Source organism: Bos javanicus, chromosome 13, assembly GCF_032452875.1.
Source record: "Bos javanicus breed banteng chromosome 13, ARS-OSU_banteng_1.0, whole genome shotgun sequence".
Taxonomy (NCBI): Eukaryota; Metazoa; Chordata; class Mammalia; order Artiodactyla; family Bovidae; genus Bos; species Bos javanicus.
The window spans coordinates 67497858-67556153 of NC_083880.1; the positions used below are offsets into that span (position 1 = coordinate 67497858).

The 58296-nt window shown below is 47.8% G+C and overlaps 2 protein-coding genes across 2 annotated transcripts; both read left to right on the plus strand.

Moving 5' to 3' along the window:
* The first annotated feature begins 2453 nt into the window (after positions 1–2453).
* On the plus strand, positions 2454–7426 carry SLC32A1 (solute carrier family 32 member 1). Its single transcript, XM_061437564.1, has 2 exons — positions 2454–3129; positions 5500–7426. The coding sequence occupies exons 1-2, from the start codon at positions 2737–2739 to the stop codon at positions 6685–6687; spliced, it is 1581 nt and encodes a 526-aa protein (XP_061293548.1). The 5' UTR covers positions 2454–2736; the 3' UTR covers positions 6688–7426.
* Positions 7427–12455: 5029 nt separating this feature from the next.
* Positions 12456–35368, plus strand: ACTR5 (actin related protein 5). The gene is made up of 10 exons (XM_061437571.1): positions 12456–13199; positions 15348–15577; positions 18591–18760; positions 21636–21853; positions 22544–22726; positions 27758–27874; positions 28606–28745; positions 29777–29909; positions 32296–33957; positions 35088–35368. The coding sequence occupies exons 1-9, from the start codon at positions 12801–12803 to the stop codon at positions 32551–32553; spliced, it is 1848 nt and encodes a 615-aa protein (XP_061293555.1). The 5' UTR covers positions 12456–12800; the 3' UTR covers positions 32554–33957; positions 35088–35368.
* The last annotated feature ends 22928 nt before the right edge of the window (positions 35369–58296 follow it).

Genomic DNA, 58296 nt, shown 5'->3' on the forward strand with positions numbered 1-58296 from the left:
AGATAAAAGGAAAGAGAGAATAAGCACTCTGGACCCTCATAAAATCCACACACGAATTGGCAATGCCCAACTAATGCATGAGACATGCAACAGAGGATGAGATGGTTGGATGGCATCACTGACTCAATGGACATGAGTTTGAGCAAGCTCTGGGAGTCAGTGATGGACAGGGAAATCTGGTATACTTCAATCCATGGGGTTGCAAGGAGCTGGACACTACTGAGCAACTGAACAGAACTGAACTGATGCATAGATGTTATTGATTCACTTGTCAAAGAAGGCATTAATGACCATCTTCAGGTCTGAGCATGTATGGAGTGGAAGACTGTACTAGGGGACTCAAGTCCCTCCCTGGATCATCTGTGCAACTAAAGAATTTCACCAAGAACAGAAAAGGGAGTGATGAGGATTAGGTGATATAGATTTTTGTCTCTAAGAATCTGTAGGTAAAAGATTCTCTCTCTCTCTCTCTCTCTCTCTCCAGCATCTGGGGTTGGAAGTGGGGAGGGTCTCTGTATAGGGTGAATTCCTGGGATAGGAGATCAGAATTTTTTTTTTCTCTTTAAAGCCTCCTTGGAGGAGTGAATCTCTGTTTAGCGGGAAGGACCTCTGTCCTGTCTTTGTTCTGAGTCCCATCATTGTTTGGAGGATCTGGGTTTGGGAGAGGGCTCTGTGGAAAGGTTTTCTTGTCACAGTGGCTGGAAGGATGCTTCAGGTTAGGACAGACTGACAATTTCTGTCTTGGTTTCTGCCAGGCAGGATCTTGGGGAAGGGGGTATTTAAGACGGTCCCTAGAAGGGATTACAACATCTCTGCCCAATGTGGTGGAGGTTCCCTATCTGGAGAGGAGAGTCTCAGAGGCTGTGAGGCGCTGAGGGTGGGGGCGAGGAGAGGGAGGGGGGTAGAGGGAAGCCTGTCTTGCCCTGGCAGCTCCAACTGGTCAAAGCCCTCAGGCCGCCCTACTTGTGCGCTGACGTGAGCTAATCTAGAAATACAGCAGGAGAGACGGAGACGGGGGTTCTCAGAGAGCCTGGGTTTTGGGAAGGGGTTCACTAGGAGCCCCTTTCTTTTCGTTTCCTTCGAATTCTCCCCATCCTACCCCCAGTCACAGCCACTAGCTCTCCTCCACCTCGGCTGCCAGGGCCAGGTCGCTGACGCTGCTGTTTACCGCTTGAGTCCTGGGGAAGGATCCCAGCTGGGAACACATGGAGCCGCGGACCCGCACGGAGACACGACTACAAAAGGACTCCTACAGGCAAAAACGCAAGCAACTCATTCGGGAATGCATCTACACATACAATCCAGCACACAAGCTCTGTGCACACAGGGGCTTAGATGAGGCGCAGGACTACACATTCACAGAATAAACACGGTTACCAAATCTCACCCTCGGAGTCCACTCAGATCCGGCCCGGAGCAATAGCTGATACCGTGTGGTCTTTGTCTCTGGGTCTCCTACTCTCGAGCGCACACACATGCCACCCACTCAACAGAAACAGTCTAGGTTTGCACCGCCCGCGGCGGCCATGGGGCCAGCAGGGTCGGATCGCACCGCGCGCCTCTGCCCCTGGGCCCTCTGCGAGTCCTTCTTTCTTCTGTGCCAGGCACTGGCTGCGCCTTTCCGCGGCGCCAGCACTTGCAGACCCGCCTCGAGGCTGTCGACAGGTGCCTTCCGTTCTGCCTCCTTCCAGACTCCCAAACGAAAAGAGTAGCAAACAGTCAACCTTTCGCCTTCATTCTGCACGTTTGGAGAACGGCTGGTGGCGAACAACCCGCAGAATCAGTTCCATCTCGGCATCCTTGGACGGGAGGAGACAGCCCCAGAGACCGAGGCCGGGGCTGAGCCTGCTTGAGAGTGGTCCCCCCACTTCTGCCGCACCCTTCTGCCTTCAAGGGGGAGCTTGCAACCAGGTCCAAATGCCAGTGATGGGTGCCAGGGAGACAGCAATGCCCTGACGGCCCGCGCTGCCGGAGACAGGTAACTGTCCTGCTGCCTTCCCGGGCATCTGGACCAGTCCTTGGCGAGAGGATCTGGGGCTGAAAGGCTCCCGGACTCTGGAGGGGGTAGCCAGGGACAGGGGACCGAGAGAATCTGCCCGCTCGGGCCCCCTCCCTCCCTGCGGCTGCGAGATGGGAAGGGCCAGGATCGGAGTTTAGCACCTCCCCCAGAAATGCAGCACTCGGGCCCCCACCCCGCCCCCCGCACCCCTCCTTCGCGCGCTCCCTCCCGCTCCCTTCCGTGGGCGCCCTTCTCCGGTCCCCATCTCTGTCCTCCGGAGTCCCTTGGTGCCCCCTTTCTCTTCTCCTTGCCCTCTCCTCACGCCTCCTGCCTCCCGGGGTTTCTCCCTCCCCAGCCCCCCTACCCGCATCCCCGCCTGACTCCGAGGGGCGGGAGCGCTTTGGGCTGCGCGCGGGTGGGGGCGCCGCGCCAGCTTCGCGTAGCGGCTCTGACGCCGCCGTCGCCGCCGCCGCCCTCCGCAGCCCAGCCCGCGCCCCGCGGCAGCTCCGCAGTGCATTCGCCGCCGCCGCTCCGCCAGCCCCGCTGCCCGCCCGCCGGGGCGGCCTCGAGCGAGCCTCAGACGCCAGCGGAGGAGGTCATGAGCCAGAGCGCCCCGGGGCGCCGCGGGGAGAGCGAGCGAAGATAGCGCCCTCGCACCCCCCTGGCCCTCGCCGCCTGGCCGCGCGTCCCCCGGGTCCCCGGTCCCTGGTGTCCTCTCCTCGGGCCCCACCGCCGCCATGGCCACCCTGCTCCGCAGCAAGCTGTCCAATGTGGCCACATCGGTGTCCAACAAGTCCCAGGCCAAGGTGAGCGGCATGTTCGCCAGGATGGGTTTTCAGGCGGCCACCGACGAGGAGGCGGTGGGCTTCGCGCACTGCGACGACCTCGACTTTGAGCACCGTCAGGGCTTGCAGATGGACATCCTGAAAAGCGAGGGCGAGCCCTGCGGGGACGAGGGCGCCGAACCACCCGTCGAGGGAGACATCCATTACCAGCGCGGCGGTGGCGCGCCCCTGCCGCCCTCGGGCTCCAAGGACCAGTCCCCAGGAGCTGGTGGCGAGTTCGGAGGCCACGACAAACCTAAGATCACGGCATGGGAGGCAGGCTGGAACGTGACCAACGCTATCCAGGTGAGCGCGGGATTCCCAGCTCTGCCTGTCCCCTCCCCCGACTCCCCCACCCCCAGTTCTGCGCACCAGGCTCTGCCGGAAGCAGAGTCCCTTGGAGATCTCAGCCTCAAGACCCCATCCTGTACCCGGAATCTCGCCTTTTCCCATCCCTCTCAGCCCTGCGCGGGGATCTACGCCCCCAGGCGGTGTGTCCTCCCCCTGGTCCGGCCCGTCTCCCGCGGCCGAGGACGCGGGATGGCTAAGCTGAGGTTCGGTCAGAGATGCTTGCCGGGAGACCCTGCAAAAGCGAGGGAAACAGGAGGAGGGGGAGTGGGGAGGGGTGAGGGAGAAAGAAAATCAGGATAGGAAGGAACAGTGTCGCCTGGGACTCCGGAATGGATTCACAGCTGCATTTTCGGTAGAAAGGAAGAGGGGGGAATCGCTGAGCCGGGAGTCTCCTCCCGCGACACGCGCACAGACAGCGCGCATGTACATAGATAGACACACATACCCACAGCCCCCCTCCCCAACGAAGAAACGCAGGTCACAGGTTCACACGACATCCATCTATATATAGACCACAAGATTATCCTCAAATGCACCTTCATACACCCCTACACCTCCCGCACACCGAAACACATACCTCTACATACCAGGGGCACACACACAAACCTATTTAAACATAACACACACACGCACAGATTCATGCATACAGGATCCACCCGCTGTCTCAGGTGCAGTCCTGTCGGGGACAAACAGGTATTCACAAACATGCACACACACACAAACACATACGTGTGACCACACAAGCACAGCATGGTCTTTGGTGCCCCAGCGCTACCTGCCCACAGACTCACCCCTCTCTGCCGAAATCCCTGTTTCCTGGCGACCACAAAAAGGCGACCAGCTCCTCCGCGTGTGACCCTGGCAGAGCCGTCTCCAGACGCTCTGAACCTCCTCTGGTAGTTACCCTGCCACCCCTACGGTCAACCCTCAGTCCCCACCAGGCGGCGCCGGTCTCCACCCGGAGCGGGTTTGCAATCTGCACAACGACCCCGGGCGCCGACGAAGGCGGGCAGGCCGCAGCTCGCCGGGCACAGGAGGCCTCGGCCCCAGGCGTCCCCGGGCCCTGCGGCTTTGCAGCCCAAGCCCTATCCTCGGCGTCCCCGGAGCTCACGGTTGCTGGGGCGCAGAACGTGGGTTTCCCAGGAGTTGGAGGCCCAGATGGGGTTACTTAGGGACCCGGGCTCCGCGGGACTCTTAGGGGCCCCGCTCAATAAGTGACCCAACCCAAGACGCCTCCCACTCCAGGGCCGGGCAGGACGGCCAAGCGCAATCAGGGACCGGGGACCGCACCAGCTTCGGCCGCTGCTCGCGCCTCCACCTGGGGCATCTTTAAAGGGCTCGTTCGGTTGGCCTGGTGGGAGGCCAGGGTGGGAAGCTGGAGGCCTGCAAGCCTCGGGAGCCCTGGATTTCGTTAGCTTTGCTTCCCCATGTGGATTCTAAACCTTCCTTCCACAGCTCTGCCCGCCCCATCCCGCAGCTTCTGGTTCTCGACTCCCGCTTGATTCCGCCTTCGACCCAGTGCTCGCGCTATCCCCGCAGGCCCCTCATTCTGCCCGCCTCCACCCCTCAGTCCCCTTCCTTAGGGATCCGTCTCTGCGCCCCAGTTCCGGCCTGGCCCTAAGACTACCCTACCCTGCCTCCCTGCCCCCGCGCCCCCTGGCCTCACCCCACCCGAAACCCTTCGCAGGCAACCTCTCTTTCCCTCCCTTCCCGCCCCGCTGAAGCTGGCCTCACGCTCAGCCCCACTCCCTCCCTCCCCCGACTCCTTTCCCTCCCGCTGCTGCTTTTACATTTTTCTTCTTTGGTTTGGCCCTTCGGCCCCTGCATTTCCCTCCTTAGCTTCTGTGCACCCCATTCCAGCCCCACCTTAGATTCCGTGCCCCCTTTTCCGAGTGGCCCAGGCCCCGCTCTCTACCTTTCTCCTTGCCCTTTTCCGGCCACACCCCCTCCAGCCCCTACTCGCCTTCTAGCGAACTACCCGCAGGTATCTCCTCCTACCCTTCCGTCTTTATAGCTTGACACCCCCCCCCCCCCCCCCCGCCCCCCGCCCCAACTCAGCCCGCTCTCCAGTTCCCAGCCACTAAGCATACCTCTTTTCGGTTCCGTCCCTCGCCATCTCTGACTCAACGTCCACGTTCCCCCTTCCGGCTGCTCTACACCCTCATTCCATCCTACCCTTAACCTCTTCTCTCAGAGGCTTAGGCCCTGTTCTCACTTCCTTAGCGCTCCCTTCCGGCGACACCCTTAACCCACTCCCCTAGACCCTCCTCCGCCGAGACCTGCCTCCTCTTAGCGCCCGGGTTTGGTTGCTTCTTCGCTCCGCAGGGTATGTTCGTGCTGGGCCTGCCCTACGCCATCCTGCACGGCGGCTACCTGGGATTGTTCCTTATCATCTTCGCCGCCGTGGTGTGCTGCTACACCGGCAAGATCCTCATCGCCTGCCTGTACGAGGAGAACGAGGATGGCGAGGTGGTGCGCGTGCGGGACTCGTACGTGGCCATTGCCAACGCCTGCTGCGCCCCGCGCTTCCCCACGCTGGGCGGCCGCGTGGTGAACGTGGCGCAGATCATCGAGCTGGTGATGACTTGCATCCTGTACGTGGTGGTGAGCGGCAACCTCATGTACAACAGCTTCCCGGGGCTGCCCGTGTCGCAGAAGTCCTGGTCCATCATCGCCACGGCGGTACTGCTGCCTTGCGCCTTCCTTAAGAACCTCAAGGCCGTGTCCAAGTTCAGCCTGCTGTGCACACTGGCCCACTTCGTCATCAACATTCTGGTCATTGCCTACTGCCTGTCGCGGGCGCGCGATTGGGCCTGGGAGAAGGTCAAGTTTTATATCGACGTCAAGAAGTTTCCCATCTCCATCGGCATCATCGTGTTCAGCTACACGTCGCAGATTTTCCTGCCTTCGCTGGAGGGCAACATGCAGCAGCCGAGCGAGTTCCACTGCATGATGAACTGGACGCACATCGCCGCCTGCGTGCTCAAAGGCCTCTTCGCGCTCGTCGCCTACCTCACCTGGGCCGATGAGACCAAGGAGGTCATCACGGATAACCTGCCCGGGTCCATCCGCGCCGTGGTCAACATCTTCCTGGTGGCCAAGGCGCTGCTGTCCTACCCCTTGCCCTTCTTCGCTGCTGTCGAGGTGCTGGAGAAGTCGCTTTTCCAGGAAGGCAGCCGCGCCTTCTTCCCCGCCTGCTACGGCGGCGATGGGCGCCTCAAGTCGTGGGGGCTGACGCTGCGCTGCGCGCTGGTGGTCTTCACGCTGCTCATGGCCATCTACGTTCCACACTTCGCGCTGCTCATGGGCCTCACCGGCAGCCTCACGGGCGCCGGCCTCTGCTTCCTGCTGCCCAGCCTCTTCCACCTGCGCCTGCTCTGGCGCAAGCTGCTGTGGCACCAGGTCTTCTTCGACGTCGCCATCTTCGTCATCGGCGGCATCTGCAGCGTGTCCGGCTTCGTGCACTCTCTGGAGGGCCTCATTGAGGCCTACCGAACCAACGCGGAGGACTAGGGCGCGCGGGGGCGAGCCGCGGCCGCGCTCCCGCTCTCTCCTCGCTCCCCACCCACCCTACCCCCACCAACCCCGTGAGCCCCGCTGCCGCCGCGCTTGGGAAGCCAAGCCGTCAACATCTCTGGTTCCTAGTTTCTGATTCTGCGGGTTGGGGGTGGGAGGGGCTAGGGATCCACCATCCATCGCGTCTGCGTTTCTGTTGTCCTTTCTTTTCCACAAAACACCCTGGTTTCGGAGGAGGCGGGGGGCGCATCTGCGGGCAAGGTTTTCTGTCCTTCCAGTAGGGGCCCCGACACTTTGGTCCCTGTCACCGAGGGAAGGGGTGGGAAGGGAGGGAGAGGGGGCACAGCTCGCTGACGCGGAAACTTGACCTTGGGGGGGACATTTCACAGCCATCAGTGCTCGGAATCTGCAGCGTCCGGCCATTTCCAGCAAGAGCGCTTCCCATTCCGGAGACATTTCAACCCCGCAGCGGGAAAGGCTGGCCGGGAAATCCGTTTCGGGTGGGCGAATTTCCTTCAGCCAAGCGGCGAGGCGAGGAGCCGCGGCGGGGCTGGCTTGCCTGCGGTTTTCAGGAATCCAAACTCATCCTGCGCAATTTATCAGGTTGTGGAACTGTTCTACTGTGCGTGTGGTGTGCTCGTGATGAATAAGGTGAAATGTATATCAGAAAAAAAATCTATCTCTAATTTAGAGTGCGGTGCATAATTATATCCGCAAATAAAGAAGAAACAAAGGCGCTCGTGGCCCTGGCTCAGTTCTGCATTTTCGAACGCGCGGGAATCCGGGCTCTGGCCCTCCCAGGTGAAGCAACTGGGGGCAAAGAGCCAGCTGTAGGGAAAGAGTTCCGGGAGAGGAGGGGGCGGCACTCTAGGTGCTTGGGGGACTCAGGCCGAGGAGCAGGCGGTGCGCCCGCGGTTTCCGTGTGACCTTGGTCCCCAGCCGCCAGGACTAGGCTTTTTTTTTTTTTTAACCCAAATCTCTTCCCGGGAGTTGGGTCCATCTGAGAATTTGGTGGATGTTCTCAACTTCCGATCCTTTTTTTAAAAGTTTTTTTCTGTGTACAAAAGGACTTCCCTGGTGGCCCATTGGTAGAGAATTCACCTGCCAATGTAGGAGAGGCAGGCTGGATGCCTGGGTGGGGAAGATCCCCTGGAGAAGGAAATGGCAACCCACTCCAGTATTCTAGCCTGGGAAATCCCATGGACAGAGGAGCCTGGTGGGCTACAGTCCATGGGGTCACAAAGAGTCAGGCACCACGTAGCAGTTAAACAACAACAAAAGCCCTACAGGGTTTTCAACAAATGTGTATAGACAGCTCACCACAGATGAGGACTGTGCTGGCGTCCTGGAGAAACAAACCCAGCTCTGCCCTCCTGGAGCTTAGTCTAGAAGAGGAGAGAAGGGCAATAGACAAGGACTCTGAAATCCACAGTAGGACTTACAGGTTGTAAAGGAAATCAGCAGGGCTCTTGTGTATTTCCCAGGGTGGGAACCAACCTGGCCTCTCACGCATCTCTCACCCTGCAGAATCCCCCCTCAGTCCCCTCTGTGTGGAGTTTACATAGCCACAGTGAAGAGGTGCGCCTGTTTAGATTCACCAAGCACAGCGCTTTATGTTCCAGCCTCCCCTTTTTTTGAGCAGCCTGAGAATGTTTACTTAAAATACCCAGAGGATCCTGTTAGATCCTACTCCAGGCGCAGCCCTCGCGTCCATGGCGTCAGTCTTGGGAAAGATGGGAATGGGTCCTGGTTAGACTCTACAGATGAGTTCTGCGTGCTGAGGACTGCTGGGCCATACTCACTGAGAGAGAAGCCATGCTGGAGGTTTTAGGTCTTTCCCATCAAGGCAGAGGCCTCGTTTAGAACGATTTCTCCAGGAGCAAAGGGCGCACGGGGAAAATGCACGGTGACCATTTCTCCCTGCCCGCTATGACAGGCGTGGGTGAGTGTGTGCCGCTGAGCAAGCGAGAGCAGCCTACGGGATATCCCGGGGAGCGGCGGAGGGAGGGCGGGGGCGGGGCGGGGGGGGGCGGTGGTGGTGAAGAGCCTTGATGAATGTGTGTGTTTACCTCGGTGTGCAGACCATCCATGAGCGCGTGCCTGCGACAGAGGTAACTGCGCACTGCCCTGGTTCCGCAGCCACCCAAAGGGAGTGGGAGCGCAAGGGGGATAAAATTAGGTTCCCTTGGCCGCCCGAGGCTCTGAGGATTTAAACGGGCCATTTGAAATGCCTGCTATCATCCGCCCGATGCCCCTTTGTCACTCTTGTCGCGAGCTGGAACCCGGAGCTGGCCAGAGGATTCTCAGTTTCCCGTCCTCCTACACCTTCTGACGTCTCCCAGGCCGGGGAAGCTTGCCCCGCCTTCGCTGCTCCTCGGCGGGTCCACGCACCCTTGGGTGCTCTCTGAATCGGAGCTCGGTCCATAGCCTTCAGAAAAAGCCCGGATTTCTGCAGTGGAAGGGAAGGTGGGAGCGTCCCGCTGCACCAGCTCCGTCCTTCCCGTCTTTGAAAGGACAAATGAGACACTAAGCACGCCCTGGACAGCGGGTGCCACCTCCGCGGACCCGCCTGGATCCGCTGCACTGCATCCTAGCTCCGGGCTTTGTGCTCAGCTCCCCGGAGCCCGGGTCACCCCCCTAAATCGTCCCCCGCCGCCCCACCCCCCTCCACCCGCCTGGGCCCTGAAGGACCGAGGCCGAGAGCCAAGCTCCTAGGCGCCCCAAGGGAAACCCTGCCCCGTCATGGGCAAAACACTCATCCCCAGGCCTGCATTCAGGCCTACGGGAGAAATGAAAGATGAGACCCATCTCTGCCTCCCCCAACCCACAACAGTAAAGTGCATGTGTGGAAGCTGAAGAGAGCTGAGTTTTTTGCAGGGGTCCGCTGTGAGCTCGCAATCCGAATTCGAAGGAGGCAGAAAGGGCCGGTAAGGTTCATTCGGGAGTCGAACTGAGGAGCGAGGGAATCCCCCCCAGGACCCGTCCCCTCCATCCTCTCCCCCCATCAGTTCCTGTCTGTTCTTACGACGAATCCTGGCTCCGGGCGCTTCGGACCGCCATCCAGCTGGGTGGCTTGGGAACCACCAAGATCCTTATCCTCGCGAGGAAGCCGCCACCGTGTCCCGAGCCCGCTCTGCCGCGCCCCCTAGCGCTGAGAGTGCAAAGCTGCCGGCGCTCACAAGGTTCTTCACCTTCAGCATTCTCAATGCTTCTTGCCTCCCGGCCACTCCATACTCTCTCACCTCCCTTCCCAGTGCATAATGATTGCTTTTCTCTAGTGCTATACTTTCAGGGCCTCCCTTTCTCCCAAACAATAGAAGGATGCTAATCAGGGACGTATTTTATTAAATGACAAGCCCTACCCCAGGGACTCATACGTTTTCCACTCTAGGGGCTTTGGAGGGAAGAAAGGAGTCAACTGGGCTCCATGGACACCAGTCAGGAAGTGAAGAGGGTCACAACTCAACTTTAGGAGGGAGGTTGGCTGAATTAGTTCCAGGCTGCAGTTTGTGTTGGATCTGCTCCATGTGTCTCTCTCATCCTCTTTAGACTCAGAGCATGTTCTTCTCATGACTCATGATGAGAGGGCAGTCTAAGCCACACAGGCACAGGTAAAGCCTCTGCTCAGATCACATTTGGCTAATAGTCCACTGGCTAAAAGTGAATCCCATGGCCAAGTTCAATATCAATGTCTACAGTGAGAGAGGCCCAACAGAGTCACATGGCATTACAGAGAAGTGAAGAACTGGGAGCAATAATCCAGTCTACCTCCTTTATACATAGTGCTCTTTTTTTTTTTTCTTCCTGGAACGGTAATACTTTTACAAGATTAAAAAATCAAAACTAAGTGAAAAAGTATGCAGTGAAAAAGATCTCCCACGCCTGACCCACTCACCTTGTCCTTTTTCTTTACAGGCAAACTCTTAGTTTCTTGTCTATCTATTCACACATGAAAATACAAGCAAAATACTATATATTTTCTACACTCCACCCCCCTCCTACCTTTCTTAAAGGGAGTTTCTATAAATTGCACTCATTTCTTTTAAAAATGTATCTTGGAGATTTTCCCACATTAGTATACACAGGTGTATAATTCAAGATGTAGTCCTTGAATTTACATTCACTTGAATCTTCTGTGTTCTGCTCTGCTCTGCTTTCTCTGTTTAATGGTGGATTCCTTCAGATGTGAGATCATGACTTATGTTGGAACGCAACACCTTTCATCTGATTTTGCTGCTATACTGGCTCCCTGTTTGGCCTAGAAGTGTTCCTAGACGTTCCTGAGAATGTTTGGGGGTCTCATCTCTCCATAAGGATGTTTATTACAGAACCACTTTTTGGACTGCAAGGAGATCCAACCAGTCAATCCTAAAGCAGATCAGTCCTGAGTGTTCATTGGAAGGACTGATGCTGAAGCTGAAACTCCAATACTTTGGCCATATGATGCGAAGAATCGACTCATTGGAAAAGACCCTGATGCTGGGAAAGATTGAAGGTGGAGGAGAAGCGGGGGGACAGAGGATGAGATGGTTGGATAGCATCACTGACGCGATGGACATGAGTTTGAGTAAGCTCCAGGAGTTGGTGATGGACAGGGAAGCCTGGTGTGCTGCAGCCCATGGGGCCGCAAAGAGTCGGACACAACTGAGCGACTGAACTGAACCTTTTATAATTTACTTGCTTTTATCTCTCAAAATTAAGTGCTCCAGAGCTGGGAGGGTACAGTCAAAGCAGGCGCTCTAATTCTTGTTATCTTGCCTGGTGGAAAGGGAGAAATGGGGCAGGGGAGAGGGAGCCCAAGTCCTTTTACAGCTAAAACTGAGGAGGGGGCAGATGACATCACCTCCATTCCTCCCTGCCCTTCCCCCCCATTGGCCAAAAGGCCAAAACTGAGTCACAAGATCACAACAAGCTAGAGGACCATGTAGGGGAATTATACCACAAAAGAGAAAAAGAGAATATATACATTAACATTAACATTTAGCAGTCTTTTTTTACAGTGTTTGAGGTCTGTGAGAAGGTAAAAGTCCCATAGACTTGTGGGAGTTAATAAATCTATTTTAAAACTTTATGTGCTAAATCACTTCAGTGGTGTCAGACTCTTTGCGACCCAATGGACTGTATCCCGCCAGGCTCCTCTGTCCGTGGGATTTTTCAGGCAAAAATACTGGAGTGGGTTGCCATGTCCTCCTTCACCGAGATCTTCCCAAACCAGGGATCCAAACCCTCTTAGGTCTCCTGCACTGGCAGGTGGGTTCTTTACCACTAGCGCCACCTGGGAAACTTTATATTGTATTATAAAATACATGTGCAAAAAAAAAAAAAAAAGAGAGAGAGAAAGAGTCGCTCATTTGTGTATGGCTCTCGTGGACTGTGGCCCGCCAGGCTGCTCTGTCCGTGAGATTCTCCAGACAAGAATACTGGAGTGGGTTGCCAATTCCTTCCCCAGGGGATCTTCCCGACCCAGGGATCAAACCTTGGTCTCCTGCATTGCAGGCAGATTCTCTACCGTCTGAGTCACCATGTTTCCTTCTAACATACCTGCAGAGAAGTGCACAAATCATAAGTGAACGACCTGATGAATGAACAAAATGAACACGCCTGAGTAGCGAACTCCTTGGTCAAGAAGTCGAGCAGTCAGCTAACCCCGAGTTTCTTTCCTTGACCGAAGGCAAAGTTATCACGTGGACGTGGGGAGGAGTCAAAGGTGAAAGAAGGTGACAGAAGGCAAATGGGGCGTGGCTAGGCGGAAAGGCGGAGCCCCGCGGAGCTCAGCTTAGTTCGGGAGGCAAGGAACCGACTGGGACCGATGGCTTTACGCATTCGGGGCGGGGTTTGCTGGCCCGAGTCCCGGCTAGCGCGAAGGGTAGTAACAGGTCGAAAGCTGGGAGCAAGGTTAAAGGGTGGGCGTGGCCTAGCGATCCCCGAAGGAAGCCTGGGCTACTGACGGCGAGTTTGGTGAGAACTCGGTTGGGATTAAAGGGCAAGAACACCGGAGACTTCGAGGCAGCCGCGGTTCTTTGCGAAGGCGGAGCGCACGCTGCGTCGGGGGCGGAGTCTCGCGCCGTGGTTGACGCCGCGGCGAGGGGCGGAGCCAGCAGCGCTCCAACATGGCGGCGGCCACTGCTGCAGGCCTGGGTACGAACGTGTTTCTGTTCCGCGATGCTCGCGCCGCGCCAGATCCGGTGCTGGAGGCCGGCCCGGTGGCACACGGGTCACTCCCGGTGCCACTGGTGCTGGACAATGGGTCGTTCCAGGCCCGCGCAGGCTGGGCGTGCCCCGGACCGGACCCGGGCCCCGAGCCCCGGCTGCAGTTCCGCGCTGTGTGCGCCCGCGGGCGGGGTGGGGCTCGGGGCGGGGCGGGCCCGCAGGTGGGGAACGCGCTGGGCAGCCTGGAGCCGCTGCGCTGGATGCTGCGATCGCCCTTCGACCGCAACGTGCCGGTGAACCTGGAGCTTCAAGAGTTGCTGCTTGACTACAGCTTCCAGCATCTGGGTGTCTCCTCACAGGTGACAGGCGAGGTGGGGTTAGGATTGAGGAGAGGGGTGTGGTCGTGTCCCGTGTCACTCCGCTCTCCGAGAGATGATAGTCGCTCCAGTTGTCATTTAGTCTTTCGGTCAGTCTATCAAATATTAAACGCCTAACGTAGGCAAGTCCTGTGCTAGGCGGTTGGGATATGGCAGTGAACAAAATAACGCCCTTTTCTCTTGGAGCATCTGTTTGGGTTTGTTTGTTAGTGCATTTATTTATTAACAGATATGTGTTGAGCACCCACTCTCAATGGGGACTTTTCTGGGTGTTTGAAATATGTCCGGGAACATAACACGAAATCTCCTGTGCTTATGGAGCTAGTATGGAAAGACGTTCTAGTATGCAAAGGAAGATAATAAACAGTAGAATTAAGCAGTAGATTCTACGGCATGATAGACGGAGGAGAGGAGAGGGTTACAGCTTTTCAGTAAGATGGGTAGGGAGAGGACTCAGGGTTACGGTGGTGTATTGAGCAAGGACTAAAGCAGACGATTGAGGGAGCAAGCCTTGTGAATATCGGAATGAATAATAATCCGGAGAGACAGAACAGCCAGTGAAAAGGCCCTGAGGCAAGAGTTTGCCCTAATCCTAATTGAGGACAGTCAGAGTGAGGGGAGGGTAGTAAGTGGAAGGTCTTACTTATAAGGTCTTCCCTGGTGGCTCAGACAGTAAAGCATCTGCCTGCAATGAGGGAGACCTGGGTTCGATCCCTAGGTCAGGAAGATCCCCTGGAGAAGGCAGTGGCAACCCACTCCAGTACTCTTGCCTGGAAAATTCCATGGATGGAGGAGCCTGGTGTGCTACAGTCCATGGGGTTGCAAAGAGTTGGACACGACTGAGCAACTTCACTTCAATAAGTAGAAGCCAGAGAGGTCACACACTTTGTAGGCTTTTATTATGAGTGGAATAGTGAGTCATTGCAGGGTGTTGAACGAGAGAGGGATGTGACTTTTGTTTCAGAAGGATCACTGTAGCTGCTATATGGAAAATGAACTGGCCTGAGTCATAGGGTAGAAATAGGGAAATCAGTTAGGAGGCTGTTGCAGTTCTGAGGTGAGGGATGATGGTAACTTAGTTGAGGAAGGAATGGCGGATGTGATAAGAAGCAGTTGGATTCTGGAGCTGTTTTGTAGAGCCAGATGATTGGCTCACAATTTGGATGGGGCTTGACTTCAGTTGACAATGCAGCCATGAAATTAAAAGATGCTTGCTCCTTGGAAGAAAAGCTATGACCAGCCTAGACAGCATATGAAAAAGCAAAGACATTACTTTGCCGACAAAGGTCCATCTAGTCAAAGCCATGGTTTTCCATCAATCATGTTTGGATGTGAGAGTTGGACTATAAAGAAAGCACTGAAGAATTGATACTTTTGAACTGTGGTGTTGGGGAAGACTCTCGAGAGTCCTTTGGACTGCAAGGAGATCAAACCAGTCAATCTTAAAGGAAATCAGTCCTGAATATTCATTGGAAGGACTGATGTTGAAGCTGAAACTCCAATACTTTGGCCACCTGATGCGAAGAACTCACTCATGGAAAAGACCCTGATGCTGGAAAAAATTGAAGGCAGGAGGAGAAGGGGACAACAGATGAGGAGATGATTGGATAGCATCACTGACTCAATGGACATGAGTTTGAGCAAGCTCTGGGAGTTGGTGATGGACAGGAAAGCCTGGCATGCTGCAGTCCATGTGGTTGCAAAGAGTTGGACACGACTGAGTAACTGGACTGAACTGAACTGACTTAAGTTACTATGAGCATTGGTGGCTCAGATGGTAAAGAATCTGCCTGCAATGCAGGAGACCCGGGTTCGCTCCCTGGGAAGATTCCCTGGAGAAGGAAATGGCAACCCACTCCAGTATTCTTGCCTGGAAAATCCCATGGACAGAGGAGCCTATTGGGCTTCAGTCCGTGGTGTCGCAAAGAGTCCGACACGACTGACCCTACTTCATATTTTCCAAAGAAACTTCCAGGGAAGAGGGGTGTTTCTCAATTGCTTCTGATCAGGTGTTTTGATTGGAGACCAAAAGCCAATTCAGCCCTTGCAATAAGGATTTTTGTTTCTTTTTATGCTTTGAAAAGTGTATCCTCTTAGCACCTAACAATTTGCTCTTTTCTTTCAAAGTAGGGCTGTGTTGATCATCCCATAGTTTTGACAGAAGCCGTGTGCACCCCACTGTATTCACGACAGATGATGTCTGAGCTTCTATTTGAGTGCTACGGGATTCCTAAGGTTGCCTACGGGATAGACAGCCTCTTCAGCTTCTACCACAATAACCCAAAGAACATGATTTCCAGCGGGCTCATCATTTCATCTGGATATCAGTGTACACATATTTTACCCATCTTAGAAGGGAGGTGAGTTGTACTTATGGCATTTGAGTGCTGTTTTGAGAAGCATTCAGGAAACTTTTATTGGGCACCTACTGTAAAGGTGGAGTGGAAAGAGCAAGTACAGGACCATGAACTGACCTCTGGGCTTAACTCTGACCTCCCTCACTGTGTGAGTATAGATATGTCACTTCACCATCTGTCCTTGTGACCTCCTGGCTTGAGTTGGGGTTGATGGTCTCTGAGGTCCAAATCTGTAATTCTGTAATTGTATGATTCTGAAAGTGAAACTCACTAATAGTGAAACTCACTATTCTTAGAGTGAAATAGATAGCTTAACACAAGTATCTGTAGGTAGTAGGCACTCAATAAAAATGTTCTGAGTAAGTTATTTAAATAAATTTAATTTATACTGTTGTGTTCTGGAGTCACTTTTTTTTATTAAGTGCTATTTTGCTTTTTTATTTAAAGCTCTTTAATGACAGTTATTTAGACCTTTCTTTTCAAGTATGGTACATAATAGATATGTAGTAGATTGTTTTTCCAAGTTGTATAAAAGTTGAGGGTAGTTTCTGTCATGTTTAAAATGTGTTCTTATTTTATAGTTGGGCTTTTATTGTCTGATAAAGAGACTGGGCCAGGGGGTTTCCCTGATAGTTCAGTTGGTAAAGAATTCTTCTGCAATGCAGGAGACCCTGGTTCCTTTCCTGGGTTGGGAAGATCTCCTGGAGAAGGGATAGGCTACCCACTCCAGCATTCTTGGGCTTCCCTTGTGGCTCAGCTGGTAAGAATCCGCCTGGCATGTGGGAGACCTGGGTTCAATCCCTGGGTTGGGAAGATCTCCTGGGGAAGGGAAAGGCTACCTACTCCAGTATTCTGGCCTGGGTATACGCCATGGGGTTGCAAAGAGTTGGACCAAACTGAGCAACTTTCACTTTCACTTCAAAGAGACTAGGCCAGGAAGGGAAGGATAAATATAGAATTGGGGATTATCAGAGACACACCAATATACATAAAACAGATAAACTACAGGGACCTATTGTGTAGGACACGATATTATATTCAGTATCTTATAATAGCCTACAATGGAAAAGAATCTGAAAAAGTATATATACGTGCTGTGCTTAGTCACTCAGTCATGTCTGACTGTGTCCCCATGGACTGTAGCCCACCAGGCTCCTCTGTCCATGGGGGATTCTCTAGCCAAGAATACTGGAGTGGGTTGCCATGCCCTCCTCCAAGGGATCATCCCAGCCCAGGGATCGAACCCAGGTCTCCCACATTTCAGGCAGATTCTTTGCATCTGAGCCACCAGGGAAGCCCAGTGGAAGCACAATGGAAAAAAATCTGAAAAAGTATACATATGTTATATATAACTGAATCACTTTGCTGTATACCTGAAATATTGTAAATCAGTTGTGCTTCAATTAAAAATTAGAGAGACTAGGCCAGCATCATGCTCTCCTGAGAAGGTTTCTCTTTGTATAGAGTGAGTGTGTAAATAAGGAGAGAAGTTGAAAGCCTGGGTTTGCAGCCCTGCTAAGGATGAGGTACTTAACTTCTTCACTTGGTTTCCTAACAATAGACTTGGGAAAAACTGATTTCTCAGGGTTACCCTGAGAATGAAATGAGATAATGTAGGAGATGGCACTTTGTAAAACAATCTGAATATTTAAGTGAAAATAAAGGGTGATGAATTTATTGAGCCCTGTTGTGGGAATTTCTCTTGAAGTTTGTACAAACATTTATGAAGAAAAAACTAATAGTTATGCATTCCAAAACACTCCTGCTTTACAGAATTTTCTATCTTATGTAACCAGAATATGCAGAAATTAAAAATAATATTGTTATTTTATATTGAGAGAAAATGATTTGACCTGGAAGCTAGGATCAGATTGGAGCATGTCCTGTTCTGTGCTGGCACCTGCTGGTGAGGTGTGATATAGCAGCATCATTTCAGTGCACAGCAAGTTCCTAGAGCCCAGCTCCTCTCCTTTTCTCACACTGAGAATTTATAAAGTTATTCTGGTTCTCCTCCCCTTCACTTCATGTGAGAGGAACCTGGTACTCTAAGGAGATTCCAGTAAGCCAGTGTGTATGTGGTTACTTAATGTGTTTGCATAAGTAGAAGTGGCGTGTCTAGGGGAGGGGTACACTGGAGCTTGTCAAAATGCATATCCCCAGAACTTCACTGGCTGTCAGTGGTTAAGACTCTAAGCTTCCACTGCAGAGGGTTTAGGTTTGATCCCTGGTTGAGGAACTAAGATCCCACATGCCATGTGGCACTGCCAAAAAAGAAAAAGTGCATATCCCTAGGCCCTCCCCGGAGCAGACAGGTCCTGGGGATTGTCACCTTAAACGTTGTCCCCAGTTAATTCCAGGATGTGTGGCCTTGGAACCACAGTTTGAGAAATACATGACAAGTAACATGAGGGTCTGACTTTAGAGAGCATGTTCTTTGCTTTGAACCTGGTTTCCTTCTGAGACTGTTCAGTTCAGTCGCTCAGTCGTGTCTGACTCTTTGCGACCCCATGAATCGCAGCACCCCAGGCCTCCCTGTCCATTACCAACTCCTGGAGTTCACTCAAACTCACGTCCATCGAGTCAGTCATCCCCTTCTCCTCCTGCCCCCAATCTCTCCCAGCATCAGAGTCTTTTCCAGTGAGTCAACTCTTTGCATGAGGTGACCAAAATACTGGAGTTTCAGCTTTAGCATCAGTCCTTCCAAAGAACACCCAGGACTGATCTTTAGAATGGACTGGTTGGATCTCCTTGCAGTCCAAGGGACTCTCAAGAGTCTTGTCCAACACCACACCAGAGGTTAAATGTCCATGTGTCTGTCAGGATGTGGTCTAGGAATGCCTGCATTGGGTCAGAGGTTGCACCAAGGCAACTTAAAGTCCCTTCCAACTGTTTTGTTTTCCCCTACCAGTCAGTTTCTTCCTCATTATTAAATTATCATCCCCCCTTGTCCACCTGCTCCATATTTTTTCCTCCACATTGCCAAAGTTTCAGTGCTATTTCCACTTCTCGGTTGTAGGTTAGATGCTAGAAACTGCAAGCGCATCAACCTGGGAGGAAGCCAGGCAGCTGGCTACCTCCAGCGTCTCCTGCAGCTGAAGTATCCTGGGCACCTGGCTGCCATCACTCTCAGCCGCATGGAGGAGATCCTACACGAGCACAGCTACATTGCTGAGGATTACGTGGAAGGTACGAAGAGGACGTCTGCCTGCAGCTTCTGAGTGTTGTCTTTGGGGATGTTTCTTAAATTGTTCCCAGGATGACTGTCTTGCTCACTCTTGACAGGCTTTTTTTTGGCCACGAGGTGTGGCGTGCAGGATCTTCCCCCAGCCAGGGATGGAACCCATGCCCCCTGCAGTGACAGCGCAGAGTCCTAACCACAGGACTCCCAGGGAGTTCCCTCTTTGCCCACTTTTTTACACTTAATACTTCGTAGTGTCCTCTTCCATTTTTTGATATTTATTTTCTTCAAAAACTTTTCAGTTGGGTGATAAGTCTCATATGTTCGTTCTTTTTCACAGTTCTTTTGGTTATTCTAGTTCCTTTGCCTGTCCATTTAAATGATAGGGTCAGTTTGTCCATATCTACCAAAAGTTCTGTTGGGATGTGATTGAAAGAACGTTAAATGTGTAGATCAGTTTGTATAAAAAACAGCAACCTTCTAAATATAAATCCAAATGTAATGCTAGATCCAGACTGGGGAGAAGTGACATTTTTTACTATGTTGAGGCTTCTAATCCATGAACATAATGTGTCTTTCCATTTATTTAGGTCTTTGTTCATTTCCTTCATCAGCATTTTATAGTTCTCAGCATATAGATCCTGTACATGTTTTATTAGATTTATGCCTAAATTATTTCTTTCCTTATTTTAAATTTCAGTTTCCAGTTGCTCATTGCTATTGTATAGAAATGCAGTGAATTTTTATGAAATACAGTGAGTTTTTACTCTTTATCAAATCGAAGAATTTCCTCTCTGTTCCAAGTTTTGCTGATCATTTTTATCATGATTGGATTTTTGAATTTTGTGAAATGCTTTTTCTGCATCTCGTATGATCCTGTGGTGTTTGTGCTTTGGACTATTCATTTAAGAGAGTATAAGGATTGCTTTTCAGATATTGAACTAGCCTTGAACCCTGCTTGTTTCTTTGTGTTATTTTTTATATATTGCTGGATTTAATTTGGTAAATTTTATGAAGTATTTGTGTCAGTATTCATAAGGGATATTGATCTGCAGTTTTCTTCTACTGTCCTTGTCTTGTTTTGGGATCATGGCCATGCTGGTCTTATTAAATGAGCTGAAAAGTGTTTTCTTTTGCTTTCTGGAAAAGATTGAGTAAATAGTTGATTTTTTTTTTTTTAATGTTTGTTAGAATTCTACAGCAGAACTGTTTGAGCCTGGGGGATTTATTTTTCTGAAGGAATTCATTTTCTTTAATAGGTGTAGGTGTAAGTTTCATCAATTTTATTGATGTCTTCTTTTTATTATTTCTTCCTTTCTAGTTGCTTTAGGTTTACTTTGCCCTTTTTTCCTAGTTTCTTGAGGTAGAAGCTTAGATTTTTATCATAACTTCTTTCTAATATAGGCATTTAAAGCTTGAATTTCCCTCTCAGCAGTCCTTTATCTACATTCCATAGATTTTGATATGGTGTATTTTAATTTTTATTGAGTTCAGATATTTTTAAGTTTCCCTTGAGCCTTTTTTATTTGCAACCATTGATTATTTAGAATATAGCCAAGTGTTGGAGACTTCCTAGTTATTTTTCTGTGCTTTATATCTGCTTTAATTCTGTCATAGCCAAAGAACTTCTTTTCCTCGGTATGAGTTAGGTTTGTGAAGGTTTGCTTTAGGACCCAGGCGTGGTTGGTTTTGGCGAATGCTCCGTGTACAATTGCAAAGAAGGTAGCCCTGCTGTTGTTGGATGAAGTGGTCTGTGATGCCAGGGGGTTCCGCTGGTTGTTGGGTTTGTTCAGTCCTTGTCCACCCAGCTTCATTGTCCATCAAGCTGTACTGATTATTAAGAGTGTGGAAATCTCCAGGGAGAATTGTGAGTTTTCCTGTTTCTCCTTTCAGTTCTGTCAGTTTTTGCTTTCAAGGATCTGAAGCGCTCTTGTTAGGTACACATTTAGGATTCTTACATCTTCTTGGCAAATTGGTCTTTTATGCAGTCATCCTTTTTTACATCTTCTTGGCAAATTGCTCTTTTACCATGATGTAATGTTCCTTTTTATCCCTTTCAGTTTTCTTTGCTTTGAAGTCTACTTGGACGTGAGTATGGGCACTTGAGCTTTCTTTCGATTGGTGCTTGTGTGGTGGGTTTTTTCCTGGCCTTTTAATCTACGTAAAACATTATATTCAAAGCAAGTTTTCTAACAGGTCCTTTCCTTAAAAATCCCTTCTTTCAGTCTCTGTCTTTTAGCTGATAAAACCACTTACAGTGAATTCAGTCCCTCTTGTGTCTGGGTTTAGGCCCCCCGGTTTTTTTTGGCGTTCCATTTTAATTTGTCTGTTGTGTTTTTCACTGTATCTCTCTTGTGTAGGTTTTTTGTTTTAGTGGTTGCTCAAGAGGTGACAGTTAACTGGCTTCTCAGAGTCTTAGGGTCTCTTTTTTGCCACTTCAAGTGGACCCTGGAGGTGTTAGCGCTCCAGAGGCCCCTGTGTCCTCCCTCCTTTGTGTCGGACTTGTTTTCTGTGTCACGTCTACATACGTGGGAAGCCCATCAGACATTATCACAGTTTTTACTTTCAGTTGTCAAACATATTGTAAAGAATTCCGGAGGAGGTTAATAGAGTCCATTCACCGTTTCAGTTGTGTTTCCTTCATTTCTGGTGCTCCACGTGAGATCCTTTCCGTCTGAAAAGCTTTATTTACCAATTTTCTCAGAGCAGGTGTGTTCGCATCGTGTCCAGTCTTCCTGCTGCATTTTGTCCATCTGGTGGGTTCAGAAACGGGGGGACCATGCTTCCTCCATCTTCCCCTGCACCTGGGACCCTGGTCCCACCTTTCTAATCTCAGGGCTAATGGTGTTCCCATCTCCTAACTCCGAAACGCTTCCTTTGAAGAGCTGCAGAAATGGCGGTGCCCTGATTACTATGAGAACAACGTCCACAAGATGCAGCTCCCATTTTCCAGCAAGCTTCTGGGCAGCACCCTGACCTCCGAGGAGAAGCAGGAGCGGCGGCAGCAGCAGCTGCGGCGGCTGCAGGAGCTCAACGCCCGGCGGCGGGAGGAGAAGCTGCAGTTGGATCAGGAGCGGCTGGACCGACTGCTCTATGTGCAGGTGATGGGGACCCCTGGGTGGGTCCCTGCGTGTTCTTCCTGTAGCTTCTGCCCCAGCTGTGCAACGCATCAGCCATCTCAGTCCCCCCCACCCTGAAGTCCAGGAGGAGTCTAGCGGGATCATCCGTGTAGAGATGACGTGTGTGGAGGACATTGTAGCAGCAGGAATTGCTGCAAGAGCTTCGGACTTGGCCTTGTTGATGTATTTTATCCTTATAGTCCCCTTTGTTTGATTTTTAACTTCTTGGCTTAAGTGTGGCACACGTGATGCAGAGCACACAAATCTTAAGGGTCCAGCTCAGTGAGTTTTCACCACTGAAATGCACCACGTAGCCACATCCAGATCAAGAAATAGAGCACCCAGCAGCCCAGGAGGCTCCCTCCGTCTCCTGTTAGCCCCTCTCCTGCCTTTGGCCCACCCAGAAGCTCACATTCTTACATCTGTCCACATAGATGAGTGTTGCCTGCTCAGGTGGTACTGAGATGGTGATGTGTGGGAGCCCAGAGATAGCTGGAGAGGAGGGCTGTGGTGTGAAGCTTCAGGGGGCAGGCTGTGTGGAGGGGCAGGCGCAGGGAGCCCTCTCCCGCCGTTCTTCCTGTCCATCCAGCTTCTGAGCTCCTTCTCTCCATCCTGGGTGTGATCACCCAGATTTGCATTTCTGAGGGCAGATTATGACTGCTCTGCTTGCAGGAGCTCCTGGAGGACGGCCAGATGGATCAGTTTCACAAGGCCCTGATAGAGCTGAACATGGACTCCCCGGAGGAGCTGCAGTCCTACATCCAGAAGCTCAGTGCTGCAGTGGAGCAGGCGAAGCAGAAGATCCTTCAAGCAGAAGTCAGTCTCGAGGTGGATGTGGTGGACAGCAAGCCAGAGGTACTGGGGCCTCAGAAGGGAGGTCTCGAGGGGTTGTGTAGGATTGCCCTTTCTGAGGACAGAGGAGTGTCCAGGAAAGGCTGATGACAAAGGGGTTGTGACCAGACTTGAGCAGCAAGCAGAACAGAGTGGTGTTTGATGTCTCTGGGGGCACGGATGGGGGCAGGGATGGGACTGACCTTATACCAACTGGAGTGCTGACCCGAGGGGTTTTACCTGGTAGCGCCCTGGCCCCCTGGGAGGGGAAAGTGTGCAAGTAGAAAAGGAAGAACATAACACAGGCTGATTGAGTGGCCCATCTTGAGCGTGAGCCTGCCCCACTGATGGTTCTTGGATCATCATAAATGCCTCAACTTTCTTCTGATCTCGTATTAAATATATTGTGACTACTCTTTCATTCGCCACCTTTCCATCTCGTGTTCCCTAAGGACAGGGATCACACTTCACACATAGTCTGGGAGTTTTTTTATAGGCGCTAATAGACATGCTCAGTAGGAAATATACAAATGAGACCCAGAAGGACACATCAGAGGGTAAATGGCTTGTGATTGTGAATGACACTGTTTTTTGCTTCTTGTGTTTTTCGGTTTCCTATCATGCACATGTTAACTTTTAAGAAATGTTATTTTAAAAACCTTGAAAAGATGTTTGCTGGTTGATTTAAAACCAGCCTTTTGTTAGTTACTAAAACTAATTCTTTAACCTTATCAGTCTCTCCTTTTTGTTTCCCTGCCTGTGGACTGTGAATAAGTATTCATGTGGCTGAAAGGGTGGGCGGGTGGGTGGAGCTGAGACAGGGCCCTGGGTAAATCAAACCCTAGCACTGGGCCTCATGTGGAAGGGGCTGCCTGCAGGTCACACCTCGGTCCCAGCTCTCTGGTTGGCTCTCCTTCTCTAGATCTGGAAAAAAGTGATAGTAGGTGGATGCATTGTTGCTGGATCTGTCATCTCTAGAGTTCTAAAATAAAGGTACTTGTTCACTGCCTTGTGACACTACCAGAGCAGGGTTAGCCAGTTCAGCTATTGACCTTTGTTTTTAAGTCTACTTTAAATTCTAAAGCCTTTACTTTTCGAAAGAAACAGTCCCGGTGGAAAATTGCGGTTTGCCGCTGGGTGTGTGTAGTGCGCTGCTCATCGGGGGCCTCAGAGCTGTCCTTGGCTCAGCAGGCAGCCTGCTTTTGCAGGGACTGTCTCCGCTGGAGGCCGGCTCTCACGGTTTCCGCTCAGCCTCTCCACCCACCTCTCCGACAGGCTGTAGATCACATGAGGACGGTGACTGGCCGTGAGCATGCATGCTTGACAGAGCAGGTCCTGAGTCAGACTTCCTAGACACAGCATACTGGACCCCTGAGGTCCGGGGTTGAAGGGGCCTTGACCTCCATCTTTGTCTCGCTCAGCATCCTGGATTGGCTTTAGGAGGACCAGCGTGCCTTTTCTGGCTTGCTCCTCCCACTCTCCAGATGTGTGTTTCAGATTTGAGTTGGTTACTGGGATCTGGATCCACACTGTTGTTGTTCAGTTGCTCAGTTGTGACCCACCCTTTGCAGCCCCATGGACGGCAGCACTCCCTGTCCTTTACTCTCTCCCGGCGTTTGCTCACACTCGTGTCCGTTGAGTTGATGGTGCCATCCAACCATCGAATCCTCTGTTCACATTGCCTTTGTTGTTTGTTTATCTGAACTTAGTTTTATCATGCTTATCAACGTGTCCACAGGGTGTCAGCATCTTTATATCAGAGGTGAACCACTAAGCTACATGCACATGGAGGATTTCAGATTTAAAAAGAAAAGAGATCAAATAACTGTGAAGATGTGATAACCAAGCAGTTGGGGAGCTGGCTTTTCCTTTTCTTTGTTCATTTTCCTGTGTCTGTTATATGCCCTGATTCAGTCACTCTGTTCATTCATTCAGCAGGTACTTACTAAGTCCCTACTTGGTCCTGTAACCTGAGGGTACATATTCAAATCTCTCTGGGCTTGGGGAGATTTTGAATTGTTGGACTTTAAAAGGTTTCCCTACATAGTACAACAGATCTGATGAATCAGTCTGTCCCAAAGCCTTAACGGTCAGTCAGAGAGATTGTTAAAAATTAAATCAAATACAGTAACATTCATGGGCTAAGTTTGGCCACAACACTGGCCAACCAGTTCTACCTTTCAAAAAAGATTTATTGTATTTTCCAACTGTACAGTTCCTTTAGAAGGGAGAGAGCAAATATATGTGGACCACAGTTCATATTGAAATGCCATCTAAATGGTGAAAGTTGCATTGGATTCATACAGCTGAATTTTTAAACTTGCAGTGTATTCTAAAAATCCATTTTTTCTTACAGACCAATCCATTGCATCCCTCACTGCAGGTATTCAGTGAGGATGTTGTAAAGGAGTAGGTTTTGTTAGCATTCTTGTTTTTAATGTTTATTTATTTATTTATTTGGCGGCCCTGGGTCTTAGTTGCAGCACTTAGGGTCTTCACTGCATCACGCAGACTCTCTGGTTGTGGCACACAGCCCCGTGGCATGTAGAGTCTTTTGGGACCAGGGGTCAAACTGTGTCCCCTGCATTGGGAGGTGGATTCTTCACCACTGAACCACCAAGGAAGTCCTGCTAGCATTCTTCACGGAGTACTTAAAAGATGCTCACTTTCCATCGCTGCAGATGGTTGGGAGTGCAGCTCACTAGCACCCTCCTTTGTTGGAAAGCACAGTGGGCCAAAGATAGAAAGATCTCTTACCTGAGGAATCAAGATTGAACTGGTCTGTTTGTTTTTCTGCTGCTCAAGGCTGTTCTGGGTAACCACACTGCATCTTCTCTGACGGGGAACCACACTGCATCTTCTCTGATGGGGAACCACACTGCATCTTCTCTGATGGGCCTTGGAAAACTGTTGTTCTGCTTGGTTCCCAAAGAGCAGTCCATGTATATGTTCCCAGTTGTCACCCAGTACACCTGGGGACCCTGCAAACCCTAAGAGGGGGAGAACCCAGCCAACTGGTGGAGAAATCAGTTCTCTCTGGGATGCCTGTTGCTGCATTGAAATTACCAGCTTTGTTCTTCTCTATGAATCATGAATCAGGATAAAGAAAATGTGTGTCTGTGTGTGTGTGTGTTTTACAATTTTGGTGAAGCTAAGAAATCTTGTTTTTAAGGTGACAGCTTTTGAATATAATTAGATATGAAAGTGAGTAGTTATACTGAAAAAGCCTTTAAAATCCAGACATTTTACAGTCCTCTTTATTCTAGAGAAATCTAAGGGTGTATCCCGGGACTTACCGCGCAGTGCTAGGCATGATTGCCAGGGACCAGGGCACAGAGGTGACTAAGAGACAACCCTTTCCCTCCTCAGTACCTCAGAACCTAGGGCTCTAGAACATACTCAGGACTGTAATATGCTGTGCATGGGGTTCTCCTGTCAGGAATACTGGAGTGGGGTGCCATGCCTGCCTCTAGGGCATCTTCCCGACCCAGGGATCAAATACCTCAGAACCTAGGGCTCTAGAACATACTCAGGACTGTAATATGCTGTGCATGGGGGTTCTCCCGTCAGGAATACTGGAGTGGGTGCCATGCCTGCCTCTAGGGCATCTTCCCGACCCAGGGATCAAACCCAGGTCTCCCAAATTGTAGGCAGATTCTTTACTGTCTGAGCCACCAGGGAAGCCCAGACTGTGATAACCTTTATCAAATGTGATGCTATTAATAGATGTCTGTGGGAATGTAGATGGAGGTTTGTTTTTTTGTTTGTTTTTAAAAATATTTTATTTATTTCTTTGGCTGTATTGGGTTTTAGTTGCTAGCATACGGGATCTCTAGTTGTGGTTGCAGGGGCTTTGTTGCCCTGCAGCGAATGGGATCTTAGTTCTCTGACCAAGGATGGAAGCCACATCCCCTGAGTTGCAAGGCAGATGCTTAACCACTGGACCACCAGGGAAGTCCTCAGATGGAGTTATGAGAAAGGATTGGGATGTTTGAGCTGGGCCCTGAAAGATTATTTGATTTCAGTAGATATCCAATGAGGAGAGAAGGACATTTTATATGGAAAGAAATATACATGCAGGGAGCAGGGCCCATCCTGCATGGAGAATGTGGGAGACCAAGCCGGAAGGGAAGCTGAGGCCACCTGAAACAGTCTTTATCTGTCAGCCTGGATAGTATCCTTCAGACAGAGCCTTCAGAGTGTGCTGAGCAAGGCATAATCTGACAAGATTTTATTTTAGGAAAATAACTGGTGGCAGTTAGGATGATGGATTTAGGGAGAGGCGAGGCTGGAGGTGGGAAGACAGGATGAAAATGGGATGGCTTCATTCAGGAGGGAGCCAGTGTGACCTGAAGCTTGTCAGAGGCTGCAGGGATGGAGGAGGACACACCTCCAAGGTCGGAGCCAGAGAACTGGCGCCGTTCAGGAGCGACGGGACTGATGACAGAACAGGGGCCTGTGCCAGACCCCTGCCGCACAAGGATCGTCCTGATTAGTTTTCACCATTCCGCAAGCACTGTCTTCATTCCCGTTTTATGAATAAGGAGACCGAGAGCGAGGCGAGGGAAGAAATCTGCCCAAGGTCAACAGCTAGAAGCAGCGCGGCTGAGAGTCAGATCCGAGCAGTTAGAGTCCAGATTCTCTCCAGTCACTGCAGCTGGGGTGAGAGGCAGCGTGGACCGAGCTTAGGGAGGTGACCAGCTGGATTCTGAGCCCCTCATCTCTGGAGTCTCTCTGGGACAGTCCTCTCTGGAGTGGCAGACTTGAGCTGCCCCCTCCAAAGGCTTCAAAGAAGTTGGGAGTTGATGAGACTGGTCTCAGTGGGGAAGTTAGGGGGTAAGAACAAAGCCCATCTCTGGCTTTTTAGTCTTTTAACCTTGTGTTCATGTGTGTGTGGGTTTTTTTTTTAATAGTTTAGAAACTTTTCATCGTTTTTATGTGTGGACATACGTTCAGGACACTGGGTGAGATCCCAGTTCTTCTTGGTGACCATGAGCTCACAGAGCTAAGGCTCACTGAGTCACAGGTTCTGTCTTGTGTTTCTTCTCTTCTCAGACTCCTGACCTGGAGCAGCTCGAGCCATCTCTGGAAGATGTGGAAAACATCAACGATTTCGAGCCCCTGTTTTCGGAGGAGACGCCGGAAGTGGAGAAGCCAGTGGCCACAGTCCAGGTTGGCCTCCTGTAGCCTCGACCTTGCTTATGCTTTGAAGCTTGGCGTGAATGACCAGTCAGGTCTAGTCTGCTTCTTTAGGAATATTTCCCCCTCCAGCTGCAAATCTCAGTTGTATTTTTCTAGAAGGGCGAGTACCAGCACTCAAAACTTACAGAGTCAGGGACTTTTTCCCCTGTGGTGATTGATTGGGGTTCCAGCACTAACTGTGGAACTGTGAGAAAAGGTCTGCTCATTGGGAGAGTCCCAGTAACCAGGGACTTTGAGACCCAAAGAGTAGCTTTTAATGCTTTTATTTAAATTGAAGTGAGTGTAATGATGTTTCATCCTCATCTGGGTTCATGTTTCTGCCATCACTGTGGCAACCAGATAGACGGACGTGAGGCTGAGACACCCGGGAGAAGGCTTTCTTGGCTGTGCAGGGACTGGGTGCTGGGCCAGTTGCTGGCGGAGACTTGGTCTTCCAGTGCCAGCCTTGCTGCTACTGCTCTTCACCAAGTCTCTTTCCTACATCTCAAGGATCATTTCATAGTGGAGATGTATAGCAGTTTATAATCCAGAGGTTAAAGAAGGTAGAAAAATTGAATCATCACATCAAGAGAGTGTGGGGAGAGGTTATTCTGGCACGAACAAAGCTATGATGGAATGAGAAATGCAATTTGAGGAAGCTGGCAATTGGGATGTTTGTTCTTATGGCCTAAAAATATCTTCTAAACCTTGGGTTTTTAAAGCCCGTGTTTAACTTGGCAGCGTACCATCAGCTGTTTGTTGGGACAGAAAGAATTCGAGCTCCAGAAATTATCTTCCAGCCATCTCTCATCGGAGAGGAGCAGGCCGGCATAGCAGAGACCCTCCAGTACATCCTGGACAGGTGAGCCTGGACCTTCTTTTCCTTCTGTTTTCTTGAACCATTCCCTTGAATTTTGCGTTGAACAATGGAGCTGATGGCCGGGCATCTCTTTCATTGACTTGCTGCGCTCAGAGGGTGTTTTTTTTCTCTCACCAGGCCTGGCACAGAGTTAGGGCTGTCTATTCTTTTCTCAGTGTGTAGGTAGATGCTCAACGTGTATATACTTGAGCTTTAAGAATGTCTTTTAAAAATTTGGGCAATATGTTAATATATGTGCACTGGCTTTTCTAAAAGTCTTCACATCACTGCAGACTGCTGGTTCTAAATCACCCTAAAAACAAGCAGAACTTAGTGTTTTTCCCACCTTGCATTTTATTTTTTAAGAGTTTGCATTTCTATAACAGCATGCCTCTCCCCAGCCATTTATACAGATATGATTCTGCAGTGTGAGTTTTCCTGATTCACGGTGAACAAGTAGGGAACACGGTCTTGTGGTCCTCTAGTTGCTGTTGGTTCAAACAGAACGGCAACTTAACAACTAGCAAGGAAGAAAAGTGACTGCAGCTACTTTGTCTGAATAACTTAGAGTTTTGTCTCACAGTGGGTAGAAAAGTGATCAAACGTGTAAGATAAAACTAGTAATAAAAAGCACAGGTGGAGAGGGAGGTCCTCTAAAGGAGAGGCAGGACTTTGGGGGGTGATGGAAATGTTCTGTATCTTGGTTCTGGTGTTGGTTGCTGGGGTTTATAAATTTGTCAGACTTCATCTAAATGGATTTAAAGCAATCCTTAGTAAAGTCAATTTTTTAAAAACATGTATTAGAAAGGCATAATGTTAAGGAAATGGATTGACCATTCAATAAGGTTTTAGCTAGCTGTTTGACATTCATTCTGTAAAGGCAAATGAAAAATGGAAAGTGTTTTTTTGTTTGTTTTTTAACTTTTTGTGTGGATGTTTTCTGATTTGTACTGAGAGCTCACATTTCCACATCCACATTCTCTTCTAATATTCAAGTAGGAGAGACTATAGCAGCGGAATCGTTTCATCCCCAGGTACCCAAAGGATGTTCAAGAGCTGCTGGTTCAGAACGTTTTTCTCACTGGCGGGAACATGATGTATCCTGGGATGAAGGTCAGAATCGAGAAGGAGCTGCTGGAGATGAGGCCCTTTCAGTCTTCTTTTCAGGTACTGATTGTCCATGGAACCAGCTGTTTCTAAAATAGCCTTATTGTTTGTTTTTGTTTTCTAGGTTGCAAAAGTAGTACAGTGTAAGTGAGAAAAATAGTCATTCCATCATCTAGAAGCAGCCACTGTTAACACATTCATGGCTTTCCTTCTATTCTTCAGATTTTTAAAGCAAGATGGAAATCATAATTTATGTACTTCTTTGTTTTGTTTTCATTGACAAAGGAAGACCTGCAGGCAGTAAACATTCAGAGAGTACACAAGAGTGTACCTTGAGGGACTTGGCCCAGTGGCTAAGACGCCACGCTGCTAGTTCAGGGGGCCCGAGTTTGATCCCCGGTCAGGGAGCTAGATCCCACATGCCACAACCAAGGATCCCACGTGCTGGAACTAAGATCCAGGGCAGCTAAATTAATTAACTTTTTAAAAATTATCACCAAAATTATTTATTTGCTTTTGGCAGCACTGGGTCTGTGTTGCTGCACACGGGCTTTCTCTAGTTACGGCGAGTGGGAGCTACTTGCGAGTTGTGGTGCACGGACTTCTCCTCAGAGTGGCTTCTCTTGTTGCAGAGCACGGGCTTTAGACTCACAGGCTTCCGTACTTGTGGCGCATAGCCCCACTTGCTCTGCGGCATGTGGGATTCATTATTACCCAAAATTATTTTCTTTAAAAAGAGTGTACATTGAGATTAAGGCCTTCTCTTCACCCAGGCCCTGGGCCACAGGCAGAGGGGACTGGCTGAGGAGGTTTTTTCTTTCTTCCACATATTTTCTACACATGGCTTTTGTAACTTGAACTTCTTAACCTGCCAGGAACATTTTCCCATGTCATTATTCATCAGAAATACTTTTAAAAGCAACTGTCTGGTGGGGGTACCCCACAATTTCTTTACCAGATTCCCGATCACCAAGAGAAGTGGTTTGAGTTCCCCTCGTGGCCCAGTCATCTCAGCATGCTGAGATGTCCTGGGCACCTAGTGGTCTTGGAGTTCAGGGACAGCTTCTTGGAAGTGAGTCTTCTGAGGGCGAGGAGGTGTTTGTCATGTAGAGTGTGTGGAGCGGGGTGGGATGGAGAGAATGTTCCAGACTGAGGACAAGAGGATGAGCAGGAGCAAAGGCTTGGGGGCCAAAATCTTGCTGAGGGGTGTGCAGCTGAGAGTGGCTGTGAAGGGTCGGGGCTGGAGAGGCCGGCAGGGCACATGGGGTATGGAGCCTGTGTGTCCTGCTGAGGGGCTTGGCTTGGCCTGCCCCGTGCTCTGTGATGTGTTATACATTCAAGGGGTGGTCTCTGGGCCTGGGTTCTGACTCCAGCACCACCGTCACTGAGTTTTGCCACACCCCAGTTTTCTCAGCAGTGAGAAGGGGGTCATCTTGGCACCCGTTACCAGCTTTCAGTGTTCAGGGCGAGTCAGGTGCTCAGCCCAGGGCCTGCGTGTGATGGACAGACATCAGCTGTTGTGTTGAGGGCCCCTGAGAACACACTAGATTCCATGAGTCGCTAGAAGGACCCGCTGAGATTCCACATATGATCCTGCTTGATATTCCTCACAGTGGGCACTTGCCCGGTGTGAGGAGTGGAGCGAGCGCCTCCCTCGTTCCTTCACTGACACTTCTACACCGGAGCGGCCGGGGCTCTCGTGACCCTGATTTTGTTGATGGTCCTTTCTTGCAGGTCCCTTGCCTCCTCCTCCTCCATCTGTGCTGATTCCTCCTGCCCTTTATTTCAGAAAGTTCCCAAACCTCCATTCCAGCCTGGGACTTCTATGGGAGATGGAGGGAAGAAGGGAGGGTTAGCTGGGTGACTCCAGGAAAAAGGAGCCCGATCTGAGTTGGACAGCGGTCTGCCCTGTGATCAGCTTAAACCTCACTGGGGCACTCCCGGGACTGCTGACCGCAGTCTTGCTCTTGGAATAAGCAGCGGAATCCGAGCCCAGGGCAGCCTCTGTGCTCTCACGTCCTCCAAGGCTCATTTGCCACCATGGCCAGAGCCACCTCGCATCAGCCTCTGCTTCCCTCACTGGCAGAGGGGCTCAGGTCCAGGTCTTCCAGGTCTCCACCTGACACCTGTGGCCGACAGAACGGGGGCAGGAGGTGGGGCAGCTGGTCCCTTGCCCCCTGCCCAGGGTGGTGTGGATAAAGTAACTGATGACCTCTTACTCGGTGAGGTTGGTCCTGGTGCACTCTGCATGTTCGTGTCCTTCCTTGGAATGTCTGGGGCATTTCAGCTCAGCTCCCTTAGGGGGGTGCAGAGATAGTCCTGCCGCATTTTGGAATCAAAGGGGGCCCTCCTGTGTGTGCATCTCTGTAGCCAGCCTTGCTAAACATTCAGTCCTTAGAAACCGATGGGGGATGCCCTTCCAGTGACTGTTCTGCTCGTCTTCCAGGTTCAGCTGGCCTCAAATCCCGTGCTGGACGCCTGGTACGGAGCTCGCGACTGGGCCTTGGACCACCTGGACAACGAGGACGTCTGGATCACCAGGAAGGACTACGAGGAGAAGGGGGGAGGCTACCTCAGGGAGCACTGTGCCTCCAACGTGTACGTCCCCATCCACCTGCCCAGGCAGGCTGCGCGCTCTGCAGAGGCCCAGGCATCCGGCAAGGGCTCGGGGGCCAGCGGAGGCGGGGCCAGCGAGCAGGCATAGCAGAGGGGCCCCTCCAGGGACCTGGGGCCACATCGGGACAGTGACTCTGCCAGCTGTGTGCGGCCCGAGTCTGCTGGGAACATTTGGCTTCGAGATGGGTTTCTCCAGGGGAGAACAGTTAAGGGCCACTAGGAGTTACCCTTTGGAACTGTGCTCTTTGGGGCGTCTGCAGTGAAGGGACGAGCGGACTTTCGGGGACCTGCCGTGGGTGAGCCACAGGCTTCGCTTCTGCAGCAGTGAATGAGCATGATGGTGGCAGAGCTGTACAGACTGTGTACACAGGCTTCCTTCTTACTACACTTTAAAGCCTTTTTCGTTCTTGTTTTTATTTTTTTTTAATCCTTTTAATTTTATATTGTCCGTGTAGCTAGTTTTCTAAATTGATTCCAAAACCGTGTGAAGGCCCAGCAGGTGGCGTTCTTTCCTCTACACCTAAGAAGATGGCACTTAAGGGAACCATCACTCACGAGCTCTCCAGGACTGGAAATACTTTCCTCCTCCTGTTATTTCTGCTGAGAAATAAGGAAAAGGGGCCCAAAGAGGGAAACGAGATTGTCCAAAGTCAGCTTCCTGAGGACCTGCCCAGTGCCAGCTTCTGAATGGGCAGGTGTGGGGCTAGTGGCCAAGCATCGTTCGTACTTCCTTTGCTGGAAACTTTTCTACTGTATGAGGCCTTCGTACAGTTTTAGAAGTTTCTGTCCCTGTGAACTTGCTGGCTGCTTAACTTTGCAGGCCTTCCTGAAGAAAAACAGACTGGAAAAGGTTTGTTGTGTTGCCTTTTCAGTTTTGCCACAAGCTCATCTTTCCTGGGCCTTTGCAGCTTCTTCTTAAGTGGATGGATAACCCCTCTCTTCTCCAGAGATGCTTGGGAAGAATTTTAACTCTCAGACACAACCAGTATTTAAGCCCAGGAGGCCCCTGAGTTTCCTTGCCCCAGAATCCATACGTTTAAATCCTGTAGAGCGTCTGGGCCACCCCTCTGAGGAGGCCTCCTCAGAACCAGTCCGCCTGTGCAGTTCACCAGGCTTGGTCACCTGCAGCTCCAGCTCTCCAGGGTTTTGACACTGAAGACCAGGAAGGGGCAGCGGTGGTGGTGGAGGAGGCAGGAGACTCAGGCCAACTCAGGATGCCCCACAGCCTTGCAGGGAGCACTGGCCGTCCACAGCTGGGCCTGAGGGTGGATGAGAGGGTGAGCGTGAGCTAACAAGGAAGGACAGATGTGAAGGAGGCAGGACTGGCCTCCCTGGAGAGGTTTTCATAATGGCGTTTCCAGGAAGAGGGGTTGGGTGAGCTGCTGGGGTCTTTCTCCACAGTCAGCATTTTAAACGGCCTGAAGAGCAATGGTGAGGCGCAAAGATTGCCCTGGACATCCAGCCTTGCTGAGGAAGGACCCTGACTGGGCAGGTAAGCTGGGACATAGCGTAGTCCAAGAACATGTGTGAAGCCAGCTCTGCTCGGGGTGCCTGTAGCCCAGAACTGAGGAGGGTTGGGGCTGTGCTGAAGCTGGGCCTTACGCTCTCCTGCTTTAACTTCATGCTGAGCTTGCTGCAACCTCTTCTCACACCTCTCAGCCCCTCACACAGACCACCATCAGGGCGCACAGACCACCATCAGGGCGCTCAGCACAATACCTTGAGCTTTTTCTCTGCCCCCAGGTGGCCTCTGAGAGACTGTAACTCAGAAAGTGTTTGCAAGAGCAGGAGGTGGGTTTCATTCAGCTTGAAATATGCACATCCCAGGGCTGGGCCTGGAGGGTGTCGAGGGCTCACAGGGTTTCTAATGAGTGACCAGCTGGTTGGATGACTGGCCAAATATGTGAACAAAGACATTTTGAGGATAGCTTGTCTGCTGCATTGGGAGGAACAAATCAGGAGTCTATTCTTCCCCTAAGCCAGGGAGCCCACTACTGAGACATCTTAAGTCTTTCCTCTGATATTACCAGGACTGTTCCTGGAGATAAAGTGGGTATGACTCCAGCTGAATGATCTGAGAGCAGCCTTGAAGAAATAGATTCCCGTAGCCCAGCCTCGGGCTTCTGTCTGCGTTGTGGCGCCAGAAGAGAGCCCAGGGTCGGGAGAGTCCGCCCAAGGTCAGCCTGGCTCTGGGTTTGAGTCAGGGCAGCTCCAAAGGTTGAGTGGCCACCCAGGGTGATCAGGGCCTCTCTCCCTGATAGGGGTGTCCCCCCTTTTTGCCCCCTCTTCCTTCCATGGACATCTTTGGCAATAAACAGTTTTACCAAAGCAACAAAGAAGGTGAAAAGGTAAGGAAATAGAAGTTAAGAGTAAAATAAATGTTTTAAGTATGGGCAGAGAACACCTGATCAAGAAATGAAGATGCTGAACTCATACAATACGCAAAGATTATTTTATGCCTACCTAAGGAATTAAATGGATGAGATGAAATTTATCATTACAGATCCTTGTGATTAAATCATTTCCAGATATTTAGAAAACGGTAGAACAGAGAATTAAAAAATATAGGCAGGGAGACTGGCGGTTTACTAAATTCGTTTTCCTTTCCTCCTGGGCACACAGCTGCACCACGTTTCCCAGCCTCCCTCACAGTTCTACCTGTAGCCATTTGATTTCTGGCCAGTGGGACACGGACGGAAGAGATGTACAACATCCAGGGCTGCTTCCATAAACCTCCCACGAGAACCTCTCTTTCCCCGTCATCTGGCTGAACAGGGAGCTGTCCAAGGCCCAGGAGGAGCGTGGAACCAGAAGTGGAAGAAGCTGAGTCCTTAAACAACTGGTTGGAGCAGAGACCCTGCAGATCCTTCAGTGTGTAAGAAATAAACTTACTGTTTAAGCCACTGAGAGCTTTTCTGTCTGTTACAGAAGCTAGCATTGTTCTAACTAAAAGTGTAGGTTAAAAATAAAAACCATTACCTTCGTGTTCGTCGGGGATTTCAGGAGGAAAAATTTTTGAAATAATATGAAAGAAGGAGAACAGTGTGACAGATAGTTATCCCCTCATTTAGGAAATGAGTGAAAATCACTCAGTCATGTCCAACTCTTTGTGGCCCCATGGACTGTATAATCCATGGAATTCTCCAGGCCAGAATACTGGAGTGGGTAGCTGTGCCCTTCTCCAGGGGATCTTCCCAACCCAGCAGTTGAACCCAAATCTACCACATTGCAGGTGGATTCTTTACCAGCTGAGCCACCACGGAAGCCCAGGAAATGAGAGTAATTCTTTTTATCCTGTGCTGTGCTTAGTCACTCAGTCGTGTCTAACTCATTGTGACCCCATGGACTGTAGCCCACCAGGCTCCTCTGTCCATGGAGATTGATTCTCCAGGCATGAATACTAGAGTGGGTAGCCTATCCCTTCTCAAGGGTATGTTCCCGACCCAGGAATCCAACCAGGGTCTCCTGTATTGCAGGCGGATTCTTTACCAGCTGAGCTACCAGGGAAGCCTTTGTATCCTGTAGGATTAATGAGCTAATGAATAAATCACCTAAGGATTTCAGGAAACTTGTCTGTATAAGCTGACCCAGAAAGACCCCCTTGTATCTCCTACAAAGTTATGCAAAAAGTGGGATAAAGCAGAATTTTTAAAAAGTTGTCATGCTAACCTTAGAATTATAGATATTATGGAAAAGCTTGGAAATCGGAAATGAACATGAAAATCAAAGCCAGACTGGTAAGCCGAGTTGGCACTGAGGCAAGCCTAGTTGTTCAGATAGAGAAATCAGCCCTTGGGACGGGTAGGGACTACATGCTTTAAAATGCCTAAGTAGAGATGTAGCCTGGGTTCTCAAGGAGCAAGGAACCTGGAATAAACTCCCTTAATAGATAATACTAATGCAGCAAGGGAAACAGGGAGCTTATGAACAGAGCATATAAATCCAGACATTAGGGAAAGCCAAGTCTAATAGAAGAAAAGTTTGGAGGTGGGTGGTGTGGGGAAGAAGAGGTAGCCTAGTTAATAAAAAGAATAAAATTAGGACTTCCGTGCTGGGCCACTGCCATCCAGTGCAGGGGACTGAAGTTCGATCCCTGGTTGGGGAACTAAGATCCCAAATCATGTGGGGCAGCTTAAGCCTGTACTAGAGAAGCCCATGCCATCCACAGCAACTAAGACCCAGTGCATCCAGATAAACACCTTTTTTAAAAGTACAAAACAAAGTGGTATAAATGAATTCAAGTGTGTTAATGGAAGTGTAGATAGGAAGTGTAGAAAAACAAGAGAAGATTGGTTTTAAAAAACGTATAGCTGTAAGCTATTTGCAAAAGATGCTTTGAAAACATGATACAAAGATGTTAAAAGGACAGAAGGAAGCAAACAAACACTAAACCACTTATCTGCTAGGCAAAAAGTATTATTAGGGAAAAAACTTAGTAATAAACAATTCAGAAAAAGTTACAATGAGCCTGAATCTAACCTATATGCCCCTCATAAAATAGCCTCAAAATGTATAAAGCACAGATTGACAGAATCATAAAGTGGCAGATAAATAGTGCCTGGTCCTTTAGAGTCAGTATTTGGGAGCTGTGACGATGAGATCCAGGAATAGGGTGGGTCTGCTACTTCTAGGTTCTGGGCTAAGTCCAGTCCCTTGGCAGAGCAAAGGAGAATTGTAGGCTGGGCAGTTACACCTGGGCTCCCTAGGACACCTCCCAAGGACCGGGCTCCCTGAGATGCTGGGAAGGGGACTGATGGTCCCCAGAATGGGTATGCTCAGGAGGAAGGGAGAATCCTGAGCTGGAAGCCACATCCTTTCTTCATTTTCTTTCTCTAGCTTCTCTGTTGGCCTCTCTGGTCCTCAAAACCCTTGTGGGTCCTTCCTATAGTGGAAGCAGGCATATGCAGAGGCTACTGAATAAAACCCAGTACGAAAACTGCATTCTGGCAACTTGGGGATTTCAGGGACTTCAGCCATCCCCTCCCTACTTCATTCTTTCTACTGCTTCCCCTCAGTCAGCCTCCTCCAGCCAGGGTAGCCCCAGGATTTCCTCTTGCCCAGCAAACCTCTGTCCTCTTGTTACTCCTCTGCTTGGTGGCCAGGAGCTTCACCTTGGGAAACAGCCAAGGTCAGGATGGGCATCACACGTGGACTAAGACAGCTGAGCCCTGGGAAGTGGCAGAGATTGATGCTGTGTTTTCCTTTCTTGCATGAAGTCCTCTCCTCTCTTCTCCAACTTCTGTTTCAGAGCACCCACTGAGGCCCAGGCATGCTTCTCTCTGCCCCTTACTCATCTGCTCCGGCTCAGGGAGCCCCGTGGGATTCACATGTCCTGGTGCCTCCCTGACCAGAGCTGACAGTCTTAGAAAGGCACCCCTTCTGAGGGTGAGAGAGGCACCTTGGGAGCCAGAGGTGGTGTGAAGGGAAGCACAGAAGGGGCTACAATTTGATATTTACTAAAGCAAGCCTGGATCAGAGGAAGCCTGACCACCAAGAGGTCTTGTTCAGTCACTGTGCTCAGTCACTCCAGTCGTGTCCTACTCTGCTACCTCGTGGACTGCAGCGCCAGGCTCCTCTGTCCACGAGATTCTCCAGGCAAGAATACCGGAGGGAGTTGTCATGCCTTCCTTCAGGTGATCTTCCCGACCCAAGGATCAAACCCGTGTCTCTTATGTCTCCTGCACTGGCAGGTGGGTTCTTTACCACTGAGCACCACCTGGGAAGTTCAGTCGCCAAGAGGTGCTCAGTAGTGAAGAGTCTGTCTCTCCCTATAGCACCGGGAGGGGGAGTCTTTTCAAAATGTGGTAATCCACCAAAGCCCTCTCCTTGCCCCACCCTTATCCATACCCTCCTGCTAATATGGTTTAGGTGAACTCAAAATCCTCAAATATGAACATAAATAAAACTGCAGCATCCTTATGGGGATATGGTTAAAACAAAAAGACCAAAACCAAAAGATTCAAACTTTTGATCAGATAAAATATATACTGCCCCCTCCCCCACAAAGTCACTACAGGCAAAAAGAAAACTGGAATGCAACATTCCAACATGAATTAAAAATAGACAAGCCAGGGACTTGTCTGGTGATCCAGTGGCTAAGACTGCACTCCCAGTGTAGGGGGCCCAGGTTCAATCCCTGGTCAGGGAACTAGATCCCACATGGTACAATAAAGACCAGGCACAGTCAAATAAATAAATATATATATATATATATATATATATATATATTTTTTTTTTTTTAAACTGATATAGGTGTAGAATACCACAAAGCAACTGAAAAACTTTGAGAGAGGTAGATGTGAACTGGGAACTGACAGGATTCAGTGAAGAAATTGAATAAAAAGGAAAAATTACCTCAGAAACCTAATTTCAAGATGCACACGGGTGAAGATATCCAACTGAGAATAAATAAAGGAAAAAACAAATGAAAGAAAATAGGAGAAATTATAGATAAGAGGCAACAGAAATTGAATCAAATTGAATATAGTTGAAGAAAATTAAACTATATTGAATTTTATATTGAAGAGGAGTTGAAGGAAAACAAGGGAACAAAATTGATACTTAAAATGATAATTCAGTAAAACTTTCCTCCATCTGAAAGGAAAAGGCCCCGAATATAAATACTAGAAAGACACACTTATGCATAGTTGGGAAAACTGACTCAACTCTAAGAAAAAGGCCCAGTAAAACTATTATGTCAAACTCTAGGGTCTAGTTAAAAAAAAAAATCATCTGACCTCTAGGAAAAATAGATAAGATTACTTACACAATAAAGAAAAATGAGATGGAATCAAACTAACAGCACTGTATAGAACAAACAAGTTGATAAAAGAAACTGGATGATTAGAAAGCAGGGAATTCCCTGGTGGTCCAGTGGCTGGGACACTGCACTTTCACTGCCTGAGAGTCCTGGGTTCAATCCCTGGCTGGAGAACTAAGATCCCACAAGCTGCCTGGTGTGGCCAGGCCAAAAAGAAAAAGGGAAAAAAAATCAGCTGTTATTAAAAACAAACACAGCTGAAGAACTAGAAAACTTACCAGGGAAAGACCAACAAGGTTTTAAAACTACCAGAAAGAATAGAGAAAACACAAATACACAAAATAATAAATAACCAAAATAAGAAAAAAGTATAACTACTTTGCACAACTGTCAGTAAATACATTTGAAAATCATGGTGAAATAGTCATTTTTTTTTTTTTTAGAAAACTGTAATTGGTCCTCATAGAGATATGTAGAGTCCATCCAACCTATTTCCATGGATGAACTAAAGAAAGCTACCCCCAGAGCTGCCCCTTCAAAGAAAACTCCAGGTCCAGGTATGTTCATAGAGTTCTATTAACCTTTAAAGACTAGATAGTTCCAATGTTCCTTAAACTTTTTCAGAATGCAGGAATGGAAGAAATCATCTAAATTATGTTTATGTGCTGCTGCTGCTGCTAAGTCACTTCAGTCGTGTCCTACTCTGTGTGACCCCATAGACGGCAGCCCATCAGGCTCCCCCGTCCCTGGGATTCTCCAGCCAAGAACACTGGAGTGGGTTGCCATTGCCTTCTCCAATGCATGAAAGTGAAAAGTGAAAGTGAAGTCTCTCAGTCGTGTCTGACTCTTAGCGACCCCGTGGACTGCAGCCCACCAAGCTCCTCTGTCCATGGGATTTACCAGGCAAGAGGACTGGAGTGGGGTGCCACTGTTTATGTACTAAGTATAATATAAAAATCTGATAGATTACCCCCTCCACACTTCCACACACACACACACAAAGAAAACCATAACCCAATCTCACTTAAAGATACCAGTGAAGAAAACATAAGTAAATTAGTTACAAACAGAATCTATCAGCACATTGAAAAAGTAATCCATAGTGACCAAAGGGATTTTATTCCAGGAATGCAAGGGTATCCATCAAATATCAAAAGTCTCAGAGGCTTAACACCAGGTTTCTTGCTTATGTGTGTGTCCAGTGGATATCAGCATGTATGTGCAGGTTGGAGGGAATCACTGTTGCACATAATCACAGCACTTCATCTTAGGATCGTGCCAACTCAACACGAAGAAGAAAAGAGAACGTTAAGAGTCAAGTCCTGGCTTCCAAATGCTTCCACCCAGAAATAACACACGTCATACCTACTCAACTTCCATGGGTTAAGGTACATCATTTAGCAATGTGTAACTTTTCAGTATTCCATTTCACGTCTAACTGCCTCTCTCTATATATATATTTTTTCTGGTAGTTGCTCTAAGAACTACCGGCTTCCCTAGTGGCTCAGTCTGTAAAGAATCCACCTGCAATGCAGGAGACCCAGGTTCAATCCCTGGGTCAGGAAGATCGCCTAGAGTAGGAAATGGCAACCCACTCCAGTATTCTTGCCTAGAAAATTCCATGGACAGAGGAGCCTGGTGGACTACAGTCCATGGGATTGCAGAGTCTGATAGGACTGAGCACACACAGCACACTCAGGATTACATTGTATATCCTCAATTTGTTACAGCTGGTCATGAATTAATCTGTAACACTTCACATGCAATGTAGGAATGTCCCCGTGTATCAACAATGTAGGAATGTCACTGTGTATAACTCCTTTTGCCACTTTGGGATTTGCCATTGGTATCATGTGTTTTACTAATACTTATGCTCTATCCCCCACATGATATTGTTAACACTGTTTTATTTAGTCAGCAGTCTTGGAGAAATCTAAAAAGATGGTCTTTTATATTTACCTCCAAGTCAACTTTCTGGGACAGGGAAGTAGGGACAGTAGGAGGACATTCCCTTGGCCACAGAGCTCAGTCTGCACATTCTTCTCAGGAATGCAGAAAGAGATGGGGGTGGAGGGGTCCCCTCTGGCTGGTACCTAGCTGTCCCAGAGGAAATGCAGTTGGATTCTCCTCACAGCCAGTCCTCAACCTGGACAAGAATTGAGAGGTGAATTCAGCTGCTGGGCACTCTCCAGCCTGCTTAAGGTTTTGATCAACATCTGACTGAGGGTGGGCTCTATCTTGTCCTGCCAGACCTTTCCATCTGGACAACCATCTAGGGATTTCCTGGGAATTGGGTTGATGGGTATTTCCTGGCCCGAACGAACTTCTGGAAACTCTAGTTTTAGTGGTGGAAGGGGGTGAAGTTCCCCTTTGCCTGCCGGATCATTCCTCAACTTGGGACAGTTCTGCAGTAATTTGGATTGGATTTCATCATAGTTGTTTTAAATCTGTAAGGCTTTATAATCCAGCTATATCCATGCCTTGGTCACTATTCATAGTAAAGAGCATTCCACGAGTGTGAACTAAGCCCTTTGTTGATAATGATCCAGTCTGCCTTTGTTCTAGACATTCCTTTAGCCATTGTGAGAAGGTACACCCAGATGCTAAAGTATACAAATAAGAATCTGAATAAAATTGAGATATTTACAGAGCCCCCCACCCCCCACCCCCGCCACCGCCAGGGCGAAGGATGATCTTCCGCTTTTCTTGGCAGCTTTTCCCCACATTCTGGATCTAACAATAAAAACCTCTCACAAGATTATTAAGATACACTGAGCTATTTGGGGACCTAGCAGTTACACCCAAGTTATCCTAGCATCACCTCTGTGTGAGTCCAGTCATTGGTTATGGGAAAAGACTCTTTGGCGCCACCTAGCGGCTTTCTGGGGAGCATCAAAGATCTGTGCTGTGCTATGCTGTTCTGTCGGAGAAGGCAATGGCGACCCACTCCAATACTCTTGCCTGGCAAATCCCATGGACGGAGGAGCCTGGTAGGCTGCAGTTCATGGGGTCGCTAAGAGTCGGACACGACTGAGCGACTTCACTTTCACTTTTCTCTTTCATGCATTGGAGAAGGAAATGGCAACCCACTCCAATATTCTTGCCTGGAGAATCCCAGGGATGGCGGAGCCTGGTGGGCTGCCGTCTATGGGGTCGCACAGAGTCGGACACGACTGAAGCGACTTAGCAGCAGCAGCAGCATGCTGTTCTGTGCTGTGCTATGCAGTACTGTGCTGTGCTAAGTCGCTTCAGTCCAGCCCTACTCTGTAACCTTATGCACTGTAGCCCTCCATGCTCCTCTGTCCATGGGATTCTCCAGGCAAGAATACTGGAGTGGGTTGCCATTTCCTTCTCCAGGGAATCTTCCGGACCCAGGGATTGAACCCACTTCCCTTTTGTCTCCTTCATTGGCAGGCGGATTTTTTTTTTTTTTAACCACTAGTGCCACCTGGGAAGCCCTCAAAGATGACACAGATGCAACATTTCCCAAAAGTTATTTTCTGAATTTGGAGCTGACTTTGGAGAAGGACCAAATTTAAAAGAGCTTCCAGAGAAATCTGGTTGGATGAAGAAGGTAAGAGCAGAGGTGTATCCTGAGAACATGAAATAACTTGATTTTGGCTCTTTGTGAATTTTGGAGGCAGACACTTAAAACTTCTCATGGCCTTTTTCTTTCACATATTCTGAGTTGGAGTTTGCTCTTTCTGCTTTCTGCTATATAATGGTATTCCGGAGATTAGCCTTGAGATTGGAGATCCTCCTCATTGACAATTCCTAGTGAAGAGTATCTCAGGTGAGAAAGATGGTCCCTCTTCTTCTGCCTGTTTGGAAAAACAGACAGTCCCCTGAGAGCAGTAGAAAACTGGTCCAAAGTTCCTGTTCTGATAAAATGTGAGCTCTCATCCTGTTCCGATTTTTGTTGTAAATGTTAAATGTAACAAGGGAGGGATTTCCCTGGCAGTCCAGTGGTTAATATTCTCCGCTTCCAACGCAGGGGGCAGAAGTTCGATCCCTGGTCAAGGAGTTAGATTCCACATGCGGAGGGAAATTTTTTTTTTTTTAGTTTTTCAAATGTAACAATGGACAACAATGGATTATTTTAAGTCACTCGGTTTTTTTTTTGTTTTTTTTTTTTTAGAGAAATGTAATCATATGCTGTTTTTAAAAAAATCTTTTACAAACTATGTCCATAAAATTCTTAAAACCTTAAAAAAAATTTGGCATCATTGCTTAGTTATATGTTGCTCTAGTAATAACATTTTATTTAACAGCTCTGTTTTTAAAAATGAAGGTACAACTGTTTTTAAGTTGTCCATACTGGCCAGAGGAGCCTTGCAATTTCCTTCTTCTTTCACCTACATTTTAAATTAACAGTACATGCTTTGTATGTGTGGCTCTGGAATTGTGTATGTTATGAAACAAACCAATTTCAATAGAAATAAAAGCACAATCTTTAAAAATCAAAAGCAAGTGAAATAAATGAAGCTAATTATATCAAGCTGTTAGCTTACTCACAGAGAGAGGTCCTATTTTAAATCTTTAATTAGGTGACTTAAAGTGACTTTTTTTTCACAGTGGTGAGAAAAAGTCCAATAGTTGAATATACATCTTTAGTGGGATATATTCTAAGGACAAAAAAGAACAGCAAAGGAATCTTACTGTTTCCAGTAATTATGTTGTTGGTAATAGCATTGGTATAGTTATTATGAAGATATAAATGTTTATGTATCAATATATATGTAAATGATTATGTTAATGTCATTAGGAACTAAGATTTTCAGCATACAAGACAAAATATAAAATTAAAATGAAAGTCCTGTAATCTTAAATTTGAACCATAAATTTCAGTAAGAGAACATGATGAATTTTCTAAAAGTATTAATCTCTTACCTGGAGTACGGTCTAGAAATAACAAACAACAGAGTACCAAGGAACATCCCTTGTGTGGCTTCTCAAATACCAGTGAAGTTGTTCAGTCGTGTCTGACTCTTTGCGATCCTGTGGACTGTAGCCTACCAACTCCTCCATCCATGGAATTTTCCAGGCAAGAGCCCTGGAATGGGTTGCCATTTCCTTCTCCAGGGGATCTTCCCGACCCAGGGATCAAACCCAGGTCTCCCACATTACAGGCAGATGCTTTACCATCTGAGCCACTAGGGAAGCCCCAGTCTCAAATACCATTTCTCATTAAAAGGAACCAGGGTTCTTTGGAGGAATGGATGATTCCAGTTCAGGGGCAGGAAATAGATGAGCCTGGAATATCTTATTGTATCAGAAACCAAAGAAATGATCAAAGACTCCTGGGGTCACATCAGAAGAACTCAGTGACTCCCACCCACTGGCTGAAAAATGGGGAAAGAACAAAGATGAAGAGTTAAAACATTAAATATTGAAATCTATGAATTCATCATTGATTATGTTTGAAAGATCCAGTTCATCATCTGAAAATCAATAAAAACAAAGAAGGGAAATAAGCAGGCATGGTCCTGCCTTTCTTGTATAATTAGACCCATGGTTACCAAGTAGATGGTAAGGGGATTTTCCTTTGTAGAGGATTTCCAGCTAGTGCATGAAGAAAGGATGATAGAATAGCATCATTTTCTTACTCCTGATAATGGCAAGAGACAGTCATGCAATGACAGCTGAAAACCATTTGGTGAAAAGTTGATGGAGATCTTTGTAATGGGTGGACATTACCATGCCTTCTGAGGTGATACAATGTAATGTGTTTAACAACATCCATGAAGTATTCTTAGAAAAATGTTTAGCTTGAATCTGATCAAGCTTCAGATTTAACTGCCAGTTTGTTGGAAATAACTGGGGCGGGGCGGGGAGGGGGGGGCGGGTACAGAGAAACCGGGTCCCAACAGGACGCGGATGAGGCACTCAGGTTAGAAAAATGAGAAGAGGGTTTTTTTTTAAATAGAGGTGACGGTAGAATGTGAAGGATCCTTAGGATGAGGATCCAAGAGGCCTTTGCCAGTAAGAGGGAGAAATTACCAGAAACTGAAAGGGGGGCAGTTGTGTAGAGTAGCTCTCTTTCGAGAAACAGTCACCTTTAGAGAAGAAGCATAGCGAACTCAACATGGTCTTCATGCAGAGGGAGTTGGGGAAATAAACACCCTGAACTCATTGTTCTCGCCCCCTCCCCGTCCCACCAGAGCTCGCTATTAGCCAAGCCCAACTGAAGCCAGAGGGCGAAAGAGCCTGGCTGATACAGCCTCCTGGGGCAAAGAGTAGGGTGGAGAAGAGTGGAAGGAAGACCTGAGTGGGGCAAGTGGCTGAAATCCAGCACAAACAGGATAACACTATAAGGTTGCCATCAGCAAAATCCGGAACCCCGACAACTCTTCAGGACAAACAACGCCCCCCGCCCCGCCCCCCTTTTTTTTTGTTTTTCCATCAAATAACTTGCAAAGAGAGGTAAAAAGGGACTGGTGGGAGAATCTATAAGTTAAATAACCTTTTCCCCCTTACATAAATTGCAAAGGGTATAAAAAGAAGGTGACCTGTAAATTAAGATATTTGAACCATAACACACATACGAAATGTAGACACGTGGACCCTGATGCGAATAAATCAACTGGTAAAGAATATCAACTCCTGAAAAAGGCTGGGAAGGTTGAACAGTGTCTGGATGTTTGACTGTATGATTATTAATAGCTTTTAATTTTTGGATATGATTGTGGTATGGAGAGAGAGAGATAGAGGCAAAGAGAAAGGGCTTATAGAGAGGTACATCCCAAGGTATCTGCAGACGAAATGGTATGTCTGGGATTTGCTCCAAAACAATCACGTGGTGTGGAGGGGAGTGGGAGGGAGGTAGAGAAGAAACAAAAGTTGCCATGTGTTTTTATCATGAATCTGGGAGAGAGGTACATCTGCTAAGTTGCATCAGTTGTGTCTGACTCTGTGCGACCCCATAGACGGCAGCCCACCAGGCTCCCCTGTCCCTGGGATTCTCCAGGCAAGAACACTGGAGTGGGTTGCCATTTCCTTCTCCAATGCATGAAAGTGAAAAGTGAAAGTGAAGTCTCTCAGTCGTGTCTGACTCTCAGCGACCCCATGGACTGCAGCCCACCAGGCTCCTTCATCCATGGGATTTTCCAGGCAAGAGTACTGGAGTGGGGTGCCATTGCCTTCTCCGGAGAGGTACATAAGGGTGCACTGTACTTCTCTCTCTACTTTTTGTACCTGTTTGAAGTTTTCCATTAAAAGAAAGAGAAGTAGCGCTACTCTTGTCTAGTCTTGTTTTGTTACTCATGTAGTGGTATGTCTTAGACATCATTTAATATTACTATATGTGGAGTTGCTTCTTTTTCATCTTTTAAAAGTGTGTTTGCAAAAAAAAAAAAAAAAGAGGTATATGTGTGCATATCTGCCACAAACATGGTAAAGAACATCAAGTGAATGCAATCAGGATAGCCACATCATACGCACACACGCTTTTTATACAAATAGTAGCGTATACTATGCACAATATAACAATATACCTTGGAGATCAGCCCCCATCAATATAAAAACAGCTGCCGTACTCTTTTTTTCCTTTCTTTAGTTTTATATTATGTTTAATGAATTATGCATTCATAAGATGCTGAAAAACCACCCTTCAATCCTTTGCTCTTTTATACTAAGAAATGTGATATAATTGCAAACATTTTCCAGTAATGGGTGTTTATCATTTGACTGGGTGGAGGTGTTTTTCCATGCAGAATTTGTTATGGGCTTAAATCAAGCAATCTTTTAAAATTGCTTTTGGGTTTCATGTCATCTTTAGAAAAGTCTTACTCATGCTGAGAAAATTAAAAACAACAACAACAACAACAAAACCAAGCCTGACATTTTCTTCCCGTGTATTTAATTATTGCAAAGCTTTTTATGTAAAAACAAAAACCCTACATAATGGCATAGAATATAAATGAACAACCTAACAACGTGTAAAATGAACACTTGTGCAGTCGTAATGATTGACAAACGAAACATTGCTACCCTTCTTCCCAATCAGAAGCCTCCAGTATGATCTTTCTTGGTCAAAACCTCCTTTCCCCTTGTAGGAAACCACTATACCAATTTCTACAGTATTTCTTCCCATGCTCCTGTATATTTTGACCACCTGATTATGCATCTCTAAACATTGCCTCTAATATGCATCCATGTTGCCTGTAGCCACAGTCCTTTTATTCTCATTGCTGTGTAATATTTTGTTGTGTGCATGTACCATGATTTATTTATCTATCCTTTTGGAATTCATCTTCGCGAAGGCTTGTGGTAGGGCTCCAGTGGAATTTCTTTTCAGATGGCTAGCCTGGTGTACTAATAATATTGAGTAATCCATCTTTTCTCCACTGATTTAAATGCCACCTTTATTATTTGTTAAATAACCTTATTTTTTGTGTCTATTTCCAGACTCACTCATCTGCTCCATTCATCTTTCTGTTTATTCTTGAATTCATAATGAACTATTACTGTCACTTTATAATCTACTTTTAGATGTAACAGAGTTTATCTCTTCCAATTTCTCTCTCTCTCTTCAGGGCTTTTCTTGATTTTCCTGCATAATCTTTGAGTCAGTTTGTTAAGTTCCAAAACAATCCTGTTGGAATATGTATTTGCATCCCATTAAAATTACAGATTGAAAGATGAAAGATGCTATCTTTTCTTTATTGATTCTTCTAACCAAAAATGGGAATGTGCCTTTTCCCTTTATTCATGTCTTGATGTCACCTAATAGACTTTGAAAGTTGTATTCATATATTTCCATGCTTTGTGAAGCAACTGATTCCTTTAAATATTTAAACATTTGCGCATTATGTTTCATACCATAATTTATTTAATGATTCCATTTTGAATGGCATTTGAGTAAGTATGTTTCCAAGGTTATTCTATTACAAAGAGTGCTGCAATAAACATCCTTGCATATGTATATTCGGGAGGGATACAATACTGCAAGTGAGACTGCTGCACCAAAGGAGGTTTTAAATGTTGACAAGTGTTGTCAGATCAGTCTGAAAACAAAGTCAGTTTATACTCTCCCTAAAGGTATCCACCCTTTGTTTTCACACTTTGACCATCCTGCATATTTACAACTTAAAAATTTTTTTCTAATAATCGGTAAATTATATCATATTGTGGTTTTAGTGAATATTCCTTTGATTTATGGTCATTTATATTTCTTTTGAATATTCGCCATTCACATCTTTTGTCTAATTTGATCATGGGATGTATCTCTTCTGCACATGGATTTTGTATATGTTCTTTATTTTGGGTGTGTGTTTTTCCTTTCATTAAATCATGGAACGTTTGTATCTTCTTTAATATCTCATATTGCAGTGTTCCAATTTTCCCCATAAAGATATCATGCAGGCTTATTCCTAGACACCTTGAAGTTTTATTGCTATTGTAAATGGCATCTTTTGAAGAAGGACATTTTCTAATTGGTTGTTGCTGGTGTATAGGAACATAGTTGATTTTTATCGTTGGTGCTTGTTTATTGGTATTGTATCGAACAGCCTTGAGGAATTCTCCGATTGGTTCTAAATGACCTGAATGGAGGATCTGTTGGACTTTTTAATGATAAAATCACAGACCTGCGCAGTGTCATATGGTCGACAAGTGATTAAGCAAGTTTTGTGATGCAGAATCCAGGAGATGGGGAGAGCAAGAGATCTGCAGAGGCTGGAAGAAAGTGGAAGACCGAGGAAGAAAAAGAAAGTGAGAGGGTCAGAGGAGACAGAGACAAGAGCTGGGCACAGGACAAAGGCTCTGGGCATGTGAAGTAAGTGGACTGGAAAGAAAAGAGGGTTTATAAGTAGTGTTTCTGGGAATGTTGTATTTCCCTTCATGGTGTTTGAAAAAACAGTCAAGTTGTAACAGTCGGGGGTGGGGTGGGCTGGACCATGTTTTCATGACAACAGCAGTGTTTTAAGGGTGGGCCTCAAGGATCCTGGCTTATACCTGCTACAGATATACACAGGCCAACCATAAGATTAGGTCTAGCACGAAAGAACTAGAGAAAAAAACCATACAAAATACTCTACTGATATAATAGAGCAGAAAACTGGACCGCAGAGAGGCAACATCGTGGCCATTCTAACATAAGAGGAAAACCAGGAAATTAAAGAATAGTTTGTGATAATGAAAAACATAAAAAAGAATATGATGATAAAACTATAAAATGCATAAGAATAAAGTTAAAATCTATAATGTCTTAGATATATAGTACAGGATAAGGGCAAGAAAATAAATAATTATTTGATAATTAATACATAACAGTATTTAATAATATTATTTTTTTTTAAATATTTTTTTTATGTAGACCATTTTTTAAAGTCTTGATTGAATTTGTTCCAATATTGCTGCTGTTTTATATTTTGGTGTTTTGGCCTCGTGGCATGTGGGATCTTCGCTCCCCAACCAGGGATTGAACCAGCACCCCTTACATTGGAAGGCAAAATCTTAACTATTGGACCACCAGGGAAATCCCTATTGTTATTATTATAGCTTTCCAGAGAGACAGATCTGGGCTGGAATTCTGGATCCTCCACTCACAAGCTGTGTGAATTTGAGCAAAGTAAGGCGATCTGTGAGACTGAGAGGCCAGTGAAGAAGCCAAATCAAATATGAGATTAAAAATACAGGCTTGTAAAAGCAAGACAGGACATTCCTGGTGGTCCAGTGGTTAAGAAACCACTTGCCAATGCAGGGGATACGGGTTCGATCCCTGGTCCGGGAAGATCCCACATGCCTCAGGGCAACTAAGCCTGTGTGCCACGACTGCTGAGCCCACGCTCTAGAGCCCATGCTCAGCAGCAAGAGAAGCCACCTCAATGAGAAGCCTGCACACTGCAAATAGAGTAGCTCCCACTCTGCAATTAGAGAAAGCCCACGTGCACAGCAATGAAGACCCAAGACAACCAAAAATAAAAAGTAAAATAAAAACAAGACAAAACAAAACATCCCCTCTGTCTTAAGACCAAGGGACATATCCTTCTCAGCTAGAATTCCTAGACCAGGAGGAGAGGTGGCCTGGCCACTGGCTGGGCTTGGTCTGCTGCTGCTGCTGCTGCTGCTAAGTCGTTTCAGTCGTGTCCGATTCTATGCGACCCCATAGATGGCAGCCCACCAGGCTCCCCCGTCTCTGGGATTCTCTAGGCCAAGAACACTGGAGTGGGTTGCCATTTCCTTCTCCAATGCATGAAAGAGAAAAGTGAAAGTGAAGTCGCTCAGTTGTGTCCGACTCTTAGCGACCCCATGGACTGCAGCCCTCCAGGCTCCTCCGTCCATGGGATTTTCCAGGCAAGAGTACTGGAGTGGGGTGCCACTGCCTTCTCCAGGGCTTGGTCTGCTGCTTATCCCCAAATCTATCTGGATTTTGTCCACAAGATGGCAGTGTTCCAAGAGAGCCAGGCTCAAGCGCCTGTTTGCATCACATTTGCCGAGGTCCTGCTAACCACAGCGAGTCACACAGACAACCCCGAGTCAATGTGGGAGGGCTGCACAAAGGCATGGATATCAGGAAGTGTGTGCTTCATCGGGGACCTTCAATGTCATGGTGTTACCATGTAATGTACAATGTAACATGCCTTCAGCCTGCTCTTAAGCTCAGGTGGGAGCTTCTCTGGAGCAGCCTAGGCATATGAGCAGCCCATGCAGGTGAGACCAGCAGATGGGACCAGAGCTGGTGTGGTGTGAACTGTTGCAGGGGAATGATGCTTTTATAAGAGGGATGAACCAGGAATGGGAGCAGCACAGAGGAGGTGTCAAATGCCCAATAAGAGATGACAGACACGGGCTCTGGAGCAGGCAAGACCTGGGTTCAGGTCTTGACTCTGCCACTTGCTCGTTCTGTGGCTCTGGGCTAATGAACTTCTCCACTCTGACTGTTAATTTCTTCATTTGTAAAACCAACCTCACGGATAGTTGTAAGAATTAAATAAAATCAGTAGGGACTTCCTGGCGAGTCAGTGGTTAAGACTTCGCCTTCGCAGGGCATGCAGGGCGTGAGGGTTTGATCCCTGGCCGAGGAGCTAAGATCACACATGCCTCATGGCCAAAAAAACAAATAAACCATAAAACAGAAGAAATATTGTAACAAATTCAATAAAGACTTTAAAAATGTCTGCATAAAAAACATTTTCTCCCCCCACCCCCCAAAAAAAAAATCAGTGGAGCTGAGGCTGGCACAGAGGAGCAGTCCATACATGGCATTGGTTGTGGCTAATGTGGTAAGGCTGGTGGTAAAGGTAATGGTGGTCAACTGCAGACAGCGGCAAGGATGCTCTGGACGGATGAATAAGAGCAGCCCATTAGAGAAGGGCAGGTGAGGGCGTCTGAGGCAGAGAACATGGCGTATTGGAAGGCATAGGAGTAGGATGAGTAGGCTGTGCTAAATAAACTCGGGTGCCATTGAAGCATGTGGGGCAACCGGAGGAGGGGGTGCCAGGGAGGGCGGAAGAACACCTCCCACCCCACATGCTCTTTCGACAATGTGGCTGTTAAGGGTTGAATCGTGTCTCCCAAATCCACATGTTCCAAGTCCCAACCCCAGTACCTCAGCACATGACTGTATTGGAGACTGGGTCATTAAAGAGGTGATTAAGTTAAAATGAAGCCATTAAGGATTAGAGCCCCTAACCCACCTGACTGCTGTGTTTATAAGAAGAGGAAAAAAATTAAAAAAAAAATATTTATTTGGCGGCGGGTCTTAGTTGTGGCATGTGGGATCCTTGACCTTTGTTGCGACATGTGGAATCCAGTTTACCAATTGGGGATCGAACCTGGGCCCCCTGCACGGAGTCTCAGCCACTGGAACACCAGGGAAGGCCCAAGAAGAGGAAATTTGGACACACAGAGATACAGGGTGCATGGGCACACGGCAAAGACCACGTGAGGACCCGGCAAGAGGGCAGCACGTCAAGGGGAGAGAAGCCTCAGGGGAAAACAAACCTGCTGCCATCTTCTCCTGGACTTCTAGCTTCCTGAACTGTGAGAAATCAATTGTATCATTTAAGCAACTCAGTCTGCTGGTGTTTTGTTACAGCAGCCTTAGCAAACTAACACAGCGACCCTGACTTTCCTCCCATCCGCTGGAAGGCTCTGTCCTCTCCCCTTGAAGCTGGGTGCAGACATTCACGCTGGAACCCAGCTGCCATACTGTGAGGAAGCCCAAGCTGGCACACACGGAGGGGCCACATCAAGAGATCCTGTGTGGTAACTCCTGCTGACCATCTAGCTGAGTGAGGTCCTAGCTGACAGCCAGCACCAATCATCAGACACATAAGTGAAGACTCCTCCAGATGATTCTAGTCCCCAGCTGTTGAGTCTTTTCAGCTGATGCCCCAGACCCATGGAAGGTGGGCTGTCCCTGCCATGCCCTATCCTACTTTGGAGTTTGGCACAGAATTCATGAGCATGATAAAATTGTTGTTACTCCACTAAATTTGGAGTTAGTTTATTACACAGCAACAGCAGTTCCCAAAGACTCTTCCAGAACAGCGACCACCAGACCCGCTTTCTCATCTAAAAGCAAAGAGCACCATTCTCCATCCCATGCACCCCCCGGCCCCCAACTTTGATAGAAGCTATTGCTGCCACCTGGTGGACAATAGAAAAAACGCACTGTTTTCCCTGTTAAAGAGAGACATTTTCATTCATTCATTCATTCATACATCCCACAAACATTTCACAGTCCCTGATGGTCAAGTCCCTGATAGGTCAAGTGTAGTTTAAAAAAAAAAAAAAGTGTAATCTAACCTTACTGTGTTTTTGTATGCTTTCACCTTTGACATTTCAAACTCCACAATCTCTTACATTTCTCTTCCAAAATCCAGAATTCTCTGAAAACTGAAAGGTTTCTCATCAGATTAATAAAGCTCACTGGGGAGCTTAACCTAATCTGAACTGACATAAGTTAGTTATGTCTTTTATTAACATTTCATAGCAGAAATATTAATTTATGGGGTGCTGCCCTAAGGATGGTATATAATAGACTGCATTAGTTCTCCAAGTGTGGTCCCCAGGCCAGCAGCAGCAGCAGCACTTGGGAGCCTGTAAAACATGGGAATTCTCAGGCCCCACCCTGGACCTATTGAAGCAAAACCTCTGGGATGGGCCCGAGACTTCTGTGCTTTACCCAAATCCTCCTGTTGATTCTGACTCACGTTCAAGTATGTGAATCACTGATATAAAGTTTATGCATCGCATTACACTTTGTTGTTGCTTAGTTGTTAAGTTGTGTCCTCTTTTTCGATCCCACGGACTATAGCCTACCAGGCTCCTCTGTCCATGGGTTTTCCCAGGCAAGAATACTGGAGTGGGTTGCCATTTCCTTCTCCAGGGGATCTTCCTGACCGAGGGATTGAACCCACATCTCCTGCATTGGCAGGCGAGTTCTTTACAACTGAGCCACCAGGGAAGCTCCACATGACATTTGTAAAACCCCAAAGTTCTGAATTCTAAAGCACATTTGGCTCCCTTGGTTTCAGATGACAGATTTCTTGTAATCCTGTATTTTGAAATTTCAAGTCATATTAAAGGAAGTCATGAGATTTCTATGTTTAAAAAAGGTGGGGGGAAAAACAAAAGGGAAAAGCTTCGTTGAAGGATTGGAGAGAGGGTGTGGTTAATAATAATCCAAGCTAGCTTTTGCTGAGTGTTTACAACCTACCAGGCATTGTGCCAGGAGCCTACCCTCGACCACGTCCACACAATGATGCTAGGAAGTAGGTATTTTTATCATGTCTGCTTTAAAGGTTTTTTTTTTTTTTTGATGTGGACCATTTTTAACATCTTTATTGAATTTGCTACAATATTGTTTCTGTTTTAGGTTTTGATTTTTTTGGCCACAAGGCCTATAGGATCTTAGCTCCCTGACTAGGGATCAAACCCACACCTGCATTGAAAGGCGAAGTCAACCACTGGACTATCAAGGAAGTCCCATCATGCCCGTTTTGTGAATGGGAAAACTGAGGCAAGGGGAGTGAGCAATTATCAAAACTTAGAGTGGGCCACCACCACGAGCCATGGCCCTCAATGGAGGGACACAGACAACTCAGATGGTCTCATTTCTTCTGCCCACTGATCCGCTGGTGCCTCCCTTTGGCCAAAACCTAGAAGGAGCCAGAAGACACGGGAATCCCTGCAGTTTAATCCCCGGTGAGGCAGAGCAGAGTGAAGGATGGAGAATGAATCTGTAGCGGCCATTCTACCGCCTGTGTATATTTCATATTGGTTGCTATTTCCTTTTGAATATATAAAAGTATCACACTGAAAGCATCCATTTGCAACTTGCTTTCTGCACCCCTCCCCCCAGTTGCATTTTGTTTTCCAGATTTCTCTGTGTTGATACAGGTGGCTTTATTTCAGTTCATTTTTTCTGTTGTTTAGAATTTCATCATCTTAAAATACCCCTTAATTCATTATGTCCACTCCCCTATGAGCCGGCATTTAGAGCGCTGCCAATCTTTTTCGATTTCAAAGCCGCAAAGAAATGCCTGTTCCTACACAGGTGTGAGGCTTTCTCCAGGCCAAGAACTCCTAAATGTGGAGTTGCTCGGCCATCTTTCCCAAACAATGCTCGATTCCTCTCCAAAGCAGTGGGCCTAGTGTTTGGTCCCCTAACCGTCAGTTCAGTTCAGTCGCTCAGTCGTGTCCGACTCTTTAACCCTAAGAAGTTCCTATTTCACAGTCCTTGTTGTTGTTGTTCAGTCGCTAAGTCGTGTCTGATTCTTTTCGACTCCATGGGCTGCAAAACGCCAGGCTTCCCCATCTTTCACTACCTTCCAAGGTTTGCTCAAGTTCATGTCCATTGAGTCGGTGGTTACTATCTAACCATTTCAACCTCTGCCATTTCTTTAGCTTTCAATCTTTCCCAGCATCAGGGTCTTTTCCAATGAGTCGGTGCTTCTCATCAGGTGGCTAAAGTATTGGAGCTTCAGCTTTAGCAGCAGTCCTTCCAATGAATATTCAGAGTTGATTTTCCTTAGGATTCATGCTTCATCATCCTAGACTGCCTCAGGATGGAAGGACCTTTTTTGTGGCTATTTCTGACGGCTGTCGGCTTTTCTGCTATGGATGTTTTCTCTGTACTTCCCTAATCATTCTGAAGGTGAGCATCTCTTCAACCAATCTGTCATTTGGGGAGAAACATCTTACTTTCTTCCTCAGGCTTTGTCTCTTTATCTTCCAAGCCTAGATTTCTAGAATTCCAAAAAAGCTTTCCTCTCTTGCCTGAGGCAGCAGTATGTGAAAAGTGCCTTGGCTCTCCAGTGACTCCCTGGGCTGTGACTGTTACAGACTCTATTTGCAGTTCAGGACGGAGAAGCCACTGTGTTCCCTCTGGGTGGTGTCTGTCCTTTCCCAGAGGCAAAGAGTTACAAAACAACAATTGAAGGAAGACAATCTAAACTTCAGTTTATAACCCCCAAGTATTATCTTGCTGCATTTGCAAGCGCTGTTTACTGAAGCCTTTGTGTAGGCCAGGACCTGTATTGTGTTTTCCCTCAAAAGTCTCGTAAAAGGTGACATCATTCACGCAACAAGTCCCTTCTGTGTCCCTGCCTGTGTGCCCAGCTTTGTTAGGTCCTGGAAATTCAGCAGTAAATGAAACAGACACGGCTCCTGACCAGAGGTGTTTGTCGTTCAGTTGTGTCCACCTCTTTGCGACCCCATGGACTATAACCCACCAGGCTCCTCTGCCCATGGAATTCTCCAGGCAAGAATACTAGAGTGGCTTGCCATTTCCTCCCCTAGGAGAATTCCACAGACAGAGGAGCCTGGTGGGCTACAGTCCTCGGGGTCATAAAGAGCCGGACACGAATGAGCGACTAATACTTTCATCTGACCAGAGGTGCTCACCATCTGTATGTTAGCTTGTTAGGGCCACCCTAACAGAAGACCACACACTGGGGGCTTCACAACTGAAACTTGTCTTCTCATAATTCTGCAGGTTAGAAGTCTGAGATCAAGGGATCAGCAGAGTTGGTTTCTTCTAAGGCCATTTTTCTTGGCTTGAAGATGACTGTCTTCTTCCACTGTCTCACGTGGTCTGTTCTCTGTGTCTAATCTCTCTCTCTCTTTTTTTTTGGCTGTGCCACCTGGCTTGCGGGATCTCAGTTCCCTGACCAGGGTCTGACCCTGGGCCCTGGCGATGAAAGCCTGGAACCCTAACCACTAGGAAACCAGGGAACTCCTGAATCACTCTTTCTCTTCTTTCTTTCTTTTTTTAAAATTTATTTATTTACTTGGCTACAGTGGGTCTTAGTTGCAGCGTGAGTGATCTACTTCCCCGGCCAGGGGTCCAATCTGGGCCCCCTGAACTAGGAGGACATAGTCTTAGCTACTGGACCACCAGGCAAGTCCCTCCTCTTCTCATAAGGACACCAAGCATACTGGATGAGAGCCCAGTTCGAGGACCTCCTTTCCCCATCATCACCTCTTTAAAGGCCCCATGTCCAAATATGGTCACGTTCTGAAGCACCGCATCATGTGGATTTAGGGGTGAGGTGGGGACACAGTTCAACCCATGACACTGTCAGATAGGAGACGCGGACATGAATCCAAGTCACAACCACGTAACAACTAACTATACTGTGGTTCCTGAGGCCATGAGAGCCAAAACCGGGGGGTTTGACTGAGGGGTGTCTAGGAAGCCTCCTCTGAGAAAATGGTATCTGGGCTGAGATCTAAAAAAACCAATGAAGGTTAAACGGAGAAAAAGGAGACAGCAGGCCAGGCAGAGGGAACGGGGTGTGCTGAGAGATGGTAGCTCCCGGAAGGGCTTTGGAGGAACCCGAGGGCAGTTAGAGGCAGAGGTTACTGCGGTGACCTCTCGGGATGGTGAAGCCTTGGGCCAGATAAAATGACTACCCCCCTCCCCAAACCGCAACTTCACCCTGGGGCCCTCTTTAAAAATTACAGATCCCATGGACTTCCCTGGCGGTCCAGCAGTTAAGATTCCATCCTTTCAATGCAGGGGGTGCTGGTGGTGGAACAAAGGTCCCATATACCCCACGGCCAAAAAAATTAAAAAAAATTTTTTTAATTAAAAAAAAAAGCAGATCCCAGGCTTCAATGATCTACTAAATCAGAATCTCCAGGGGGTAGATTCTCAGGACTCTGCATTCCTTCCCACTCTCTGAATTTTTTTTTATTTTGAAAGATACCCAACTTGCAAAGAAATTGAAAGAGAAGTGCCCTTTGAATACCCTTCACCTAGATTCAGCGATTGTTAACATCTTGACCCATTTAGGCTTTTCTTTCTCTGTCCTTCGTCCTCTCCTCAGCAAGCATCCCCTAAAAGTAAGATAAGGACCCCTTCCTCTGTCACCACAATACCATTATGGCATCTCAGAATAATAACATTAATTCAGTAACGCCATCAAACCTGCAAACAATCGTTCAGTTCTCAACGGTCTGCAGAATAATTCCTTTTATAGCTATTTACTTGTTCAATCCAGGATCCAGTCAAGGTCCACACACTGTATATCTATTTTTGGTTATGTCCGTCTCTAGAATTCCCCACCTTAAAAAATATTAGCTTTTTAAAAGAGAGTCCAGGCTTGTGGAATGCCCCACATTCTAGATTTGTCTAAATTTTCCTCATGATTAAAATCAGGTTAAGTATTTTTGGCAAGAATATGACATAGAAGATGCGAGTACATCTTATAGCATCACAAGGGGTCAAGGAATGTCAGGTCATCTCCTCACTCTGAGATGCTGGGTCTGATCCGTGGTTAAGGGGGAGACTGCTGGGTCTCTGTATTGTGAAGGTGCGTTTCCCCCTTTTTAATCAATAAATGGTCTGACTTTTGGAATCATGTGAATATTCTGTTATACAACTTTCCATCCAGTGGCTCTAGCACCTGGGATGACTTGCCTCCTCAATCAATGATTATACAGTAGTTGCAAAATGGTATCTGTATTTTTAATAAGTGCTCCAGGTGACTCTTCCACTCAGGGAATTGGGGAAACCCTGGTTAAGTCTAGGTAAGGGATACAGAAATTGGAGTGCTGCTATCAAGGCAGCTGGAGGCATTGACTCAAATCATTCATGACAATCAGTCCAATGCCTAT

Excerpts from the sequence above, each read along its gene's own strand:
- ACTR5 (XM_061437571.1), top strand. The coding sequence starts at position 12,801 with ATGGCGGCGGCCACTGCTGCAGGCCTGGGTACGAACGTGTTTCTGTTC. Across the intron at positions 15,578-18,590 it reads TTACCCATCTTAGAAGGGAG|GTTAGATGCTAGAAACTGCA; the intron begins GTGAGTTGTACT and ends TCTCGGTTGTAG. Across the intron at positions 18,761-21,635 it reads TGCTGAGGATTACGTGGAAG|AGCTGCAGAAATGGCGGTGC; the intron begins GTACGAAGAGGA and ends CTTCCTTTGAAG.
- SLC32A1 (XM_061437564.1), top strand. The coding sequence starts at position 2,737 with ATGGCCACCCTGCTCCGCAGCAAGCTGTCCAATGTGGCCACATCGGTG. Across the intron at positions 3,130-5,499 it reads ACGTGACCAACGCTATCCAG|GGTATGTTCGTGCTGGGCCT; the intron begins GTGAGCGCGGGA and ends TTCGCTCCGCAG.